Genomic DNA, 60948 nt, shown 5'->3' with positions numbered 1-60948 from the left:
ACACACTGAGCTTTAGGCAAGCCTGAGCTATACAGTGAGACTCCTATCTCAGAAAACCAAACAGAAAGTCAAATAAATAAGTAGAAATAAATTACCTTAAACATTACTAGCCTAAAATAACAGAAAACATTTCATTGTTATGCAATGGTCAACTTGGCTAGGTTATAGCAGTGAGTAACTAACTCAGTCAAACATTAAGTGGTTCACTACTTTGAGTTTTGTTGGTGTGATTGACATAAAGAAACTTAACATTAGCTGAAAAAGTAAGACACAGCTTTTCCTCATGGCCTGAGCTTTCTGATCACACAGTGGCAAGGATTCCCAAGAAAGTATGATCAAAGAGCCTAAATTTCACCTTAGAAGCCACGAGTCTTCCATTTAAACATATTTTGTTGGTAAGAGAGTCAGACAGGTCCATTAGGTTCAATAAGGACAGTACAAACAACCACCTGATGGGAAGAGAGCTAATGTCATAATGAAGAAGAGCTTCTGCCATATTTCAACTTATGGTGGGATGAGAAAAGTAATACCACATTGTTTCATTTCAGAGAAAAGTTTTTCAAGCCTGAATTAGAATGTATAATACAATACCCTACATTTGTCATGTCAAATATTCTGTATGATGTTACAGTGATTGTTGGATGTGTCAATCTTTTTTTTTAAATTAGTATATTCACTATGAAAATTAAAAAGTCAAGGACTTAAGACTAGTCTATGAGGGGTGGTGAAATAAAGGATTTAGCAATTTGTACTCAGTTTCTATTGGGTCTTGTAAGGCTTTTGTAGTATTCCCCCAAAGTGATTACTTTTCCCGTGAAAATTCTTGATGACTGTGCATTCTCCCCATTGAGATACTGGCCATCCTCATAGTGGAGAGTCTTTACTAGAAAAAGTTACCCTTTGCCTTCTTACTGGAGCTCCTAGAACTCAAGTCCCTTTCAGTTCACTTATACTTTCCCACTGTGTCAGTATCTCAGTCACATGCCTTTTTTCTAGGTTAAGCAACCCTCTGTCCTTGTGAGTTTTATGTGTGTGATCCACTTGGTAACGAGGTGAACTTGTGAAGAATACTGGTATCAGCCACTCTTGTAAGAGTTGTAGGATGTTGAGGTTCTGAGCTGCAAGGTACTTTCAGGCTATGAATCTATACATTTTACAGTGCTAATTATAAAATTTAGAATCACTGTAGTTGGTAGTATTCTCCCTTAATAGGAGATTACTATAGAAAACAGTGTGTTCTGAGTAATATGGAAAACAATGAGACCATATACTTTTGATAAACAATTTATATTTTTATTAGTATGTCCATGTCTTTAAAAAATAAATATGGATTACATAAAACATATATTATCAACTTTAATTTCACATTCAGAAATATACAGATTTCCAGTTTTATCCATCTTCTTTGAATGCAGGTGAATGTTTCACCCAAAGATTTCTACTCTATTTTCCTTCCTGTTTTTACCGGGTTGGAGTTGCTATTACCATCATGGATGCTATGTACTCACAATAATACACTTTGCTTTCCTAGCCTTTGTCTTCTGCTTAGTGTTTCCAGGGATTGTTGGTCCTGGTGCTTTCCTCTACACTTCTCATTTTCATTTCCTCTGTAAATTTCACACAATGCCCCGACTCTTCATCTAGGTGGTTAGATGAAGTGGTCAACAGGACTAGTTGAATGGGTCACTTGGGGTCACTTCTCTGATATTTCTTGACTCTGTGACTCTGTGCGGCCACACTTTACCTTAATGAACTCCCATGCTGAATGCCTTTCTGAAATTAAAGCTTCCAAGGGCTCTGGGTTCTGTTTTTACTCTGGAAAAGCAATTATGTGAAATCTGTCTGAGAAGTGTTTACTGGGTTCCCTAGTGCTGAGAGGATTTCTGGTTTATTTGAAGTCACAAAATACCTATTTTTAAAACTTGTTTCAATTTTTTTCAAAATCAGTTTCAAATGTGCTTGTAATCCTGAGACCTCTGTTTATGACTGTATCAAAATACAACCAACATTTGTCATCTCCATTTCTTTTAGAACATTTTCCTATTCTCCATAATTTCTCAGTGCTTACAAAGACTAGTTTAAGTTTGCATCTCTTGGTTCCTGGCCATTAACCAGAACCAGGTTCCTGGACCTGGAAACCAGAACAATTATATTTTATGTGTCAAGTGTAGGTTCAGGGCCAAATTTTGCTCATCTAATTCCAGAGTATGGACAGCCTGAAACCAACAACAGCTATCTGGCAATAAAGGCAACTATAAATATTAAATATAAAACTAAAGTTATAATTTAGCTGTATAAACAGTGCTACTTTCACGCAGCAACTTCAAGTGGGAATAACCTAGTAATGACAAGGACACTGGGAAAGGGTAGGCCATCCTGGTTTTATTGTTCTGTAAGTCCAGAAATGCTGCTGACAAGTGTAGGGAAACATAAAGTCATAAACAACTCTAGTTTCAGCTGTGATAAATAGTCCGAGGTGACATTTTCACATCCATCTTTGTATTCTACGGCATGCATTGCCCCAATCAGTTCTGAGTCAGCTGTAATTAATTCCAGATTGATGGTGGCTTTACTGTTTTCCAGCATTTAATTGATGGATTATCTTCAGGGCATTTCTTAAGGCATGGCAAGAATTATTCAGAGATTTCGCTCCAATGACTCTAAAGTTTAAATCCTTTTGTTCCAGTGGATGGCGTCTTGGCACTTTGTCAGTTTTGATATTTGTAGGGTGAATACTGTTCTGTGCTCACAGTTAGGAGCTGGCCTGCTGTATACTGGCCCCAGCTCATCGTTCCACATAAGTTTTCCTCCTGTACTTGAGGATAATTCCCTTTAAATATTTTAATACACACTACTATGTTTAAATTCTTCCTTTTAGAAAACAAATAGGAATGTCCTCTTTCATATCTGTATCTGGGATATAGATAGTAAATTCCTATTATAAGTATAGATTGTTTAATAAAAGTAAAGAGCTATTTTGGTATATTTTCTTGTAGTTGACATTTTTCTTTGTTGGTTTGATACTCAGCTATCCTGAGTTTGGGGGCATGGGGTGGATTGCATGATTTTTTCCCCCCCATCAAATGGCTAAAGACACATTTACATGAAGTTTTAATATTCTTGCGTATGTCTTTTTTGTTTGTTTTGTTTTTGTTTTTGTTTTTCGAGACAGGGTTTCTCTGTGTAGCTTTGTGCCTTTCCTGGAACTCACTTGGTAGCCCAGGCTGGCCTCGAACTCACAGAGATCAGCCTGGCTCTGCCTCCCAGTTCTGGGATTAAAGGCATGTGCCACCACCGCCCGGCTTGTGTGTGTCTTTTCAGTTATATCTCCTGACCTGTTTGTATAGTTTTTCAGAGTAGAAACATGTTCTTTATTTTAAAAAATAAAGTCTGTTTTGGAGACTTGGAAATGACTCAGCAGGTAGAAGCAGTGCTGGGGGCCCGAGTTGTATTTCTGTGACTCACATGGCAGGAAAGGATCCTCTGACCTCCACATGAGACCCTTGGTACATTCCCCAACCCAAATAAATAAATGTAATAATTAAAAAGATTAAGCCAGTGAATAAATATACATGTATAGTTTAAATAGAAATTTCCCTCCAAGAGCTAACAACCATTTAATAAAAACTCAACACCAAACATGATAAGCCCTCTTTGAAGTTTCTGGTTAGGATTTTTCAAGAGACTCCCAAAATATTATAGGGAGTATTACTATTGCCCTTGGTTCTCAAAAGTGGAAGGTAAGGTAAGGGGTGTAGCTGGAGATTTCCTGGTCCTGCCTGGCCCACAGTCAGGACAGATCTTTCCCACCCGCCAGTCTCGCAGCCTCTTAGACCCAACCAAGTAAACACACAAAGACTTATATTGCTTACAAACTATATGGCCGTGGCAGGCTTCTTGCTATCTAGTTCTTATACCTTAAATCAACCCATTTCTATTAATCTATACTTTGTCACACGGCTTGTGACTTAACAGTATCTTACATGCTGGTACTCATGGTGGCAGCTGGCAGCATCTCCTGACTCAGCTTTCCTGTTCCCAGAATTCTCTTCTCTGTTTGTCCCGCCTATACTTCCTGCCTGGCTACAGGCCAATCAGCATTTTGTTTATACAGAGCGATATCTACAGCAAAGGGGACAGAGTAGGAATGTTACAATTAAAATTAATTTTATTACTTTATTTTATGTGTGGGTGTTTTGCCTGTGTATGTGTCTGATATGCAGGATTTGCATGTTTGGTGCCCACAGATGCTAGAGTAAGATATTGGATGCCCTGGAACTGGAGTTTCAGACAGTTGTGTGGTCATGTGGGTGATGGGAATGGAATTCAGATCCTCTGTAAGAGCAGCCAGTGCCCTTATCCACTGAACCATCTCTCCAGCCCAAGAAATGTTTATGATTTAATGTGATGTGTTTGTATGTCAAGTTGGCAAGGGTTGAACTTGTTAATAGTTAAATTTTATTGTCAGGACTAGATTTGGAACCCCCTAGGAAATAATCCTCTGTGTGGTTCCATAGGATATTTCTAGAGGGATTTATCTGAACAGAGAAGACCTACTCCATGGGCTGTAGTCCCAGACTGAATAAAAGGGAGCATACCCTCTCTCTGCTCTTTGAATGGTAGACACTCTGTGATCATCCATCCTCTTCATACTCCCAGGGCCATGACTTCAGTGCCATGATGGGCTTTACCCCTTCAAACCATGAGCCAATGCAACGTTCCTTCTTTAAGTTGCTTCTGTCAGGCATTTTGTCAAACCAGCAAGAAAAGCAATCATTACCTTTCCCCTTGCCATGTAAATTAACACATTAACAGCTACTAGGGAGAACTTGAAGCCACAACTATTTGAAGATATCAATATGCCTTCCTTCATTATTAATTAATTAGAAAAATATGAGCCAGGAAAGAAAAATTAAAAAATAAAAGTTTATGTATCTCTCTACCTGACTGGTACATAGGCTATAGACCATATGCATCTTTGAAACATAGCATAGTCCTCACTGGATAAGTGGTTATGGGATGGGATTTAAGTAGTCTATTTTGTAATGGTTTCTTGTACTTTTTAACTTTCACAAATTCCTCTCAGTATCTGACTGGGAATTATTTTTATGATTTATCATCAAACATGTTCTGAGAAATGAATAATTTGTTTTATGCAGTTAGGTGGAATATCATATAAGAACATATAAAAAGAAAATACCATAATTATTTTACGTTTTTAGAAGAAGAAAGAAGATATGAAAACTTTCTTAATATAAAAATCTATGATTTTTTTGCACATGCAATTAAATATTATTTTTCTGGAAAACTTTGCTTCTACTAAGAATGGAACCATTACTTACATGATATATAATCCACAAATGTAAAACAGTTAATTCATATTATGTGCTGTTCTATCTAATATGTCAGTATTTTGGAAAATATTTTTTATTGCATTTATTTATTTATTGTAGCATGAATCTTAAAAGTTCTTATTAATAAAATCAAACCCGAGGCCAGTTATTGGGGTGAAATGCTGGATGGTCAGAGAGACAGAATAAGCCACAGTTACCTCACCTCGCCGGATCCTCAGCTGGTCTTGTTTCCTCAGACTGGAAGCTTCTGTGTCCTCATCCCAATGGCTCTCAGCTGAACTGCTGCTCGAAAGCCTGAAGCTTAACCAGCCAAATGCTTAACCAGTCAAATGCTTCTAGTTTCTGGTCCTCATGCCTTATATACCTTTCTGCTTTCTACCATCACTCCCTAGGATTAAAGGCTCGCTTTCTGGGATTAAAGGCGTGAGTCACCATGCCTGGCTCTTTCCAATGTGACCTTGAACTCACAGAGATCCCAGATGGATTTCTGTCTCTGGAATGCTAGGATTAAAGGCGTGTGCTATCACTGCCTAACTAGTGGCTTTTCTGTTCTCTGACCCCAGATAAGTTTATTAAGGTACACAATATTTTGGGGAACACAATACCACCACAATTTATTGTGTGTGTATGTGTATGTATGTGTGTGTAAGTGTGTGTGTGTGTGTGTGGTATTTATGTGTGTGTAAGTGTATGTATTTGCATGGGCTCACATGTGCCATGGCATGTGTGTGGAGTCAAAAGACAATTTTTGAGAGTCACTTCTCTTCTTGCACCATGTGGGTTCCAGGAATCAAACTCAGGTTGTCCGGTTTAGTGGCAAGCATCTTTATACATTGAACTATTTTATGCACCCTCATTTTATTTATTTTCTTTCCTTATTGTCTTTTAAATATACTGATCTGAGTTTAGATGACTTAATTAGTACCATATTTTCACTTGTTCTCAGATCGTTCTTTGAATCTAAAATTTCACCTAAGCAGAAATTCCATTGGTTAGTACACTTAAACTTTTAGGATATAATTTTTAACAATATTTTTTTTTCTTTGTTCTCAAATTCTCTCTCATTGTTCCTTTCATTGATTTTTCTGCTGTCAAACATCAACATTGTTTATTCCCACAGTCCGTGCACAGTAGCATTCCCTCTCCTTTGGGAAAGCGTGCCCAGATCTACCCATAAATCAAAGTGTCTGAAGACAGCAAGTAATCTCAGAGCTTCTTATGGGCCTAGGAAAACAAGGAGTCATCCCTGCAAACTGAATTCTGTTCTCAGAAGAAGGATTCACCTATTCCCACAGATCTGCCTCCAGGGATGACGTCTATGTGCTGTGGCTTTGTGTAAGTTAAGACTAGTCAGCAGGACCAGTTCCTAAGGTGTACACTCTTCATGGATAAATAATTTGATCATTTCTAGTGAAACTGTATATCGTTAACTATAGAATGAATTGTTTTTTCCAAGGTAAAGGGGGGGAATAGCAAAAATATTTCTCTTTCTTAAAATCATTAATTCATGTAAAAGTAATTCATGAAAATACACATTTTTAAAAAGAAAATTTATCCACAATGCTACCAACCAGGAATGAGGATGAATATCATAGTGACAATTATTCCACTTTTAGAAATCATATGAGTGTGTGTGTGTGTGTGTGTGTGTGTGTGTGTGTGTGTGTGTGTTATGTGTGCATATACCCGAGATTGATGTCAAGAGTCTTCTTCAGCCATTCTATACTTTATAGATTGAGGCAGGGTCTCAGTTGAGCTGAGAGCTTGCCAATATGGCTTGTTTAGCTAGCCAGCTTGCTTCAGCAAAGCTCTATCTCCTCTTCTGAATGCTGGAATTACAGGAAGGTGCTATGACCACTTGGCTTTGTCATTTAATGAGCACTCTAGATAGACATGCTTTAAGACTTGATACCAGATAGTAAAGTGGCCCTGAAAAAGACTGGATAATTTACACTGGTGGTGTATGTAAAGATGGTGTTTGTAACCACTACCCTCTTGTTACCATTGAGAATCAATTTGCTTATTTTTTTAAAATAAGATCTCAGTATGCAGCCCTGGCTAGCCTGGAACTTGGTATGTAGACCAGGCTGGCCTTGAACTCATAGAGATCCACCTGACTCTGCCTGTAGAGTCCTGGGATTAAAGACATGCCCAATCATGCTTATTGTTCATTTTTTAAATTAATTAATTAATTTTGCATCCTGACCACAGTTTCCCCTCCCTCCTCTCCTTCCAGTCCCTCTGTTCCCATCCCCCAAACCACTCCTCTTCCATTTCTGTTTAGGAAGGGACAGGTCTCCCATGAGTATCAACAAAACATGGCATAACAAGTTGCAGTAAGATTAAGCGCCTCCCCATGTTAAGTCTAGACAAGGTGACCAAGTATGGGGTATAGGGTCCCAAAAGTTAGTAAAAGAGTCAGAGGCAGTCCCTGTTCCCACTGTTAGGAGTCTCACAAGAGGACCAAGCTATACAACTGTAACATATATATGCTGAGTGCCTAAGTCAGTCTCATGCAGGCTCCCTGGTTGTTGGTTCAGTCTCTGTGAGCCCCTATGAGCCCAGGTTAGTTGATTCTGTGAGTTTTCTTGTGGTATCCTTGACCCCTCAGGCTCCTACAATCCCTTCTCCCCCTCTTCTGCAGGATTCCCCAAGCTCTGCCTAATGTTTGGCTGTTTATGTCCACATCTGTTGCCATCAGTTGCTGGATGAAGCCTCTCTGATGACAATTGGATTAGGCACCAATATGGTCCCAGGAGATGGCCAGTTCAGGCTGTGTATCCACTATTGCCAGGATAATTAGCTTGGGCCATCCTTGTAGATTCCTGGGAGATTCCCTTGCACCAGGTTTTTACCTGACCCTGAAATGCTTCCCCTTTCAAGTAGTCTCTTTCAGTATTGTCCTCCTCTACCTCTTCTCCTCAAGCTGATGGCGCATGTTCCCATCCCCACCCGCCCTCACTCTACACAAAATTTCTGTTTTCCCTTCCCAGGGAGATCTGGGAGTCCATTCCCCCCATTCACCATGAACCGTCTTTGATACCTAGTCTCTCTGGGTCTGTGGATTGTGGCATAGTTATCCTTTGTTTTATAGATAATATTCACTTATGAGTGAGTACATTCTGTGTTTGTATTTTTCAGTCTGGATGATTTTTTTTTAAACTCACTCAGAATGAGTTTTTTTCTGGTTTGATCTATTTGCCTTCAAATTTCCTGGTGTCTTTGTTTTTAACAGCTGAGTGATAAATATTCCATTGTGTAAATGTACCATATTTTCTTTCTCCATTCCTCAGTTGAGGGACATCTGGGTTGTTTCTAGATTCTCACTATTACAAATAAAGCTGCTATGAACGTATTTGAGTAAGTGTCCTTGTGGTATGGTTGAGCATCTTTTGGGTATATGCCCAAGAGTGGTATACCTGTGTCTTATGGTAGATTGATCCCCAGTTTACTGAGAAACTGCCACACTGACTTCCAAAGTGGTTGTACAAGTTTGCATTCCCACCAGCAATGGAAGAGTGTTCGCCTTACTCCATATTCTCTCCAGCATGAACTGACGCTTATGTTTTTGATCTTAGCCATTCTGACAGGTATAAGATGGAATCTCAGAGTAATTTTGATTTGTATTTCTGTAATGGCTAAGTGTAGTAAGCTTTTTTGTCAGACTATCTTGGACTACTAGCCTGCAAATAACAACATGGAGACATATTATTATGAAAGCTTGGCCTTAGCTAAGGCCTTTCCCCAACTAGCTCTTATAACTTAATTAACCTTTTTCTATTGAACTATGTTCTGTCATGACTCCATTACCTCTTCTCTGTACTATATGTATGACTTGTTTTGTGTCTCACTGGCATCTCTGCCTTTCTTCTTCCCAGAATTCTTTCTCTCCCTGGAAATCACACCTATTTTCTCCTGCATAGAAATTAGCCATTTTAGCTCTTTATTAAACCAATCACAGTGATACATCTTTACACAGTGTAAACAAATATTATTAAACAGCTAAGGATGTTGAAAATCTCCTTAAGTATTTTTTGTCCATTTGAGATTTTTCTGTTGAGAATTTTGTGTTTAGATTTGTACCCCATTTTTAAATCGGATTGTTTGGCTTGTTGGTATCTAGTTTCTTTAGTTCTCTATATATTTTTGAAATCAGCCCTTTGTTGGATGTTGAGTTGGTGAAGATCTTTTCCCATTTGGTAGGCTGCCATTTTTTCCTATTGATGGTGTCCTTTGCCTTACAGAAACTTTCAACTTCATGAGATCCCATTTATTAATTGTCAATGTTAGTGCCTGTCCTATTGGTATTCTGTTCAGGAAGTTGTCTCCTATGCCAATGAATTCAAGGCTACTTTCCACCTTCTCTCCTATCAGGTTCAGTATAGTTGGATTTATGTTGAGGTCTTTGATCCACTTTGACTTGAGTTTTATGCAGTATGATAGATATGGATCTATTTGCATTCTTCTACATGCTGACATCCAGTTAGACCAGCATCATTTGTTGAAGATGCTTTCTTTTTTCCATTATGTAATTTTTGGCTTCTTTGTCAAAAATCAGGTGTCCATGGGTGTGTGGATTTACTTCTGGGTCTTTGACTCGATTCCATTGATCCACCTGTTTGTTTTTATGCCACTACCATGTGGTTTTTATTACTATAGTTTTGTAGTAGAGCTTGAAATCAGTGATAGTGATACCTCCAGAAGTTCTTTTATTGTACAAGATTGTTTTAGCCAGCCTGGGTGTTTTGTTTTTCCACATGAAGTTACATATTGTTCTCCCAAGGTCTGTAAAGAATTTTGTTGGGATATTAATGGGCATTGTATTGAATCTGTAGATTACTTTTGGTAAGATGGCCATTTTTACTATGTTAATCCTACCAATCCATAAGCATGGGATTTGTTTCCATTTTCTGATATCTTCATCAATTCCTTCCTTCAAAGACTTGAAGTTCTTGTCATACAGGTCTTTCACTTGCTTGGTTAGAGTTACACCAAGATATTTTATATTATTTGAGGCTACTGTAAAGGATGTTGATTCTGTGATTTCTCAGCCCATTTATTCTTTGTATATAGGGGGACCACTGATTTTTTTTTATTTAATCTTGTATCCAGCCACTTGACCAAAGATATTTTTCAGATGTAGGAATTCCCTGGTAGAGTTTTTGGGGTCACTTATGTATACTATAATATCACCTGTGAATAATGATACTTTTGCTTGTGGAATATTGTTTTAACTATGTAAAGATGTGTCACATTTGTTTATGTTGTGGAATATTACTTTAACTACGTAAAGGTGTGTTACATTTGTTTATGCTGCATTTGTTTAATTGTGTAAAGATGTGTTGCTGTTTTACCTTGCCTGCCTAAGGCACCTGATTGGTCTAATAAAAAGCTGAATGGCCAATAACTAGATAGTAGAGGGATAAGCTGGACTGGTGGGCAGAGAGAATAAGTAGTAGGAGGAGTTTAGGCTCAGGAAGAACAGAGAGAGAATAAGGGAGAAAGAGGGGAAGATGCTTGGGGCCAGTTAGCCAGGCAGCCACCATTCAGCCAGACACAGAACAGGAAAGTCAGAATGAAAGAAAGGTTAAAAGCCCTGAGGCAAAGCATAGATGAAGAGAAACAGGTTAAATTAAGTTATAAGAGCTAGTGGGACAAGCATAAGGTAAGGCTGTGCCTTTATATCTAGTAATAAGTCTCTGCATCATTATTTGGGAGCTAGTTGGTAGCCCAAAAGAAAAAGCCTGATACATTGACTTCTTCCATTCCAATTTGTGTCCCCTTGATTTACCTTAGTTGTCTTATTGCTCTAGCTAGAACTTCAAGTACTGTATTGAATAGGTATGAAGAGAGTGAACAACTTGTCCTGTTCCTGATTTTAGTGGAATTGCTTTAAGTTTCTCTCTATTTAATTTGATGTTGGCAATTGACTTACTGATATTGGTTTATTATGTTTAGGTATGTCCCTTGTATCCCTGATCTCTACAGAACTTTTATCATGGAGGGGTTTGGATTTTGTCAAAGTCTTTCTCAGCAGCTAATGAGATGATCATGTATTTTTTCCTTTCAGTTTGTTTATATGGTTGATTACATTGACAAATTTTCATATGTTGAACCATCCCTGCATCTCTGGGATGAAGCTTACTTAGTCATAGTAGATAATCTTTTTGATGTTTTCTTGGATTTGGTTTGCCAGTATTTTATTGAGTATTTTTGCATCAATGAATGAAATTGGTATGTAATTCTCTTTGTTGAGCCTTTGTGTGGTTTGGGTATGAGGATGACTGTAGCCTCATAGAAAGAACTTGACAATGTTCCTTCTGTTTCTATTTTGTGGGATAATTTGAAGAGTATTGTTATTGGCTCTTCTTTGAAAGTCTGGTAGAATTCTGCATTAAAACTTCCTGACCCTGGTCTATTTTTGGTTGGGAGACTTTTAATGACTACTTTTATTTATTTAGGGGTTATCAGTGTATTTAAATTGTTTATCTGATCTTGATTTAACTTTGGTAAATGGTACCTACCAAGAAATTTGTCTATTTTTTTTTTTTTTTATTTTTCCAGTTTTGTGGAGTACAGGTTTTTGAAGGATGACCCAATGATTCTCTGGATTTTCTTAGAGTCTGTTGTTATACCCTTTTCATTTCTGATTTGTTGATTTTGATATTCTATCTCTGCCTTTTAGTTAGTTTGGATACGGATTTATCTATGTGATTGATTTTTCTTGAAGAACCAACTCTTTGTTTCATTGATGTTTTGTACTGTTCTATTTTGTTGTTTCTTCAGACCTCAGCTTATTTCTTGCCATCTACTCCTCTTAGGTGTGTCTGCTTATTTTGTTCTAGAGCTTTCAGGTGTTAAGTTGCTAGTATGAGATCTCTTTAAATTCTTTATAAAGGCATTTAGTGCTATGAACTTTCCTCTTGGCACAGCTTTCATTGTGTCCCATAAGTTTGAGTATTTTGTGCATTCATTTCCATTGAATTCTAGGAAGTCTTTAACTTTTTTTATTTCTTTCTTGACCCAGTGGTAACTCAGTAGAGAGTTGTTCTCTTTATATGAGTTTCTATGCTTTCTGTTGTTTTTGTTGTTGTTGAAATCCATGTTTAATCCATGATAGTCTGATAAGATACAGGGGGTTATTTCAATTCTTTTATATTAGTTGAGACTTGTTTTGTGATAGAGTATATGGTCAGTTTTGGAGAATGTTTGATGTGGTGCTGAGAAGAAGGTATATTCTTTTGTGTTTGGGTAAAATGTTCTGTAGATCTCTGTTAATTCCTTTGAGTCATAACATCTGTTAGCTTCCATTATTTCTCTGTTTATTTTCTGTCTGGATGACCTGGTCTTTCACTATTATTAAGCCTATAAAATTTAACTCAATTAATATAAATGTACTAATCTTGTTATGTATAAATTTTTGTTTTGTGGCACACTTATAATGTATTTCTCTCTTGAGTGGACAAGCATTTATTTAAATATTTTGTAATGTTTGATATAAAATATTTTAATATACTTTGAATTATTCCAATTGGATATTTTTTCACTATCAAATAGATAGTAAAAGCTGATAATCTAAGCTGGAGTGCATCAGCAGTTTGGCTTGTATACTGGCTTACTGTATCCCACAAAAGAATGTGTTCAGGTATTTTCCTTCAGCACCTGTGAATGTGACCTTATTTGAAGTAGGATCTTTCTAGAAGGGATCAACTTAGCACAAGGTCATATTAGATTAGGATGGACTTCAATCCAATGACGGTGTCTTTACACAAGGAAGACAATTATGACACTGAAGACACAGTGAAGGCCATATAATAAAATTGGCAGACATTGTACTGATGAACTACCAGCTAAGGAACAGCACAGGAAACCCACAATACCAGAAGCTAAGAGGGAAGCAGGAACAGTCTCCCTTGGAGCCTTCAGAAGGAACCACTCCAGCCAACACCTTGACTTCAGACTCCTCGACTCAAGCCGGGGTAAGATGTATTTCTGCTGCTCTCAGTCAAGCAGCTTTTGATCATTTGTTATATCAACCTTAGAACACTAATACAACTTAGATACACAATGGTTTAAGAGTATTTGAAATAGTTGCTGTCAATACTATATGAAAAGGCAGATTCCCCTTAAAGACACTCACAAGGATGCACCCTTAATATGTTTCCTGGTTTGACCTCAGCATGGAGTTGATTCCCTTGCCTTAGTGCCTTAATGCTCCAGGAGGACATCTACTTTCCACAGTTTTCCTTTTTGTTTCTCGATGGTAAACTTCTACTGACACCATTTATTTAGCAAGCTAGCAGATCTGTAGGTAGAACGTGCCTTTATTATCTCCACGTGCTTATCAGTGCTTGAGCCTACACTGGGGCTTTCTATTCTTATCTTTTCATCTGTCTAACTAGTCTCTCATCATCTACTTTATGGCAGTTAAAAAATATAATGTTGAATCTTGTTGGACAAGTAGGTGGTACACTTCCTCTATCACTCAGCTCTGTCGGGATAAGTGAGTTTTAAAGAGGTGAATACAGATTCAGCTTTAATAGACCTGAGAGAGTGGCTTCAACTGTTTATTGTAATGAGAGCATCAGCATTAGATTTTTGTCTGTGGATTGCTTTCCCACTGCCAACTTCTTTTGTATGAAGAAATAATAATTCAAGAAAGAGCCATCTCATTACCATTGCAGTTGTAAATATCATTTGTCATCTGAAAAAAACATATGGCATCAGACCGTGGAAAATAATCATCAGTCTTGTAAACTTCATTAAAATGTATGCGAGCGTCCTTTGTCCTTTAGCTAAGTGTCACCTTCTTCAATTTTGTGTGCACAAAATATAAATTAATAGGAAAAGGAACTTTCAGAGAATTGTGTGTATGGAATATTGAAAGATGAGCTTAAAATAATAACTTAAGTTGACATTCAGAAAAGCCTTTTACTTATTTTTTTCTTATTGTAACATTTTAATTTTGAAATAATTATAAACTCACAGGAGGTTTTGGAGAGAAAGAAGGTACCAAGTATCTTGCTTTTAAATAACATCCTTCAGTGTAAAGATGCTATGTAAGTATAGTATTTAAGCCAGAAATGGACATCAGTACAATTCATATGATTATTTAGATTTACCATGACATAGTATTTTCTGTGAGTGTATGAAAGCTAACCTTAGGTATTAATTTCTTGGGTTAAGGGTTACACAGGTAGTCAACAAAGCACTCATTCTGGATGTGTCTATGAGTGATTTTCTGGAAGAAATTGGTATTTGAATTTATAGATTGAATAAGGAAGATCTTCTATTCAGTAGTATCAAAGACACTAGCTAATTGCCTAAGGGCCTGGGCAAATCAAAGTTAAACAAAGCTGTTTCTTCCTTCCATCTCTTGGAAATGGGAGACTAATCTTCCTGTGTTTTTGGACATGAAAACTTCAGGTTCTCCAGCCTCTGACTTGTAGTGTCACGCTGACCTGGCTGTATTCCCTGCCCAGGTCCTCAGACTTTGGACTTGGGCTGAGCCATGCTGTCACTTACCCTGTTCTTGAGCACACAGAAGTTGTCTTAAATTCAATAATTTCATGAGAGAAATCCTCAAATCTCTCCCCTTAAGCTGTACATGGTGGTGCATGCCTACAATCACATTTGGAAGGAGGCAGGTAGAATCAAGAGCTGGTCATCCCGTGCTGCATAGTGAATTTGAGGTCAGCTTAGGCTAAGACCCCATCTCAAAAAGTGAAAAATAAAATTACAACAAAAACAAACATATAACAAAGTGAATCAAAATCAAATAAGTCTACTTACTGATCAATTGATTATCAGTTGTGCCTTCCTTTGGGTTCTGTTTTTCTGCTTAACTATTGAAATGTATGTTTACATCAGTTTTATTATGTGTAGTCTTATGCCATCACTTCCATAATAAAGACAAAACTGCACCATAATCGTAGGGTTCCCTTACATCACTTTTAGTGACTCATGTCTGTACTATCTCCCCATCTAATCCGTGGCAACAGCTGTTCATTCTCTATATCTGTTATGTTGTCATTTTGGGAAAGTTGTGTGAATTTAGCCACACAGTAAATAACCTCTTGTGTTGGTTATTCATCTACTGTCATTTACTGGGATTTGTTCAGATAATGTCCTCTCTTTACCATGCTGAGTAGTATCTCATAGCATAGACTACGACAGTTTGTGTATTATTTGTCCACTGAAGGTCATTTGGGTATGTCGCAATTCGGGGCAAGTACAAGTAAAGCTGCTATGAATAGTAACTTACAAGTCCCTCCATGAAAATATGTTCTGATTTCTCTGGAATAAATGTTCAGTATTGCAAGCTGGGGGCTGTATGATAAAACCATTTTTAGTTTTGAAAGGCACTGCCAAGCTATCCTCTAGCGTGTCTTACCAAAAAGCCACTTGCTTAAAATAATACTGTTCTTAAAAAATATTTCTATTCCCTGAAAACTTCATATGTGTTGAGCGAAGCATGAGCAAAGGAGACCTCAAAACCCACCCCTACAGTGACACACTTCCTCCAACAAGGCCACACCTACTCCAACAAAGCCACACTTCCTAATAGTGCCACTGCCTTTGGGGACATTTTCTTTCAAACCACCACAGTGTCACATCTAAAACCTTTGTGTGAACCTGAAGTCATAAATCTTTCTACAATCTAGGTATGGCCAGTTGAACCAATGCTAAAAGATCACTCTTCATCCAGTGCAGGGTCTTTCTTTCTTCAGTAAGACTAAGTAGTCATGTCTATGTGGTCCTGTTTCTGGACTCTTTGTTACTTTAAAAGTGGAACTACCAAAATTGAAATTGTACGCTTGTCCCTTATAACTGTCAATGGGAAAACATTGTTCAGAAAGAAAATAACAACAAATAGAGCTGGCCATCCTTTTCCAATCCATTATTATCTGTAGATTAGCCTGGGGGTTGCAGAATGTACCGAGTTTTGCTGTATGGTGCTTTTATTGCTGAGGGCCAGGCTGAGATGTTTGCTGACATGGTAGCATGGGCTGGCAAATAGCATCTGGGTGGGTGTATTTGCTGGAGTGTTAAGGTTATAGAAGAATTTCCCAGTGACTAGAAACAAAAGTTTGTGAGGTCTAGGACATATATTGACTTACTGAAATGTGACAAAGCAGTCAGGGAAATAGAGGCACAAAGAAGTTAACCTTTCCAAGGTTACCCAACTAGTGAGTGCACACACATATGCAAGTGCTTTGTAGCATCCTGCCCTCATCAGGCTTGCAAATATTTTATGTAGGTAAAGATATATGGTAAATGCTAATTTCAACTATAGGTATTATAACCTTAATATTTAATGGTACCCAAAGCTTCTCTTTTCTTCCTGATTATAAGAATTATCTTTCCAAATGAGCTGATCATACCTCCTAGTGGTCTATCCCTGGAACTTGCCTGTTTTTCTGTTAATTACTGAGTTTCACTGTAGTTTAGGCCACTATTTTCTCTGTCCAGGAGGACTTCACAGCCCTTAACTCTTTCTGCTCTCAGTCCAGCTTTGTGTCATGTTTTCTTGACAGGGCCTTTGGTCATTTTGCTGTAAGGGCAATCTGATTTCATTTGTTGAGTTTGTCAGACAGTAGAAGATAATTAGTCAACAATTAGGCAGTGAATGAAAGAGAATACTTCCTTGGAAATGCTACCTTCCCTGTAGCTAGTGCTTAGATAAATACCACAACTTTAAACTTTGCCTCATGATTTCCCAGCTTCTTTTGCTATAAAGTTCCTCTTTTGAGGGTCTTATCAAGTGATACTATGGAGTTAAAAAAGAAAAATGCAGAGTATTACTAGTGGGCTTAACCAGGCATGTGAATTTTACACTCTTCAATTTTAAATTACTCTCCAATTTCAAGTAAATGGCTGTAATTAATGCTGATCTCACCTAGCTACATCAAAGCTGCAATTTTTTCCTCTTCCAATTTTGTTCCTGACTTAATATCTGCGAGCTTTCACCACAACCACCATATCCATTCTCAGCACTAACCTCGCTGTTAGTTAACACGAACGAAAATGAAGGTCCAAGTCCAAGGAGCTACCTCTTCTCAACACCCTTCTCAACTTGTCTGGAATAATTCCACCCCACCCACTGTGCTAGACTGAATGTTTGTGTCTTCCCAATTTTAACGTAGATTCTCAAACCCTAAAATGAATAATTTTGGAGATAGGTTTTTGTTGCTGTTGTTTGAGAGTATAACTAAGGTTAAATGAGGTTTTTAGGGAAGGACCTAGTCTTGTTTGCTCTCTCTCTCCCTTTCTTTCTCCATGTGAGTGCACAGAAGGGAGGTCATGTGAGGTCACAGGGAAAAGACAGCTGCCTTCACGGCAGGAAGAGAGACCTCCTCAATGCTTTAGTTACTTTATCTTTGCTGTGTAAAATACCTGACAAGAGCGACTTAGGGAGGAGGGGCTTATTTTGTCTCACAGTTTGACAATACGGTCCATTGTGGTGACGAAAGCATGGTGACAGGAGAAGAGGTGGCTAGTTATATTGTGTCCATACTCAGGAAAAAGAGACATGGATGCTAATGCCCAGTTTACTTTCTCCATTTTATTCAGTCCAGGACTGTAGCCCTATGGAATAACAGCTCCCACACTCAGAGCAGACCACCCTTCTTCAGTTTAACCTCCCTGGAAACTTGCTCACAGACAATCCCAGAGGATTATCTCCTAAATGATTTAAAATCATCAAGTTGACACTCAAGATTAGCCAGCCCATCCAAGAACGAACATCTCTGTCACCAGATGGTGTCAGACTCCAGACCTGTGAGAAGGTAGGTGTCAGTTGTTAAACAGTGCAGGGTGCTTTGCTGAGGATGCCCAAGTAGGCTAACACACGTGTTCTGTTGGGAGGATCAGTAACTCAGAATTTCTCCCTTGCTTACCTTTGTCCTGGATACCATGGTGATGGCTTCTGTTTTGTGTTGCCTGGCATCATAAATATTGAGCATGGAAGGAATGGAGTGAACAAGAATAATGAAGAAATGTGGAGAAAAGACAAAAGTAGTTATTTCACCTAAGCTAAGACTCTCGTCCATGGGCATGCTGTTTGGTACAGATGGATTCTGGCATCTGTAGTTGGAATGGGGCGTGAGGAAAAGACTGCCTGCAAGTTTTTTTTAGACTTTTCTTCTAATAATCTCAAAACACACACACTGATTCATGTTTAGAATAAGTTTGCAGCTTAGGATGATATCAGTATATAGTTTCTTTTCCTGTTGTCATGATTAGACATTCTGAAAAAGTCAATTAAAGGGATAAACGGCTTATTTGAGCTCATAGTAAAGTCTATCATGACATAAGTGTCAACGCAACTGGACACTGAACCTGCTGGTCACATTTCATCCATAGTCAGGAACTAGAGGACATGAACACATGCTGCTTTTCAGTTCCCTTTATACTCTTAATGTAGTTCAGGATCTCGGGCAGAGAATGGTTCACCCACAGTAGGCAGATCTTTCCACCTCAGTCATTGCAATCAAGGATCAAGGTACTTTCCTATAGATGTGCCCAGAGGCTTATCAAAGTGACAGTTAGTATTAACCATCATAATCAGTAATATGCCATTCTTAGCTTAAAATTGATGTACAAGTTAACAATCAGGAACAGAATATTTAGTGAGGACATGTTTCAGTCAAAGAGCGTACGATTTGTCTATTCATACTGAGAAGGGTCTAGAAAAAAGGGAAGTCAAAGGTGAAGATTAAAGACCCGACGTCAGCAAAATAAAAGAGGGAACAGAAAGCTGAGGCCAGAGCTAGGACAGAAGTTTCCAGAGATGGACTCTCTTGCTCTAAGGGTTTATCTGAACTTGCTGTTTTAAACGTACTGCAATGCTTAAGCACATCTGTCAAGCATGAGCCTTAGGGTACAGATGGGTGCTGATGAAAAGCAACAAGAAAGAGAAGTAGACACATGCCATTCATTCTCCAATTCTCTTGGATTTGTCATGTAGTTTGCTGGTTTGTGCACCAGGCAGGGTCACATCTTAGAAAGTACTTACACATCTGAGGCCACTCACTGCCTGATGAATGGCAGGCAGCTTGGGTTACAGCTCAGAGGTCCAATACCCTCCTCCTTGCTCAGTCAACCCCTTTTTTCTTCTTAACTTAGGAATACATCTTAGATTAGAAAAATGGAAAGCCACTGACTAAATAAAGATATATGCTGGCTTACTCTAAATACACATTTGAATGTAAAGGTGAAACAAATGGGCACTTTTCAATGAGAAATGGGTCAGAGGTTTGGGTTACTATACAGTTCTGTTGGTGAAGAGTACTTGTACCTTTTCCTCCCAACCACTAGTTAGGACTGTATTTGGCTTTTCATACCTATACTTCACCAGTGGGTCAGGTTACTTATCATGGAAAATAGTCATTCTGAGTTAGCTTAGTGATGTGTCTGCTAAATAATGTTTCAGAGCCTACGATGTTGACACGAATCTTGTACCATCCATTGTTTGTCTCCTCAAATACAGTTTGATGAGGCCCTGGCTATCTCCACAGCACGGGGTATATGCATCTTGGTGTAGCAGGTGTAGCTGTAGCTGCTGCCCGCATTTTGTGGCCGATTGCTTCTGCCAAAATATTGAATGAGAGCTCCTGATCCAAGGTTGCCCTCCTAGACAACTGGAAAGGCTTCAAAACCTTCATCTTGACACTAGAGTTATTAGAAAGTAAAATCAGCATTTCTTTTTTTCCTTGGCAATCAATTCCCAATCAGCATTAACTTCCTTTTGAACTGAAAGTTTGAATAAAAGTAGCACATTGAATAAGGTGTGATGGGATACTGTAATCTTAACACTGGGAGGGCTGAAGCAAGAGGATCACAAGTTCAAAGTCAGCTTGAGCCACAAAACAAGGCCTTGACTCATCACCAATCAATCTACAAGTCCACCAAGCAACCATACTTGCTTGACTCATCACCAATCAACAAGTCCACCAAGCAACCATACTTGCTTGACTCATCACCAATCAACAAGTCCACCAAGCAACCATACTTGCTTGTACTGAGAAAAATCTTTCATAAGGCCATTAGCCTTAGGAGGTGAGCTTTTTAGGGCTAGTGCCTTAGTTTTGCAAAGGACATACCTAGGTTAATGTCTCCTGGAGAGGCAGGGTGTACTCTGTTCAGTAGTTAAGCAGGCCATGGTGACAGTGTGGAAAATCATATTACATTCCATTCACGATGTGGGTGTATTTCAGTTGACAGCAATTAACCCAGGCTATAAATGTATCTTATGGCAGGGGTCCTTAGGCACACCACACAGTGGGGGAAGTGAGGAAGAAGCCAAACAAGTAGCTAGGAATATATGAGAGATATGTGAAGAAGGTTCAGGTCTGGAGTGAGCACTGTTTAAAAACAAAACAAACAACAAACTAACAAAAACCATAAAATCAAAAACATAGCCCAGGGGCAATTATAGACATAGCATTCTAGTATTGCTAAGAGGGAGGATGTTTGTGGGGCTGCCAGGTGCGATGGTTCAGAGGACTTTTTAGAGATCCCATCCTGCTCCTCTTCCATCCTCACTTCCATTCTTTCAGGCTGGAATTCACCAAGCACTCATGATAAGGCAGCAATGGGCTGCACTTCATGTAGTGTTCTTCCGGGTGGTAGTAGGAAAAAAAATGGTGCTTAGCTGGATTAATTTTATTTAATTAACATTTGGTGAATGTTTTTCAATGACTACCGTTAGGATGGAGGCAAAGATATACATATAATGAGCACTCACTGAGAAAACCTCAGACAACTTGGTCTATGTAGGACAATAAATAAGCAGAAGTTTCAAGCCAGGAAAGTTGATTTTCTTGTTTTCAAAAAACTGTGTATACTCTTCAAAGTCTATTTGCCTTGAAAGAGATCTAAAAACACAGAAAATATAGGAATTAAAAGGAACTACTCTGCAACTACCCCTCTCCAGATATATAATTACACTTAACAGATTCTATCTTTAAAGTGTTTTTCTTCTTGGAGTTATTTTTAAAAAAATAAGAGAACTTTTAAAAAATTAGAGTATGTGAAAGAATTGGCATTCCAGTAAAAAAAAAAAATTCAAAATACACTTCTTCAATTTTATTACCCACTGGGAGCAGTGTGATTTGGGTAGAAATGCCACTGGTTAATTTATTCATTAGATTCATATCATGACTGGGGCTCCTGGTGAAGTAAGAGGTGTGAGCTGAGGATCCGCTGGGAGGTGATTGTTTTCCAGGGCTGTGCTTTATAGAGTATGTCTGTCAACCCACTTCTGAGACTGTGTGTCCAGGTTTAAAGCAGCATGGTGCAATAGATCATTCTAATAACACCATTCTACAGGACTGCTGAGCTTGAAACCAAAAAGTTCATTTTCCCCAGATCAATAAAACAGGCTTGACGTGATCTTGTTTGATTTCTTAAAAGGTCTGAGAGATGGTCTATGACACCACTATCTACATAGTAACACATTTACCTGAAGAAGGCAATGTGTTCACCCATCTGGCAAAAATGAATGCTGAACATACAGTGAGTATGTCTAGAGAGCTTCCTTCACAGAAGATATTACCTACATAATTGTCTGTTGGCAATGAAAACTCCCAAAGCTGGGATGTATTTTAGTGGTATAGGATTTTCTTAGCATGTACAGGTCCCTCAGTTTGAACTTCAGCACTAGAAAAATGCTCCTGAATACCAAGAAATAATTACATCAAAATTCATTCCTTCAAAAATATCTCCAGTCTTAATATTGAGTATAAAAATATGTCAAATTGCCATCTGTATTGACTGTTGTTTGTGGATATGGTAAGAAGCAGAAATGTACTCCTGGCTGGCTATGTGATTATTTAAGTATGTGTTTGGGGGATAACCTGGAGGATAGATGCATTGTTAAGTTTTTACAATGTAATATTAATAGTCAAGATGATAGTAGTGATAATGAAGGCAGGAAAATTAAAATATATACCTTGAAAAGGTGTGTGTGTGTGTGTGTGTATGTGTGTGTGTGTGTGGTCTTTGTAGGTATGTGTTTGTATGTATCTGTGTACCTTTGTGTGTGCATCTTTGAATGTGTGTGTGTCTTTGTATGTATATATGCATCTTTTTAAGTGTGCATGTGTATCAATGTGTATATGTGCATATGTGTCTTTGTAGGTATATGTGTCTTTGTGTGTGTTTATATGTATGTGTGTCTTTGTACATTTGTATGTATGTGTGTGTGTCTTTGTATGTTTGTGTGCATCTTTGTAAGTGTGCATGTGTGCCTTTGTATGTGTTTTTTTGTGTGTGTACACATCTTTGTATGTGTATGTCATATGTGTGCAGGTTCCATGGAGATGAGAAGAAATCTCTGGAGCTTCTGGGGCTGGAGTCACAGGCAGTTGTGAGCTGCCTTGCTATGTGGGTACTGGGAACTGAACTCAGTTCTCAGTAAGAGCAGCAAGTAATCTTAACATAGAGTCATCTCTCCAGCCCTGGAAAACACAGTTTTGATTGCAGATAAGAAAAAATAGGTTTGCCCTGGAGAAACTCTGTGAGTGGCTGAGGACAGTTCCAGTGAAAAGTCAGTATCTGCTTGTGCTGCCGGGAGGGTCATCAAATGGTCAAATAAACAGCTTTCAAGCACACAGAATGACACAGACCTTGACACAGTTATCCTCTGTACCCACTAACACACACACATCCCTGCTGTAACAAACTTCCTTAATTCTTCACACACTTATCAAGGAAATGAAAATTACTTTCTCAGTCTTTCAAAAATTAATGAACTTGAAGAAGGTGGAGAGTACAGAAGGTTGTGATATAAAGATAAAGAGTGGGAAGTGGTACACTAAAAAAGAAGCTAGCATTTATTCCAGTTTAGCCAGAAAAGGGGCAGTTACATTTTTTGGCATTGTTATAAGGACAGGGTGTTCTACTTGGTGATGATAGGATTATTCAATAGATTACAGGACGTTCAGTTACATGTGAATCCACTGGCGCATGAGTCATTTAGGTTGTACAGGACACACACACACACACACACACACACACACACACACACACACACACACACACACGAGTTCAGAGGATGAGGAAATCCTTGAGAGGATGCGTCTGTCTGATACCTTTCCCAGGGGTTGGCAAACTACAATCTATAGGCACAATCCAACCTGCCTCCTGGTTTTAAAAATAGAGCTATATTGTAATGCAGCATGCTTCTCCTACTAGATATGGCCCAAGACTGTTCTCATCCTAACAGCACAGCTGAGTAGCTGTGAGAGAAACTGGAGAATCTGCAAAGCTCAAGAATTACTATGTGTTCCAAAGGAAGAGCAGACGTTCACTAAGTAAAGAAAGATAGAAGAAAAGTGTTCCTTCTTCTTCTTCACAGCAAGGGGAGAAGAGGAGGAAGCTTCAGGGAATCATGTTTGGAAGGGTTCGGTAAACTGTTTGAAAGAATGCCTTTATTCTCTTTGTTCGTGCTCTTTCTAGGATGATTTTCTCAATTAGCTTAAAAATCAAATTCATTCTTTTTAAATTTATTATGTGTGGGGCGGCATACAGACACAGGGAATGCCACTGTGATGAACGGGTATGTGGTAGAGAAATGGGAGAAAAGGAGAGGCAGAGTGGTTCGTACATTGTGGAGAGAAGCAGAACTGAAGCCAGGACAGCGGTGAAGAGCAAGCTGATGTGGGTGGCCTGTAAGGCTCCTTGAGGCAATGGTGAAGTCCAGGCTCCAGCTGCAACCCAGGGCCATGTCTGGGTCTGTGGCCCTACTGCAGCTAGGGGCTATGTTAATGTCCGTGTTACCACCCAGAGGTATGGATTGCTGTCCCTGGTGGCCTGGGCACCAGAGAGCTGGTCCAGCCCCTCACCAGCTGCCTCATCAGGAGAGCTACACCGCCCTCTAGGGAGAACTGGTCCCTGTGGTGTGGGCATGGGAGAGCTGGCCCGACACTCAAGGGCCCTGAGAGAACTGCTCCCCCCTTCCATCCCTACCTTCTCCTCTTACCCCCCACCTCCACCCACATAGGGAGAGCTGGCCCCACTCCTCACCATGCATTTGGGAGAACTGGCCCTGACCCTTGCCTGAGGAGGGCAGTCCCGGTGGAAATCCCAGACTGACCGACTCAGCTACCACCCAGGCTGACATCCAGGGCTTTGAGATGGCCCACCCCAGTATCTACCCCATCTATGACCTGCTGTAGTGTGTGAAAGGACCAGTCCTGCAGAACCATAGCTGCGGGATCTCCAAGACTCTGGGCAACAACAGGATATCCAAGAGAAGTTTCAGCGAGGGTCCAGATGGCCTTGAACCAAACCAACAACTCATTGCAATGAACTTTGGCAAGTAAAGCTGTCTGGGCAAAAGGGTGTCCTGTGTGACACACCACAGCTCCCAAGGCTACCGCAACAAATGGATGGAGAGGCAGGGAAGGCAGAGGAGTGAAGTGGTTTTTCGTTTAGTTATTTTTATTATTTTATTTTGAGGTGGGAGGTTACATGGGCGGAGAGCAGACATGGAAAGGCTTGCAAATAAATAAGTGGGATTAGGGCATGCTATGTGAATGTCCCAAAGAATCAATAAAAGAATTGTGCTAATTTAAAAAAAATCAAAATTTCAAACAGTTAAAAAAATTCTTTTTAATCTATTTTTATATAGTTTTTGAAATTATAGTATAATTATATTATTTCTCCCTTTCACTTTACTCCCTGCAACTTCTAACATATATCCCCCATCTTGTTCCTTCTCAAATTCATGGTCTATTTTTCATTTTTTAAAAGTTAATTTATTTATTCTATCATGTATCTTGATCTCATTCATTCCCCATCCCTTCACATCTGCCCTCTGCCCCTGCACACTCTCCAAATAAAACAAAATTCCAGAGGAAAAAAAAAATTTTAAAAAGGGAAAAACTTAAAAATCTTGTCGTGAAATCTGCAGTGTGACACAGTGAGTCATACATGCCACAAACTCTTTGTCCATATATCTCTGTTTGCAAGTGTTCATTGCAAAGAGTTATTAGTCCGGTTCGAGGCCTCTGATTTCTACTACACTATCCATGCTGGGCCCTCGCTAGGACTCCTCCTGGATATCTTGTTGTTGCCCGGTGTTGTGGAGATCCTGCAACTTTGGGTTTCCAGGTCAAGTCCCTTCATGTGCTCCAGCAGATCACTGATGATGTAGATGATGGGGTGGGCCAAGTCATAACCTTGGGTCTGGGCCTGGGCAGCTGTAGGGTTGGTCAGCCAGATATGAAATGGGGACAGCTCTCCCATGCTCACAAGTTCGGGGCTGTCTCACCCACACCTGCACTAACAGTGTTGGCTCTCCCACCTGCTCCAGATGTTGATGGGTGTGGGGGAGGAGGGAACTCTCCCCTGCCCAAACCACCACAAGACAGATGGGTAATGGGGACCGCTCTCCCATGCTCACATTTTTGGGGCTGGCTCACCACACCTGAGCTGACAGGGTTGGCTCTGTTATGCTGCCTTGACAAGGTGCAGGGCCTGCTCTCCCTAGTGTTGCAGTTGGTGGGAGGCAGGGATGGGTCTCCCACACTTATGACCACAGGACCTGAGGCATTGATGAGTGGGGAGGGGAGCTCGTTCCCTCCCTGAGGCAGATGAGAAATGGAGACAACTCTCACATGCTCACAACAGGCTTGGTTCTAATGTGCTGTCCTGGCTTGGTGCAGGGCCTGCTCTCCCAAGTGTTGCAGCTAGTGGTGGTCAGGGACAGTTCTGCTCTTATGACCACAGGGCCAGCTCCCTCACCTGCCTCAGGCATTGATGGGTGGCGGGGAGGCCATCATTCCCCTGTCCATGTTGCCATAAGATAGATGAGAAATGGGGACATCTCTCCCATGTTCACAACGCTGGCGCTGGCTCACCCACACCTGAGCTTTATTGTGCTGCCCTGTTGAGGTGCAGGGCCTGCTCTCTAGAGTGTTGCAGATTAGGGGGCAGGGGTAGCTTTCCCACTCTGTTACCTCAGGGTCAACCCTCCCATCTTCCTTAGACATTGATGGGCTGGGGTCGCGGGTGGAGGGCATCTCTCCCCAGCCCATGCGGCCATACAGGAGATGACGGTCACATTCTCAGGGTTGGCTCACTTGTGCTCTCACAAACAGGGTGATCTCTGCTGTGCTTCTCAAAGTGCACGGCAAGCTTTCCAGTGTGTTGCCCCTGGTCAAGGGGTCAATTCCTTCATCATCTCAGTCTACTACCTTCCTCTCTGTCCATGGGGCGTGAACCACTCTGTCTCTCTCTCTCTCCTATACCTCTGCTCACACTAATAGTGTCCATCTGGCTAGTGCAGGAAGGTACCAGTGGTCCATGTTTTCTTCTTGAAGCTCGGAGTGGATAGCCCCAGGCATGCATGTGGGTCTCCTTGTTCCACTTGGGTCACCCTGGTGGTGTGCTGGGCCATGCTTTCTCATGACAAAGAGATCATTATGGTGCCCAGACATCTGGCCCCTATGGCTCCTGGTTGGCCTGTTTGGTTGCATGGCACAGATGGGGGATTTCTCTGGAGTCCCGTGGGGAGCTGGGGGTTAGAATACCCCTGGCCCACGGTGGGCTGGGTTCCACCCACACACTGCTCACTCCCCAGCTCTCAGCATTCCTTAGTTGCCAGTAGTTCTTTGTCTAGGGTTAAGGCCTCAAGAGCCTTCTCTCATTCATGTTAACATACTTACTGGTGTCATTGTTATTTAGGTTTTATTTAGGCAGCCATTTTGATGAGACGTCATGGTGGCAGCTTCTCTGACATCTCTAGGAGACAAAACCTCACAGCAAACTTCCTGTTCCTCTGGCTCTTACAATCTTCCTACCTCACGTTCTTCTGCAATGATTCCCGGAGCCTTAGAGGCAGGTGTCGTGTTGTAGAGGTATTAGTTGGTACTGAACTTGACACAATCTCCTGTCCTCTGAATTTTGATTGGTTGTGGTTTTTTCTGTAATGGCCTCGGTCTGTTGCAAAGAGAATTTTCTCTGGCGAGGGTCAAGGACTACACTTAGGTGTGGGTATAAGGGTAAATATTTAGGATGTAGTTAGGAAGTATGTTGCTTTAGTAGAGTGGCAGTCGCAGGCTCTCCTCCAAGATCCATGGCTTGGTAGTTGGCCAGGTTCCTAGCACAAGGCATAATTTCCCTTTTTGTTAATCAGGCCTTAGGTCCATTTTTTTTTTTTTAAATTGGTGAGTGAGTGGATATCACCAAGGTATTGGTTTCACTATTGCAGCATCGGATCATTGTGTCATCAGAGTCTACATCTCATCTTTGGCATAAGTTCTTTGGTGAGGATATTTTTTGTTTTTCTGGGACTGGAGAGATAACTCAGCGGTTAAGAGTACTTGTTGCTACTCCAGATGATGAGTTTGATTCCCAACAGCTGTGTTGGGCTGCTCACAGCTGCTTGTAACTCCAGAGGCTCTTGAAGGGATAATCTCTTCTTGCCTCCTAAGGTGCCATGAATATGTATCACACACAGGCATGCACATACAAACATATGTAAAAAATAAAAATAAGCCTGGCACAGGTGGTGCAGGCCTTTAATCCCAGCACTTGGGAGACAGAGGCAGGCAGTTCTCTGTGACTTCGAGGCCAGCCTGTTCTAAAGAGCAAGTTCCAGGGCAGCAAAGGCTACACAGAGAAACCCTGTCTCAAGAAACCAAAATAAATAAATAAACAAACAAATAAACAAAATAAAAGGAGTATTTCCTTACATTTTTAACGTATATTTTTCCAGAGATGCTTGTTTTATTAAGTTTCCATTTGCTGTTTCCATTACTAAATAGTAAACTTCTGAAAAAGCTAGAATTATTTTATCTGTTACTACTAAAGTGATTAAGTCAATTGTGCATAAGTAGAAGTTCAATACTAATGTATTGAATGAACATACGTAGTAATTTCCCTGCAGGAGGGCAGACAGAATTACGCAGTTTGCCTGCAGTAGCTGAGTTCTTCTGAAGAGTCCGTCTCTGCTGCACTGGGGTCTTTAAAGACAGGAAATACGTGGCCCTGTCTCTGCTGCTGACATTGACGCCTGCTGACGAGTGCGCGATCATCCTATCTCTCCTTTACGGTTGCCTGTCCCTGCCGTTCTCTCTCATGACTGACAAGCCCCTGGCCAGGCTAAAGGTCACTGTCGGCACTCTTTGTCCATTTCCTTCTGCCTCCAGTTTCACTAACATGCATTCCAGTTGGGGCTTGCTTAACCAAGGTTAGTGCTCCCATCTGCAAATCATAGTTTTATTTTGCACATATATTTCTTGGAGAAATGATTATGCCTTTTTGGTAGCTTTTTTATTCATTAATACCCAAGTATCTATGTTCTGTACTGGAAAAACAGCAGGTCAGGGGAGCAATATTGAGTTCCCTATTTAATGAGTAGATAAGATACTTAATGTGAAATTTCATCTGCTTCAAGGCTGAAGTTTTAGATTCAACAATATTGAGGCCCACACAAGCTGGTCCTTATGTGGGTCCAGGCATACATTTTCTGAGAAGTGCGAGACTCTCATTTGATGTAATATCATTCGAGGTCTTTCTGTCTCCCACTTTTGGTTGTGCTTGTCTGCCAGCCAGCCATTTGTTTTATCAGTATTTCTTCCCTTGGAGGCAGAACTGGTCATTCATGGTTGGGCAAGGGAGTGAGTAGCCTGTGCGCTCCTGACCTGCAAGAGCACTGGAGGGCAATGAGCCATTAATTCCCCGATTCTTTTTCCAGCTGCATATAGAGATCACAGCTGATCAAATAATGGGGTAAAAATGTACAATAACAGTTGGCCCCAGCCTAAGGAAAAAAATACATTTTCTTTTCTGAAGTCAAATATTTAATTGGTACACAGTAAACAGGGGTAATTATAACTCACAAAACAAAATCCCTTTTTGGAGAAGCATAGTATCGGAAAGGAAAAGAAGAATGTACAGTTTTAAACGTTTTACATCAATCTGTTAGCTACGACTCGAAGTGATTTCATCGGATTATACCATTTGCTAAGTCAGTAGGTTTGAGGAGGAATTTATAATCACAGAATTCCAGAGGTAAAGGCATTTTACAAAATAACTGAGTAGGTTTCTTTTTATAACAGGGGCTCTGGAGATAACTCAGTTGGTAAAGTGCTTGTCACGCAAACATAAGGGCCTGAGTTTGATCCCCAGTACACATGGATAAAGCCAGAGGTGGTGGGTGGCCCATCTCCTGACCCTAGTGTTGGGAAGTAGAGACAGACAGATCGTTGGGGCTTGATGACTGGCCAGACTGGTCATATCAGTGAGACATGTCTAGTAAGACACCTTGTCTCAATAATAAAAAAAAAGGTGGATGGCACCTGAGGAGAAATGGTACCCAAGATTGTTCATTGGCCTACTTTTGCCCACAATGCATGCACTCCTTTTTCAGGAACACGCACGCACGCACGCACGCACGCACGCACGCACGCACGCACGCATGCCTTTATAAACAGTGTTGAAAAGACTAACAGGTCTCTCTGAAGCAGGATTCCTAGCAATCGTCACCTGCCCACAGGTTGCTCAGGGTTATCACACGAACCTGTTCTCAATGCAGGAAAAGTGTTCAGGTCCATGCTTTTTCTAAAGTTCATTACCTTTACTCTTTTTACAAGTTCTTGATACTCTGATTCTGGAATCTAGATGGAAAACATGAATGAATCCTTTCTGTGTTAGTCAGTTCTTAGATCAAATCACTCACCAGGAACCTACCTTTGAACCTAGTTGTTTTCTGGTGTGGTCACCCCAAGAGACAATATTCCTCTGCCCTAAGCATCCAGTATTGGTGAAATTATTAAGGCCACTCCACGTAGTTAAAAGGAAGATTTATTTAGTGGGTGACTTACAAATGAAGGAATACGTAGATTGTGGGGATCTGGGGAAGGTGTATTGCAGTCCAGCGGTGTTCTCTGGAGCTCTGCTCAGTCAACCTCCACCATCTAGGGTCCAGGAACAGAGAGAGTGCTCGCCCATCCAGGTCTCAGGTCTCTAGGTGCCTCCCTTGGCCCCGCCTCGTAGGCGTGACAGTTGCCAGAGTCTCAATGGGGGTTGGAACTTCCAGATCCAAGCTGAAATGGCTACCCACTACAATCCAGGGCCTGGTGCCTGACAACTTGAGTGTACCTAACCCCCGAGTCCACTCAAATGTTTCATCACATCAAGCCTTATCTTGCCTTTCCAGCAGGAACTCAAATAAGGGCTCCTATGCCTGCTAAGTTCACTCCTGTGGCCGCCAAGATAGCCCTGGTGCTTGACCTGTGTCCTCAAAGGTGTAGCTTGCCTTTTCTCTTGGGAACTGTTAGTAAAAAGCTGTTTTTTCAATAGCAATTACCTCCTGACCTCATTAGGCTGAATCATTCACATAACCTACATTTTTAAAACAGTGATGTTGACGATGGAGAGATTTAAAAAACATTCCATCAGAGGAGCACTATCACTTTGTTTATTAGTATTCATCTTAAAAACATCACCCCCATAGTGCATTTAAAATTTCTAGAGCGTCTTTGGAGTCCTGAGAGGTCTAAATACAACATGAAAATTAAAATTTTCATGGGGGAGGGGCACACATTTCTTTATCTTTTTTAAAAAATTCTGTTCTGTTTGTCTGCCTCATTTGAAGAGAGAGAGAGCGCAAGGGTGTGAAGTTGGGGGAGGTGGGAAAGGTCTCGGAGGAGTTTGGGGAGCGGAAACTGTGATCAAAGTACATTTTATGAATTTTTTCAATTAAAAAACAGATTCTTTAAGCACAAAAAACAAGACAATGCAGTATGTAAGATACTGAGGACACCTTTTGTAGTGGGGAGCTGAGTGCTTTGTTCACAGTCAAGTCTGCATGTTCCCTGTGGATTCGGGGAAAGATGATCCCTGGCAGGCAGGCCGGTTTAATCAGGGTCAGCATAGTAAACTCCCCTCACCCCTTCCCCCAAGCTTCCCTCTACTGGCTTCCTCATTACTCAGGCCTCCTATTTCTTACCTAATTGTCTTGGTAGCACCAGCTGCTCTGTGAAGTCCGTGCCAGCTTCCCAGGCTCACAAAAGAGCTATAATACACCATATGCTAGACCCTGTTGGAAGCACCTTAGAAATGAGCCAAAGTAATCGGCACAGCAGTGCTATAGGGCTGCGCTATTGTGTCTTGACTTTACTGGTGAGTAACCCGAGAAGAAACAACATTGAGTGAAGCTCACCATTGTAAAGCTGAAAGGTGTTCAGGATGCCACAGGTATTCAAGAAATACTACTTGAATAAGTAAAAATATCCATGGGAAACAAGGAGGTAACACACTCCTCTCTCTCTCTCTCTCTCTCTCTCTCTCTCTCTCTCTCTCTCTCTCTCTCTCTCTGCACTATTTGAATAAGAGCTAAGGAGTTTCAACATTCTACAACTTTATTAAGATTGTGTTGGGGTAGGCAGGGAGTTAAGAGGTTAGGAGCAAGGCAGATTCAAAGGCTAGTTCAGATTTTCAAATGATTGCCTTCTGACAAGCAGTGTTCAAGCCACTTGTCCCTGTTTACTTTCAAAAGAAACAGAAGAGCAGACTAGGGCTGTGACTGTTGGGTTAACAATGAGCTTGCACAGCAGCTGACCTAAAGCTAAAAGGAAAATTTTCGACAGTGTGTGGTTAGCTATCTCCTGCCTCAAGTATGCATCCTGCAGTTTTCACTTCAATAAAAATAAGAACCAGCTCAAAAGGTGGGGCACCCAGTTCTTTGTTTCTTTTTGTTGGGCACACCAACTCTCCACAGTATATCATTTTAGTTCAACTTCACCAGAAGCTGACCTGCCCTTTCTTCTAGGCTTTGTTTCATTCTTTGCTTGGGAAAGTGTTCTAGGAGAGGCATCCATGAACTTAGACTGCCTCACCTAAGAACCAGCATGATCTTTCTTCAGTAACAGACATCACCATTCACAATTTGGGAATCATTCAAAGAAAATTCAAATCTAAGTTTTTGGCTTTGGCTTAGCAAGATGATTTTATGAGTCTTTACTTGTAGAGAATTAGAAAAACAAAATTGCAAGTAAAAATTTAAAACCACTTAAATACACCAATTTATCACTAGCTTTTATACACATGCAAGACACTAACTCATTCCTTCACATTAAATACGGCAAACATGAAAAGAACTGTTCAAGTTCTTTCAGTTCAAAGTTCAATCAGAAAAGCAGAAGCAACCGCAGATGTTAGGAGATCCATTCTGAGGAACTGAGTTTCGTCACTATGGTGCAGTTTGGATAAGTTTCACATCCGTGGGGCTGTCTTGGAGTCCCCAGAGAACTTCCCTAGTGAAACCCTCATTTAGTTCTTAAGGTCTTTCCACAGACAGAGCTAGGCTTTCTGCATGATTTAAGCAAACCTCACTTACTTCTGATTCTGTTGCCTACAAGTAACCTTTATATTTGTAGTATGACAGGCCGATAGGGTCGAGGATTGGCTCAAACCAGTTGCCAAGGCATGCACTTAAAGTGCTTCCTTATGAGCCAACCTGGAGTCTGCCTGAGGACCTAGCAACAGGTGCTGTCAGAGTTCCTGATTGTGCCCAGCCAATGAGGGGTGACCACACAATGCCATCAGGTTGGGACGCAACTTGGGTGCTGGGAGGAGGGTATATAAGGCCTTCGCTGTTATTGAATAAACTAGTCTGCTGTTTGCCTTCAACTGACTCTCAGTGTCTGTGTCATTAATGCCTTGCCTTCTCATCCCTTCTCCAGAAGGAACACTTAGGATCCAGCAACGCACATTAACATTTCCATTCATGTTTGAATAGCCTATTAGCAATACAGTCTTGTTAAATCTGCACAGGACCTTTACTGCTAGTCATGGTCTTAGTCTCTTTTATGTTTATATTTATGTAGGAAAACAAAAAAGTAGTTCGTTGAGAAATATTGTACTGTATAGATATTTTACTTGAATGGACTTCCTTCAATTTTATTGAAGTCATATAACCCAATTTACTGGTAATTTTTTGCTTCATTCTCATAGTCCATGTTAGGTTCTCCAGAGGAACAGAACTGGTAGACCATGTAGTATGTTTGTTCATGTGAGTGTATATTTATGTGTGTACATGCATGTACATGTGTGATAAGCAGAGATTTATTGGGGTGTCAACCTAGTTTGAAGGTAGATGGATAGTCCTATAGTCACTGCCTGCAGTCTAGAGAGCTGGGAAACCAGTAGCTACTCACTCTAACAATCTTAAAACAACAGGGACCCATGAGGAAACCCCAGTCTGAGCCTGGAGGCCAGAGGTTCCTAGACAGACCCTGGCAACAGTCCGAGTTTGAAGGTTTAGTCCACTGTCCATAGATGATAACAATAGCAAAACCAAAAAGCAAAACACCCAACCAAACCAAACATGAATGCACCCAAGAGGAGCCTAGCATGCACATGTGGGCATGCTTGCCCCTTTGGTGTTTATTTGACCTTGATGCCCAGACTATTGGTTGCTGTAGCTCACACAGTCCATGTGCCAATTGTTTCTGCAAACCTCTTCACAGACATATTCAGAAGTGTGATTTACAGTGTTTCCAGGTGTCTCTACATAGTCAAGTGGACACCCAGTATTGCCCATCACATCTCCTGACACATTTCTGTTTCTGTTTGCTTCTGTCCCCCTTTATCTTTCAGGTGTAAGTATTGCTAGTTTACAGTATCCCTGGGTCTCAGTCACATCATATGAAAAGAGAAATAATTGTAGACTTCCAGTAGATCTGTTGAGTTAACTTTTGAATATTCGTGGCTACTTTGCCACCAGGCTGACAGATGGTTCTTCTCAAATTTTACATGGTCACTGTTTCAAAACACGGAATGTGTGCAAAGATGTTTGCTGAGCAAGCTTGTGTTTCTATGTAGCTCTGTTTTGACTTACATAAGTGTGTTTTGTTGTTTTCTTTTATGTGTGGGAGATACCAAAATGAAGAGGAAGTTGTTTTCCCCAGCCTATATTCTGGACTTAAATTCCTGGTGTCTAGACTTTTGTTTGCATGGCTCTGGATACTAGCCATGATGGGGTACTAAAGTCACTCTTTTAAGGGGGCATTAGCATGCATCATTGGCAAAGTAGTAGGGAAAACACTGATTTTCTTTCTAACTTTTTTTTCTTTTGGCATTCCTGGCAACGGACAGGGGTATACTATTTATTTATTTGCCAGCAGCAGTACTTATATTTTTTATTTTATTTTATTTGATTTTATTATTTTATTTGATTTTATTTAGTTCTCCAACTGTATTTGACACTCAGCAGCTTAGTTCTCATCCACATTGACTGTCTGTAGATTTTTGAATGTGGTAACAGGTATGTAAGTTACCAGTGTGTAGAGCTTGTTTGATGAGTCCTCATCCTCATTGTGTTTTCTGGACAAACGTACACGGATACAGTATGGAACATTCCTTATTCCTTTGGCCCAGACGGCCTTATCAAGCCTGGTATCAGTGCACATGCCTGGAGTCCTTATCTCCTTCATGGCAAATCTGGATTTCTTTGAGTGCCCTGGGGGCACGCTTCTTGAAGCCTACTCCATGGAGGCGCTTGTGGATGTTGATGGTGTGTTCTCGGGTCACCACCTCGTTGATAGCAGAACGGCCCTTCTCGCCACCCTTCTTTGTGGGAGCCATCGCCCGGGATCATTGAGCCTCGGGCCACCAAGCTGGCCTGCCCTGCGCCCGGAGAGCATGGAGCTGGATTTCAGAGCCAGGACCCCGCGGCCATACAGCAGAGCTTTACTTCTTCCTTTTAGAAGAAGAAATTTCTCAGTGAGGAGAGAGTAGCAGTTACTGTGTCAGTGGAGAACAGGGCTTGCTGCATTCCCAGAGTAAACTCTCAGAAATGCTGGGTGCTGCTTTGATGTACACAAAGAATGGGGAAGTAATAAGCGCTAAGAAGGATATTTTCTTTACACATCCGCCTCCACAAAATGTCCATGGCCATCTGGTAGAGATTATAAAAATGGCACTGTCCCATACACAGGATGAACTTATGTTAAAGTCTTCGTGGAGACATCCTGTTGCAAACATGTGGGCTGTGTACACGGAGCTTGCACATCAGCTCCCCTTTCTTTTTCTGGATTTTTTTTTCTTTTTCTGGAGCTGAGGACCGAATTCAGGGCCTTGCTCTTGCTAGGCAAGCGCTCTACCACTGAGCTAAATCCCCAACCCCTTTTTCTTGATTTTTTTTTTTTTTTTGCCTCACCTACAAGACAAGTCCTTACATATTAGAACTTAATCTTACATCTGCTTACTCCACTACACTTTCAAAGAGAGCTCAAGGCATAGCCAGAGCTAATACTGGTTCAATAAGTGACTTAGTTGATTTACTAAAGTATTCTAGATTCCACAAAGGAATAAAGTTTTAGCAGTTTCTTAGTATGCAAAGGCCATAAATGGCTGTTGCAGGTGGTGTGAGCAATAGCATAAAAGCTCATCTGACTTTGAAAAAAGATTCAGATGTGGACCAGGTGCCTAGGAACCACACCTGTGTTAATAAAGGAAACCATTCTTTTTTGGCTAGTAGAGTTTATGACTTTTGATAGCATCATATTCAAATGATTCATGTTTTGAGATAATGAAAATGCATCATCCTGCTTTTCATTTGCCAAGGTTAATGATAACCTCAAGCAGGTAGGTAGTTATGATTGTGAATTCAGGATTGAGCAATTGTTCAGAGAAGAGTCCGTGGTGGTGCCATAAAAAAATGGTTATGAGGTTGAATGAAAAAAGATTTTCCATGTTATTATAACCAGAACAAGTAATGTGTAAAATCTCATACTTCATTTAAACCAGCAATTATATAAATATGGCTGAGCTCACAGATTTTGGGTATTTACTCAATTGTAATTCAAATAATTCTACATAGTTTTTTGGGGTCTGCAGTAGATAGTACAGGCAGCTTTCCATCACCCCATCATCTTGGCCTTCACTGATGCTGTGCGGGTATGCCAGTGATGTGTAAGTGTAAATGTCTTGTTCGACTATATAGTTCCTGAAGAAATGGCTAATTTCCAGTTCCCTTTTTTCTTTCTTTCTTTGCTTTCAGACCAGCTTCTCAGTATGCTTTATTAATATGCTTGTATATGTTCATGTTATTAGCTAAGCAAATGTTCACTGTCCACCTCTTCAAGCACTGCATGCCTATTGACTCATTTAATTCTTGCAGCAGTCTATGAAATGAAAGTAATTTTCACTGTCTTTCTTTTGTTTTAAAATAAGGAAACAAAGAAACGAAGAGAAAGAGATGAAAGAGTAAAAAATAATTTATACATGTCTCATCGATGTTTGTTAACAGATAGAACACCTGAAAGGTCTCAATGCTGGTGATGCTTGCCCATATCATATCCACCCAGCTCAGAGTCCACATGGGGTGTTTCTGATGCAGAACTTTTCTTCCCAAGGCATGTAATAAAAATAAGCAAAAGGTATTAAATAATAATGACGAAGATAAATACAAGAGTGATTTCTCAATGAGCATTGGTTACTGTATTTTTGTTGAGACTTCAAGTCCAGGCATCAAAACATGAGAATTCTACAGCAGTTAAGAAACATTGTTAGCTGGGCATGGTGGTCTTTAATCCAAATATTCAGGAGGCAGAGACAGGCAGACCTCTGAGTTTGAGGTCAACCTGATCTACAGAGTTAGTTCCAGGATAGCCAGGACTACCCAGAGAAACTTTGATTTGAAAAACCCAACATTGTTAACTGTTCATTCTACCAAAGAAGGTCACATACCAGTACAATAGAAGAGGATCCATGGATACAAGCTCCATGTTGGAGAAAGGGAGTAATTATTCAGAGTGGTACTCAAAATAAACTAGCCTGGAGCCTACAAAGTTTTGCCTACGTGGTCTAAGTGGTTTTTAGACTGTGTGCGATGGTGGGAGGTATAAATCACACTAGCCTAGCAGGGCAAGTAGTGTTTTAACAGGCTGCTACAGTGCAAATCAATGTGGGGTTTTGGTAACATTAAACTTACAACATGGAAGAACATTCAAGCCCAGGGGTTTCAGCAACAGTAACAGCCCTTCTCACAAATCTATTGGTACAGATTGCTGATTTTGTTGAATATTTGAGAGAAGCCACTAATCATACTGCTGGTCTAGGGAGACCAATGAGATGAGTCTTTGTAAGTGAATGAGAAGGTGAGAGACCGTTAGTGACACAGTGTGAGAAGGATTTGATTGGCTGTTTATGGGGAGAACTTGGTTGTTAATGGCTCTGAATTATGATAAGGGATTAAGATATGTGGACTGCTTACAGAAGCTGGTTAAGGCAAGGAACAACACCTAGATAATCTCCAAAGGAGCTCCTTGTTTTTACCCCAGCAAGAACTATTTAAGAATTCTCACTTCCAGTTGTTAAAAACAATCTCCCCCCGCCCTCTCTGCTTTCCCTCTCCCTTCCCCTCCCACCTCTCTCTCACACACACTTTCTTCTGTTTTTTTTTTTAATTTTAATTTTATTTTATTTTTTTTGTAGTGCTGGAAATGGAACCTACAGAATTATATTGTACTTTACCTCAGAACTACAACCCTCAGTCCTGAATTAGTTTTAGACACCAAATTTGTGACTATTACAACATTACCAGGAAACAGTTACAACACTGAGTGGAAAATGTTTACTTTTAATTGAACAATTTATTTTACATTGAAAAGTGTGTTAGAAAAAATAAATACAGTCTCTCTCTCTCTCTCTCTCTCTCTCTCTCTCTCTTTCTCTCTCTCTGACACACACACATAGACATAATAGATTGAAATGTTATCATGCTACTTCAAGATCTATTATAAATTTGCAATATGGATCTTGTAAAGAAACCTATTTTTTGTATATGTTAGGTTGGGAGAGGTGCTTTGGGATCTTCTTCTCACAGTATTATCTTCCTCCAAATTACAGATGACTAGTCATTGATGATCATGTACAAACACCAACACATTTCCTTCAGTGAAGGCTGTTCTACTATAAGCAGTTAAATGCATCCCTAATATCACAGAGACATGCTTTTCACTATGATCTCGTATTTCAGTAATGTGCTAGTTCTCTATTTAAGTGTTTATTGAATTCTTGTGCATGTTGAACATAGTGTCCACCTGTTAGAACATCACACAGTCAGGATAGTGATTAGTACAACTCCTTTGTTGGAGTACAGAAACAATGATTATGTTTTATGTCATGAGAAAGCAGAGTGGAACACACTGTGTAGCTCTCATTACAATTCTATTGAAAAAAGGAAACATATGAAATTCTTTTTTGTTTTGCTTACATTGTCTGTCTAAATTTTATACCCTGCAAGTCACAGCACAAGGGCTAAGGTTTTCTCTAGAAAGCCAATAAAAACAACAAATATGTTTAAAAGACAGTACCATACAGAAAATATTGAATATTTTCTGTAACTGCTATGGCCTGGATTATGTCCTCAATTTATTATTTTTTTTGAGCCTTATCCTGTGATGTTACTATATTTGGAAATATGTCCTACAAAGAGTTCATTAAAGTTACATTAGGTTATAAGGATGGGACCCCATGTCTTTATAAGAAGATAAGGTAGAAACCACCCCTTTCCTCCACTTGGCACAAATACATCATTGAAAATAGTCTGCATCATCTTCAGGTCAAAAGAAGAATTCTCTCAACAAAAACAACCCTGCTGGAACCTTGGTCTTGAACTTCCACGCTACAAACCGTGAGAAGATAATTTTGTTGTTTAAGCTACCCAGGCTCTAGTATTTGTTAAAGTGGCTAGAGCTAAGACAGTAAAATATTGATTTTTTTTATTTCTTTTAATGCCTATATCATTCTTGATAGTAGCTACTGTTATTACTTCAGGGAAGAAAAGGAGAGTTCATAGAAATGTCTTGTTCATTTTGACAGAGCTGAGCACTGAAAGGACCAGGCTGAGGCTTCAGCTTCCCAAACAGACTGTATAACACACTTATATACAGAGTTAGTTTTGGAATTTTAAAATAATAATATTCATGTAATTCAGTCATATAAGTAATTACAGGAAAATCATGTAAAAATAATAGTCTGATCTCTCTATCACCTGAAATATTATTCCAGGAGGCTGAGGCACAGGGGATGAGGGAAGGAAAGAAACAGAGAGGGATATCACTGTTATAGAGAAATACAAAGAAACAGAATAGAAAACTACTGCAGCTTTGCTTGAGTCATTAATTATTATTAATTAATAATTAATATATTATATAATATATTAATTATTATATATAATATATAATTAATATAATTATTATATTATTATATTAATTCAGTGCATGCATGCACATAGGTCAGAGAACAACCTGCAGGAGTCAATTCTCTCCTTCTACCATGTGGATGCTAGTGATGAACTCAGGTCATTAGGCTTAGAGACACATGTCTTTGACAAGTGGGCCATTTCTGTCTGTCTGTCTGTTCATCTGTCTGTCTGCCTCTCTCTCTCTCTCTCTCTCTCTCTCTCTCTCTCTCTCTCTCTCTCTCTCTCACACACACACACACACACACACACACACACACACACACTCAAATGTCAGTATTCACATTTAGTGAGTTGTCTTGATTTTCTTTGTTTATCTGGCCACGAAGAGAACAGTAACTCTACTCTAAAGAAGTCATGGCCAGGAATAACAAGGTCCCCATAGTTGTTGGCTGGGGTCACTCCTTCAAAAGGATGCTAGAGATTACTGCTTTGAGGAAGGTGATAATGAAGACCCTGCTATTGCTTTGCTTCTCTCCCAGAATCTGCCTCAGCCTGTCAGCCCAAGATGTTATACCTCCTTTGAGAGAGATAACACTGAAAAAATAAATGGTGGGGAGAAGCAATGAATATCTAGCTGTGAGTTAGGAGACAGAAACATTCTGCGTTGGCCATTTCAGTTCACAAGGGCTAAGAGAAGTAAATAATACGACAGATATTTACTGACAGCTTGTAGATGTGCTGGACAGGGCTGGCTGAAACTGCTTCCTCTGAACGCTGTGACGGAAGGAAGGAGAGTGCATCTCTTCACTGTCTCAGTGTAGAATTGGGAAGTATTTCCTAACTACAGAAAATAATGAGCAACAGGGGCATGCTTACCTCTCAGCTCTGTCAAAGCCAACACAAGGAAACATTTCCCTGAAAAAACTCGTCAAGGTGCTGGAAGAAATGATCATTAGCAGTGACCAGGACAGGTGAATATGGTACATAAGATAAAGCTTCATAGCCCAGTTTACTTAATTTTGAAGCTCTGCCTGTGCAGTGTGGACTGGGCGTTGTCATGGAGAAGAATCAGTCCCGTTCTGTTGACCAGTGCTAGCTGGAGGCATTAGAGATTTTAGTGCAACTCATTGGTTTGGCATGTGTGTGTGTGTGTGTGTGTGTGTGTGTGTGTGTGTGTGTGTGTGCGCAATTTTGGGTTTTGGAAGTTCCCTGAAGCTTCTTTTCAGCCCAGGGAGCTGCTCTTTTCATTGCATGTCATGATCCATAGATGAAGAGAATAACAATTCAAAATAAAAAATTAAAATTGTTTTCAACCAGTTTGTAAAGCACACTCTTTTTTTTTTTTTTTTTTTTTTGGTTTTTCAAGACAGGGTTTCTCTGTATAGCTTTGCGCCTTTCCTGGAGCTCACTTGGTAGCCCAGGCTAGCCTTGAACTCACAGAGATCCACCTGGCTCTGCCTCCCGAGTGCTGGGATTAAAGGCGTGCGCCACCAACGCGCCGGCAAGCACACTCTTATCAAGCTTTCCTGCCTTTAAAATCTGCTTCAAATGCCAAAGGAAGCTGCGTTGAGTTCTTTGGCATCCCCTTGTGATGTTGTAAGAGGGTCAGCTTTGATGATTGCTCTCAACTGGTCACTGTCAACTTCTGGTGGGCAGCTACTGTATTTCTCATCTTCAAGGCTTGTGTCTCCTTTGCAAAGCTTCAGCCTCCACCACATTGTATATTGGCCAGTAGTTCTTGGGCCAAAGGCAGTGCAGTTATTGCAAGTCTATTGTAGTGTGCTGTCACCTATTTTGAACTGGAATAAGAAAATTGTTTTAATTTGCTTTTGGTTTAACAGAGATTTGCAATATAAAATAAAAACCAAGTAATAAATCATTAGTATAAAAACATAAAGATAGAAATATACTTTAAAATATATTAATATTTAAATATATTAAAATATATTTAATTAAATGTATAATATAATATAATTAAGAAAGAATTCCAAGATCAAATGGCAAGCTTCAGCAATACAAAATTCACAAACATATTTATACTATCCTAATATCTTTGTATCTCAATACTCTAATTTATAAAGTGGAAAACAGTAAAAAAAATTAGTTGAATTATAAAATAAAAAAAATCCCTCTGAACAATAGAGTGTTTGGAGAATTACATGAACTATTGCTTTTTTAAATATTCTTACAACTATTTTTCAATATAACAGTGCATGTTTCAGTTAAAAACATATTTATCCATTCAGGATAAAGGACACATGGTACCCATACACAATGGAATTTTGTTCAACCATGAAGAAAATCAGATCATAATATTTGCAGGAAAATAGGTAGAACTGGAAATTATTATGTTTAGTGAAATAATCCAGGCCATGGAACTAGAAAGGGGATCATAAGTGGAGATTTAAAAAGATTTTAAGGATGAGGGGGGAAAGAGAATACATGTGTCATGGTAGGAGGGGTGGGGTCACAGGAGAGAAGAAATTAGAATGAAGTACAATGACATATATGTGTGAGATGCCATAGACAAACCATTACTCTTTCTGTTAAATTAATCAATTAAAAGATTGAAATATCCGTTTGATTGTTGATGGACTTTTAGAATATTTTCCCATGCCATCATTATCAACTATGAGGCTGTGAATACTTCTGTTGGATATTTCTCCAGATCCTAAAGTGTAATAGCTCAGGCTCAAGGAGTTATACATTGAACTTTTAGACATTACTCGACGGTTGTGAAATAGTTTAATTTTATTATCTAGTTTAATTTGTATTGTTTAGATTAGTATTTTGTTAGTTAGGTGTTAGTTTACATTGTGTTTCCATGGGTGATGTGTTCATACTCTGTCTCTCCACTGTCTAGCTTACTTTTCCTTATTGGACTCCAGAGCTAACCCCCCTTTTTGTGCTATGTATTACACACAGAGTTTATTAGTCTGTACTTGTCTTTTAATTTTGCTTATGGTATCCTTTCTTGAATCTAAGGTTTTTTTAAATATAAATGAATATAGCTATTTCTTCTTTAGCATTTGTTGTTTTACAAAAGCCTTTTTGAAGAAACCCTATCATGAACTCCAAAGCATCTTTCTCTTACATCTCTTTTTTCTTTTTAGGGCAGGATCTAGCTCTGTAGCTCAGGCTGTCCTCAATTCCTGTGTGTTGGGAATATAGCCATGCCTGGATTGCATACCTTTTAAGTATTTTAGTGGTTTTGATTTTTATGCCTAGATTTTTAATAGATTGAACTATTTTTTTTGCATTGGATGTGAGTGGCAGGGTGATATTTTCCATGTAGATGAGCAAGTGTCTCATACTGCCAGCAAAGCCTGGCATGTGTGTGAGCCTGGTGGAACCCTGCAATCAACCCCTCCTCATGACCGACTGTGAAGCAACCCTCCATCCCTGACAGGCAAGGTCCCCTTCCCACAGTGCCCGACTTCAGAAAACTCTTGGCTGCTTGGACTTTTGTTTTACTACAGTTTCACTGATGGTTGAAAAAAATTTTGATGTATTGTGAATCTTCCCATGTAAGAACTCGGACCATGTCTCTATTATTTAACACTTAATTTTATGCTCTGTAGCTGGAGTTTTCTCCAGTCCTGACTGGCAGGACAAATCTCTCTCACCCACCAGTCCCACAGCTGCTTAAACCCAAGTAAACACACAGAGACTTATATTGCTTACAAACTGTATGGCCACAGCAGGCTTCTTGTTATCTAGTTCTTATATCTTAAATTAACCTATATCTGTTAGTCTATAAGTTGCTACGTTGCTTGTGGCTTACTGGTACCTTACATTTCGCTTTTCATGGTGGTGGCTGGCAGTGTCTCTCTGCCTTAGCCTTCCACTTCCCAGAATTCTCCTCTCTCCTTGTCCCTCCTATACTTCCTGCCTAGCTACTGGCCAATCAGTGTTTTATTTATTAACCAATCAGAGCAACACATTTAACATACAGAGCATCCTTAGCAATGTTCTTCAATGTATAGTGCTTCTACCTTTGACCTTTAGTTTATGTTACTGTCTTTATCTTTAGGATTGGGAAAACTTCCTGCCCCACATCAAACAGTCCTCCCCTCTCTCTGCCTTATGTCACTTAACAATGTTTCTAAGGAATGTGGTGCACATCCTCTCTCCGCATCTCATTGGTGAGATATGATGAGGTTTCTTGGCTTGATAACCTCAGTTTCCTCATCTATGAAATGGAAAAAAATAGAGAAAATCAGTGTGACACGTATAAGAGATAAATTATGGTGTCTGTCATGGGACAGATTGTTCTTTTTATATAAGACCAAAGTATCCAGAGTAGAGAGGCAATATGTCTGTAAATCAGCTCTCTACTGTTCAGAGAGACATATACATTAAGACAGAGAATGATGAATCAAATGGTAGCAAAGTGACAATATTTGAAATTCTACCTAAAGACTGTAAATGTATCCATTTTACTATTTTTGTAATTTAAACAAAGTATCTAGAAAAGAGGAAATTATTTTGAAAATGATGTTTGATACCAAGGTTGAATCTTCTTTCATTTGGAACTCTATCACTGAAGATGCCAGACTGAGATATAGTTCTCTCATTGTTTTCCCTAAATTAAAATTCAGTCTTGTTTACATTTTATAACCAGTAAATAATGTTAATTATGTAGTGCAGTAAGCCTGACTCCATAATTAGCCAGACTGTAATTTCTAAGGGTTATCTGCAATTAGAAGCCCCATCCCCTCTGTTCCTGGCATGTTATCCCAGGATTTGCTACTTCTACATAATCAGGAATGAGTGCATAGTCTGCCTGACTGATGTTGTCTGACATGGATGCATGCGACACTACAGAGCAAGAGGACAAGGTCACCCTGGGGAAAATCAGCTTTCACAAAGAAGGCTTTCGGGATGGACTTCAGGGAGTCTGAATCTTTTCACATGATACTAAATTAGTTGGATGTAGGAGGGCATAGCATCATAGATTTATCATTTTATGGAGAACGAAAGTTAAATATTTGAAGAGTCCTTGTACACATGAAGGACTAGAGTACACATTTCACTGTAGGTAAAATGAGCTCTTGAGTAGTTTGTCTTTGTGACATTCCTGTCTGCCACATTTTCTTCATTTTCTTCCCACAGCAAATTGAGAAATCTGGCCAAGGCTGTGATCTATAGGGGAGGTATTCAGCCTGAACTTAAGATATGCTCAACCTAGAAGCCAACATTCCTAGGTGCTGTGGGATGTCGTTCTGTATGTTGTGAATGTGTGTTGCTCTGATTGGTTGATAAATAAAATGCTGATTGGCCATTCTGGGAAGAGGAAGTCAGAGTTAGGAGTCATCAACCAGACATGGAGGAAGTAAGATGACAATGCAGAACTGAGAAAAGGTACCAAGCCACATGGCTAAACATAGATAAGAAATATGGGTTAATTTAAGTGTAAGAGCTAGTCAGTAATAAGCCTGAGCTAATGGCCATACAGTTTGTAAATAATATAAGCCTCGATGTGTTTATTCGGGTCTGAGTGGCTGCTGACTGGGGGGGACACAGGTAAACCTTCAGCTACACCCAGGAACAGACTTCTCTAGGGCATGCTGGAGAGGGGAGGACAGGATCTCAGTCCAAGTAAGTCTGATGCAAAGTCCTGGATTAGCAGACAAATTTGGAAGGCGCTGCTAGCTGTGAGTCAGTCATCTCACTTTCTAAACCTCAGATCCTCTCCTGTCCTCAGTTACATCACTGGTCTACCCTTGAGAGTGTGGGGTTCTCAAGCCTGGGCACCCAAAGCAGAAACATCTCACATTGCAAAAGTCTGGGAAATGTGCCTCAAGAACAAAGAAAAGTGCTTGGGGTTCCCACCCAAAGGTCCAGTGCAAAGGTCTCTCTCTCTCTCTTTGTCTCTCTCTGTCTCTCTGTCTCTCTGTCTGTCTCTTCCCTCCCTCCCCATGTGTATGGTATAGAGATGTGCTTTCTACACTACCACACAGAACATTATTTTCCAGTGTAATGTAGACCCAGAGTGCTGAGATCTCAGCAATGCGAGATCAAGTATGGTGGCTGACACCGAGCCAAGGCTCAGAGCTCTGTGGCATTGGCCAGGACGTATGGCGGTGCCAGCAGTGGTAAGGCACTTTTGGCAGCAGCAGCAGCAGAGACTGTAAAGGACCAGAGATAAGGAAGTTGCCACAATGTAACTTAGAGAGCTGTGTTCTTGGGTTTTGGAGTGAGATGCCACCTGAGACCCTCAACTTCCAATGGAAAAGAGACGCTATAGTAACAGAGCAGGGAGAGAGGCAGGACCAAGTAGTCCATGTGGTATAACAGCTTAAAAAGCTAACAGAAATATGTATTAATTGGAAGGTTATTTGCATCCCTCTAAAAGAATCGTCATCTTGTAGTATTTCTACCATTTCAGTTTGCATACATTTATTTATTTGACTACACCACAATTAGTTCTCTAGCAGTCACAAAAATCAGTGCAATAGGGAGCCTAGTCTAATCAATACCAGATTCTACCTTTAGAAAGCATGGAGGAGAGATGAAGTCAAACCAGGCTTTATTTATTTATTATTGCATATGTTAAAGCATACCTTAACTTGTAACTAGCCAGATAATGGAGGTTGGAAGACAACGTTCAGGAGGTAGTTCTTCCCTTCCGCTCTGGGTCCCAGGTATCAAACAAAGAATGCCAGGCTTCAGGAGCGAGCACTTTCGCCTAAATAGACATGGTTAAAACAATATTTTAGGAAACTTAAGTATTCCCTTCTTCGTTTTACAACCAACAACATAATGCTATATTATAATATATAATTATATAATAATAAATTATAATTGTATGATATTTACTCCATGTAGATGATTAGGTCTATCATCATACAAATGTAATGTGAATCATAAAAGGAAGTAATAATCCTCTGGATTTGCTCCTACAGTAGTTAGAAACGAGAAGAGTAAAGACTTCTTGGGGCTGTTGTGCAGGACAGAGAAAGAAGATGATGGAGACAGAGCTGCCTACAATACCCAGGCAGAGGGAGAGACCTGGAGGACAGACCTGACAATGCTGTGTTTGCTAGCTAGACGTGGTGTATCCCCTCAGAGCCCCAGCACTCAGTGGCGTTTGACAGGGAAGCTGTAGCCACTGTGAGACTTTTCATCACGACAGTCAGCGATCTCAATGCATTTCCAAATTCTCAGCATGTGCAGTCTTCCTGGCACCCACCAGGGAAACCTTCTGAGGTCGATTGACTACAGACTCTACTCACAAAAGTTGATGATCCAGTTCTGCCAGGCAGAAAACAGACTGCCCACTCACCTCCATTTTTACTTGGAAGTCCAGAATCAGCTCAGGGTCACATTTTGTCCATTGCTAATGTTTTTATATAGCCAATAAGATGTAGCAGAATCACAGGTCCATCATTTCTCCTGATGGCTCCTGGATGAGGTAGATACTTTTTTTTTCTACAACAGCGCTTTGCAAGTTATTAAAAATGTGCTTGGACAATGTGAAATTAAGTATGACTCTAATTTATAGATTTATGGGGTGAAGTTTTTAGATTCAGTGTACTCATTTCCTATGAATAATTCAAAGAAAAAAGAATACTCAGTAGAGACTTTGAGCAATGGATATAAAAGTCAGAACATCAAGGGAATAATCATCTTTTAATCTTTTCTTTATTAAATTTTAATTTAAAAAGCATTTGGCTGAATATTGTTTTACTTCCATTATCATTAAAAAGTCATGGTGCTCACTTGGTATTATTTTGTGTGCATGCACCAATACAATGATTTGTCAGTATTTGAAACTTCCCTGTGTAAATAGTGATTGTTTAATAACTGTACTTTTAAGAGGAAAGGTTAATGTTCTTTGTGGAAATAGGGTTTCAGCAGTGAATGCATAACCCCCCACCCCCACACCACATATTCATTCACAGCACACACACACACACACACACACACACACACACACACACACACACACCCTGACTTGGGTCCTATCAATCAGAGCTGTGGGTTCTTCTGTTTTGCTTCTTCCTGAACATCTTCCTCCCCGACAGCTATGTTAGCATTAAGTCACATGGGGGTTTCCTGTCTCCACTCGACATATCTCTACCTGTTCACTTATGTAGCAGCCTAAATAGGTTTTCCATGTTTAATGTTCACAGAAACCATGATCCCAACCCCATTTTGTGGTTTCTCATGCCACGGAAGATGGCATCTGGCCATCCCGAGTTCTCTTTCCAGCTCACTCACTGTACCACAGCCATGCTAACTCCAAATTTTAGGACCCGAGGCCCTGACCTGCTGCTCTTGGTCTGAATGAACCTTAGATCACTCTCAAATATGAGGAACCTTCCAGGTCTCTCAGTCCCTGCTCTTTCAGGGACTCTACCACTACAGATCACCAGATATTCAGGAATTTGTCTACCCATTTAAACCAGCCCCACGAGGGCTGGAGCAGCAAATGAACGAATGTTTCAAATAGGACGACAGTGGGAAAGAATCCAGGGCCACAGGCCTGGTTCTAATTAGCACACCTGAAACTGCCCTGAATAGGAACTTTTCACTGCTGTGTTCACACAGATCTACTCATCCCCCCCCCCCCGTCATTTCTTTGCTTCTCAATTCTCCTGATTTGAGCTCGAAGGCATGAAAATAATCCGACAATCCTAATCTCCATCTTCATCCCAGCATAGCATTCCTTTCTTCTTTTTCTACTTTTACCAAAAGGTATCATGTGTGTCTGACTTCTTCAATTACAGAGTAATTAAAGACATGTTGCTATTTTTCTTTGGTAGTTGAGCACATGCTTCTACACACACACACACACACACACACACACACCTGTGTATATAATTTTACATACAATGTATTTTAACATATGACTACTATGTTTATTTAAATATATAACTTAGAATTTATAAACTTATAAATAGAACTTGAAATAGAATTAGAATATATATATATATACACACACATTCTCTCCTTACTTAATTACAGCTACTGCTTTTGAATGTAAAGGCTCCAAGTTCATTTTTAACAGGAAATATATATTTTAACAAGTTAATTTTTTAACAAGTTGATATTTCTCACATTTTGTCGCCATCTGTCATTCAGTAGACTATAAAAATCAAATATATTGGCGACTAACCTTTGATTTATAAGGAAACATATATATATGTTTCCTTATAAAATGTTTCCTTATATATACTTTGTACCCAGTCTCCGGGGGGGGGGGGGGGGGGTGTTAGGGCAATTTTGCTTTGAAACAATACTGACCTCTTGTGGTCAGGATGGTTTATGTATTTGTATTTTACCAGTAGTTTTTCCATCTCACAATTTCTCTATTATTATAATATTTATTTTCTGTCTACAAAACTCACCACAATGTTGGTGGTCTAATTCTATCTCACCAAGGCAAGACTTAGGAAACGGTCCATTGGTAGAAGAAGGCACAGCTCCGTGTGGTGAGAACTCAGTGTGCGGCAGCTGTGGACTTCAGTGAGGCTATTTCTCTCTATACCCGTGTTTTCGTCTGGCTTCTCCCATTTCTACAAAAGCTGCCACTTCCCTCTAAAGGCATCAGAGCTGGCTGTTCTTTGTTAACCCAAAGCCTATTAGTCTCTCATCAGTTTATTTTCACAATGTGCTGTGCAGTTCTCTGTTACCTGCATCTTATCCACTGCTGCCTTTACTTCCCCGACAAGGACTGTGTCCCGGGTCATCTCTACCTTAACTCACCTCTATTCTCATCTATTTTCTTTCCCACACTTGTGTTGTCCACAGACTGGTCACCTTTTCATGGACCGATAAGTGAGAAACTGGAGGTAAGAGTTTGAAGTGCTTAATGAAGATTTGACCCAGAATAATTTCATGTAAATTCTAACGTAAGAATAAAAGCCGGCTCATGCTGTTACCATCATTTCTTGCCCATTTTGTCTTCTAGAACTTTATTCCTATTGTCTTTTGTAGCAGCACCTGCCAGCCAGGGTTTGGGAGGAAAGTGTTCTTTGCCTGGGGTGGGGGAAGGGTTGACTAGTCAGGCTCTGAGGCTTCCTGCTGGATTAACCCTTCCCAAAGATCCTCTTGGTGAGTTGTTCCTTTGCTCGCTCCACATGGTCTCCTGTTGGCATGCTGCATGGACCTTCCAGTCAACTGTCACTTGAGCCTAGTAACTCAGCCTTCTTTGTTCCGTTCAGGGCACTTCCGGGTCGTCTGCACACATTCCTTCAAACCCGTTGTTGACTTGGATGGATCCTGAGACAACTTTGCTGCAGTTACTTTTTCTTTTCCCATGACCGGTTGGACAGGGGCCTCTGCTCCAAGGTCCACTTCCTGGTGATTCCAGTCTTGTCGATTGTATCTCGGTTCCCATGACAACCACCACAGCAACACATTGGCACAGGTGCCTGGTAAGGAAGTCATTTCTTTTCACCTGGTTCCTCTTGGTGAAGGAGCCTAAAGATGGGGCTCAAACACAGTCACATGTCAGAAGAAATGGAAAGCAGATAGTGGCAGTCTAAATTGTTTTCCGATTTCTCTGTGGGACAAATGTTAGGAACTCAGCTTTAGAGAGGAGGGTGTTTGAAATTTGGTGCCCAGGGCACAGAGCTAGTAAAGAATTGATTTGAACATGTCAGCGGCATTAGTTTCTTTGGTGTTCTAACAAGTTACTACAGCTGAAGTGGTCCTAAGCAACAGAATCATTATCTCACCCTGAAGGCCCAGAGTCAACAGGGTCAGTTCCACCTGGAGCTCAGAGATTGTCCTGGCCCTGAGCTTTGGTGGCTGCAGGAAGATCCCTTGCCTTGGTGGTACTGTCGCTGCAAGCTCTGTCCCATCTCATGTACCTCCCTCTGTGTGTATGCCTGTCAAATCTCCTCTCTCCTTTCATAAGGACCCTACCCATTGTTTTCAGTATGACTTACTCAAAATCAAGGTTGATCTCTGTTTAAGGTTCTAGATTACAGTTGCTGAGAAACTATTTCAAATGTCATAGTCACAGGTTAAGAGGCATGTGGGGAGTATAGGACTTGGGCATATCATTTTGAAGGGACACTTACTATTTGTCTTAGTTACTTTGCTACTGTTTTGACAAAAGACTATGACTTATAGAATAAATTGTTGGAGTTAGGCCTCACAGACCCAGAGTCAGAATCCATAACAATAATGGTGGGGAGCATGGCAGCAGGCAGGCACGGTCCTTGAGCATTAGCTTCGAACTTTTATCTTGATGCATAAACATGAGGCAAAGAGAGTCTGTTGAAACCTCAAAGCCTGTCCCCAAGTGACACACAACTTCCAATAAGGCCACACCTTTATAATCCTTCCCACACAGTTCCACCAACTGGAGGCCAAGCACTCAAGTATCTGAGCCTATGGGGCCAATTCTCCCTCAAATCGCCACATTTCATCCATCTATTAATCAATTGTAATCAATCCATTACGATGCTGACCTTTCCTGTACCAGTGAGTTCATGCCATGCAATTTAGAAATAACTCTCATACTCGCTAGGTGTAAGCCCAGTATACAAGCTACTGTTGTTAAGGACCATGCTTATTCATTATCTATAATTCCTTAGTGCCTACCCAGTGTAGCCCAGAAAGGAACTGCCTGGGAGGAAACAATGGCCATCAATCACTATGGTGAGGCATCCTTGCATGGGAAACTCCGCCCACTTCTCCATTACAACCTGTGGACAGTTAGACCTCTATGCATAAAGTCATTATCCCGTGGATACAAAGGAAAAGAAGTATGTTGGAACACAGGGAAGGAGTTGATCTTTGAGTAGTACTTCATGGTTATCCCTTTCTATGATATACCTAAAATACCTAACCGGCAGCTGATTTATGAATAGCTAAGGAGACTAGCAAGACTGAAGAAAACAACCTTATAAATTCATTTTGAAAGTAATTACTGAAATATAATTGAGTCTCAAGGGAGTATGTGTCATATAAATTGTATAATTGTATAAATGCTCTTCCTGAAAAGACAAGAGCAGGAATTGTGGAACATCCTTTTTTTTTTTTTTTTTTTTTTTTTTTAAATGTCACTCATAAGAGAAAGCTTTTAAGCTAAACAATAAAGCAGTTTACTGCTTTTCAGACCTGAAGTTTCAGGGATTCTTTGGTGACTTCACTGGAAGGAAGTTAAAAATAGTGAGATTAATTCCAAGCACAGCAAAGCCTGACTATGCATTTCAAAACTTGATTTGCATTTTAAATATCCAGGGGTAAGAGATTTTGTTTGTTTGCTTTTGTTTTTCTCTTACTCCTTGAGAATGTGATGTAAAAGACAGCAGTCTTAAAGGAAATGGCATCCAGCGCCAGGAGGCTGACTGGTAGGTGGTGGGGTCTGCTTGGAAGGCTTCTCTGGAAGATTCAGCCTTCCCAGCTGTTCCGGAAAGTGAATTGTTCTCCCAGTGTGGGTGTGGACACAGGACAGCCATACCCCAACTTCTTTGCTCGCTTGAAAAGATGCGAAGACTGATTTTTAAAAAGAATAAATCTGCGATGAGAAAACGAGATCAGCAAAACCAAGGCATGGTATACCTTTTGCTTGCTTCTCGGTAATGGGGTTTTTGTGAACAATGCCCCCTTTCATGGATATCTGCTCTTGCACACTTCTTGTGTGAGAATCTCTTTGCTGGTGCTGTGTGCTGTCTGAACGTCCTGTAGGCTGGTAACTGGAGGAGCCCGCTAGTTAATGCAGGAGCCAGGCCAGCAGCGCCCCCTTGTGGCAGCTCTGGCTTTAAACAAAGTCTAAGGATTTAATGTTAGGACAAGCTGAATTTGATTTATATGCAGTATTTTCTTTTTGTTGTTGTTTCCAGCTTGCCGGTGTAACTCATTTTTCTCACCTACAGTGCCATTTTAGTTAAGCCAGTGATATATTCTTAGGCTTTACGTTTAGGGATGAACTCGGTGGATTGGGACAGACCAAGTCTAATGTTCAGAAGTGAACTTAACTTTCAGTACTAGGAGAACTAGTGGTCAGGGAGGAGGCTTCCAGGTCAGTTCCAGCTTGATTCCTCTACATTCTGTGTCCAAAGTGTGTGTTTTCTTCAGCAATAGGGTCTTACGTTTGAGTTCTGGAAGGCAACCAAGGGCAATGGCAACAGCCCATATAATTTTGGGAATCTTTTGGACTCCCGGGACCAACAGCTAAGGGGGTGCGTTCCTATTGCCTGGCACTGGTGCTTTTGTTAGTTTATGGCTCTTCACGAGAGCATTATCACCCCAAGTGGCAAAACTCCCTTCAAACTGTTTATGTACATGTTCAAAAACATGAAACAATGTTTCTCTATGACCTTTTCAAAAGTCCTTGTTTTATCCCTCCTCCTGCTTTTTCCATCCGTATTGTCCTCCCTCCCCATTTCCTGTTAGATCCCTGCCTTGGTTTTACTCATTTCCAGCTTTTGTAGTGCCTGTGTCCTCCTCACCCCTTCTCTAGAGCCCCCTTCCCATCCTCCCGTCCCCCCCCCCTTCCCCGTCCCCTCCCTGTCCCATGGTCTCTTCCTACTTCCTGGCTTCTGCAGTCACTCCATGTTTCAAACTCACATCTGAAGATCCACAAATGAGAAACCTTGAGAACACGACACATTCATCTTCCTGTGTCTGGATTGCTTCAGTCAGTAATATTTTTTAGTTCCATCAATTTAAATATCACTGAACATAAGCCATTGCCAAAAGCCTGTGCCAAATTCTTGTCCTTGAAGATTCTCGATATTTAATTATTTTCTCATGACTAAATAGGTTTCCCCTAATGTGTTGTTGGTGATGTAACCCAGGGCCACAGGCAGAGAAGTACTCTACCCTAGCCACTCTCTTGGCGCAAGATGAAGTATAATTGCACCCATTGTTTTTATTATGTCATGATATACTATTCCCTTTACATTTATTGGGAGTCAGTGTATAACTTCTCATGACTTTCTCACTAACCACCAACATCTGTATCTTGTGCAATACTTCATAAACCAGCCCATTCTCACCTTGAACTCTGTGTGAAGTTATTTGGAAATTCAACTTCATGTGTGAGAGGCATAGGTTCCTTAGAGCAAACTGGAGCTGTCAGGGCCTTCGAATTTATGAAAACAAATTAAACAAAACAAAACAAAACAAAACAAAACACCCCCCCAAACCAAACCAAACCAAACCAAACCAAACCAAACCAAACCAAACCCTCCAATTTTCAAATCAGAGAATTAAAACTCAGAATTAATGCATTTCATGGGACCCAAGTATGTGGTATTGAGCTTTGCTCAAACGCCAGAGGTTTTGGCACGCTAATGAAATCAGTATTAAGAATTTTCTCAACAATGTTTTAACTTTCAGCTTCTTTTTTTTTTTCTTGCTATAACCACTTCCCCACCTGTCCCTTGAGGTTTGGTTTAGCTGGAATAATGCAGATAGAGGGTAATTCAAAGGTCATTTAACATACAATTTGCCCAGACATTATCGCAGATTATATTTAGAGGACTCTAAATGAGTGCTTAATTGTACAAATAATCAGTTCTAAGGCAGCTGGTTTCAAGGCCCAGGCGTCTGTCTTCCTGGTACTCCAGTCCTGTGAGAATTGGGGCTGTGATTCATTCAGGCAGCTGTGGGGAGGGTAGAAGGGATCAGGAGGTGGTGAGCGTATATGTGCAAGTGCCAGGAGGCATACTTTACGATCGCCCTGAAAGACAGAACCTCAATATTTTGGGGTCATTTCCCTCTAGGTCTGAAATCTCTTGAATTTGGAAGGCAACAGAGGGACTCACTGTGAATGCTGGAACTCTGTAATCATCTAACGACCCAACAATACACTTTCTATGCTCTTTTCTCTTTTCAAGCACACTTTGGAATGAAAAATGTTTAGATTTTAATCTGCCATAAACCACTAGTGTTAGCTGTGCTTCTATGTAGTAAATTACACCAAAACTTAGCAGTAAAAATGCTAGACATTTATTATGTGGATTTTTGTGTTTCAGGAGTGCCGGCATGTTGTTGTTTGCTTTTTGCTTTTTACTCTTTTTTTAGGGGGTGGTCTGCCACCCAGATCCCAAATAAATCACACACAGAGGCTTCTTTTTAATTATAAATGCCCAGCCTTAGCTTTGCTTGTTTCTTGCCAGCTTTTCTTAAATTATCCTGTCTACCTTTTTCCTCTGGATTTTTTCCTTTTCTTACTTCTGTATATCTTCGGTTCACTCTTACTCCATGGCTGGCTGTGTGGCTGGCCCCTGGAGTCCTCCTTCTCTGGCTATCACATCTCTCTCTTTTTATTTATCCTCTCTGCCTGCCAGCCCTACCTATTTCTCTGTCCTGCCTCACCATTGGCCATTCAGCTCTTTATTAGACCATCAGGTGTTTTAGACAGGCACAGTAACACAGCTTCACAGAGTTAAACAAATACAACATAAGCAAAAGTAACACCCCTTAATATTCTACAACATAGACATAATTTAGTTGGGTCTTTGGGCTTAGGGTGTCTCAAAGGTCGGAGTCAAAGTTTCAGCAGGGGCTGTGAGTCATCTCATGGTTAACCTTGGACAGGCTAAGGGGTGGTAGCCTCTGTTCCTACTTTTGTTCTTGGCTTCTCTCATTGAATGAGAAACAGAGAGGTCCAGAAAAGGCTGGGATGTTTTCATAATCAATTCACTGTTTTTGGAAGTGGGTCACTGGGTCTAGAGCATGTTCTTGGAAAAGGGACTGGAGATGTAGCTCAGTGGTAGAATCCTTGCATAGTGTGTGCAAAGTCCTGGATTTGAAGATTCCTACTGCTGCTGCCACCGCCACCACCGCCGCGCCGCCGCCGCCACCACCATAACCACTGCCCCCCCCCATCACATTCAATATAAATGCATGAAGTTGTATTGTGTGTGGCCCATTATGTTCTTTGTCCCAGTCCTTGACATCCCTGAAGGGAGGTTCTCATGTGTCAAATGGTGTCCTGTTTCTTTCTTTCTTTGTTTTTTTGCCAGCTTGAGACGATAGAATTGTCTGATAAGAGGAACCTCAGCCGAGAAAATGCCTCTGTTGTGGAACATTATTTTAACTGGGCAAAGATGTGTTAACTTTGTTCATGCTGCAGAATATTACTTTAACTGTGTAAAGGTGTGTTACTTTTGTTTATGCTGCATATTTTAGGGATGTAAGGATGTGTATTTAATTATGTAAAAATACGTTGCATTTGTTTCACCTTGCCTGCCTAAGGTGCCCAATTGGTCTAATAAAGAGCTGAACAGAGAAAGAAAAGGTGGGCTGCCAGGCAGAGAGAAACAGGAGGAGAAATCTGGGCTCAAGAAGAAGGGAGAACAAGGGAAGAAGGAGGAGAGAATGAGGGACCAGAAGCCAGGCAGCTGTCATCCAGCCAGACATAGAGACAGCAAGAAAGTAAGAAAAGGTGAAAAGCCCTGAGGCAAAACGTAGAAGAGAAACAGGTTAAGTTATAAGAGCTAGCAGGAAAAGAGCCAAGTTAAGGCTGAGCATTCAAAACTGATAATAAGTAAGTCTCTGTGTCATGATCTGGGAGCTGGTGGGTGGCCCAAAAGAAAGCAAGCCTGGTACATGCCTCCACTAGGTCTGCTTGTGGGCGAGTCGGTAGTACATTGATTAATGATCCATGTGAGAGGGCCCAGCTCACCCGGGCAGTGCCATCCCTGGACAGGTGCTCCTGGATGTTACAAGAAAGTAGTCCGAGCAAGCCACGGAGAGCAAACCATCAGGCAGAATTTGTTCTTCCATGGTCTTTGCCTCAGCGCCTGGCTCCAGGTTCCTGCCATGACTTCCCTCATTGATGGAGTGTGATAGTAAGATGAAATAAGCCCTTTCCTTCCCAAGCTGCTTTTGATCATGGTGTTTTAACACAGCAAATAGAAATCCTAACTTGCTTATGTCCAGCACAGCTCCAAGGACAAACCTGACTAGAGCAGCAAGGGAATGGAAAAACAGACAGACAGATACACAGACAGAAAAAAGCTGGGATTGGGTGGTCTGGGCTCTTAGCTGGAGAAATCACAGCACCTGGGAAGCTCAACATGTTTATTATATAGAGTTGACTGAGAGGCAAGGTTATTGCATATAGCTGAAGAGGCCAGTTTCATGGTATATAGTGGGATCAAGAGAATAGATGTAGCCAGTCTCAGTTGGAGCAGTCTCTGTAAGGGAGCAGTCATTAGGCTATAAACATCCAGGGCAGGAGAAAGCTATGGTGGACATTTCTGCACCACACATTATCATCATTCACTTATGGACCAGGCAGCCCATTTTATCATAGGTCTGAGGGTCTTTGACATGCCCTGCATGTCAACACACACATTCATTCAAGACTTCACTTAGGGTCTTCTCTGCTTCCTCCATCGACTAAAAAAATGATTACTGTAACCAGAGGTGGAGCTTTCTGTCCCTCCAGCAACTCTCAAATTCCCAGTGGCCGCTTCCCAAATAATTGACTCAGAGGCTTAATATTACTTATAAATCCTCAGCCAGTCGCTTAAGTTTATTACTAACTAGCTCTTACACTTAAATTAGCCCATAATTCTTATCTATGTTTAGCCACGTGGCTTGGTACCTTTTCTCAGTATGGCATTCTTATCTTGCTTTCTCTGTGTCTGGCTGGGGACTCCTGACTCTGCCCTTCCTCTTCCCAGCATTCTTAGTTTTGTTGCCCTGCCTATACTTCCTGCCTGGCTACTGGCCAATGAGAGTTTTATTAAACCAATTCAAGTGGCAATTCTTTATGGTGTACAAGAGGATATTCCACATCAGATTACTGTAGAAAAATTATGTACGTCTGTGCCTGGAATATAGCTTAGAGCCCATTAAAGTAAAATATTAAGAACGTTCCCATTTCACAAATGAATGAACTAAAACTTATCTGAAGTCGTGCTCAGAAAGAACAGGTCTTGTTATGATCTCCACCCAGTGATATCCAATTCCAAAGCCCATTCTTCATCTTTATAGGAATATATATTTTTTATTTTCTGAGGTTATAATATACTTATATCATTTTCCCTCCTCCTTTTCTCCCTGTAAACCCTCTCACACATTTCCCCATTTGCTCTCTTTTAAATTCCTGATATATATCCTAAATATATAAATACAGTTTTCTCAGTCTGTATAATGTTTGTATATATATACACACACACACACACATACATATGTGTGTGTGTGTGTGTGTGTGTGTGTGTGTGTGTGTGTGTGTGTGTAGGGGTGACCACTTGGTATTGTATAATCAGTTTAGTGCTTTTCCCTGGGGAAGACTATTTCTTCAACTCACATTCCTTAGCTACTTGCAGTTCTTTATGCAGGATTGAGGCCTCATGAGTTTTCACCTTCCATGTTAGCATGTTTATGGCTATTGCTCTTGTTCGGGACAGCTTAGGCAGCCATCTTGGTGAGACTTTCATGGATGTAGCTTCTCTGACATTTCTAGGAGACACAGTCTCACAGCAAACTCCCTGATCCTCTGGCTCTTTTCACTCCCTCTTCCTCAGTGATCCCTGAGGAGTCATGTTATAGACACGTCTATCAGCTGGGATAGAAAGATCCATTCTTGTAATCTTTGGGCTGTCTTGATGGAAATGCAGGCCATGGGGTACCTCCACAGCAGGTGACAGGCAGTGCTGTTACATTGAATGTTGGTTGGTTTTGCCCTCTAGTTAGTCACTTTAATTTTAGTATAATTTCATAGTGTTGCTCCCTCTCTCTAGAGATGATCTGGTTTCCTCAGTACTTTCTTCATTTCTTTTATTTAATTTTTAATTTAAACCTTAAAGTGCTATTGTCTGAGCCTTTAGACTATTCCTTTGTATATCCTTCCTCTTTCCTGCCATGACCACTCAGACCTATGGATTTAAATATCGTCCTATGGAAGTGTCACCAGGGATAATTTGAGTACAGACGTGTGTCCCCATTCTCAGCCTTGATGACTCAGCTCTCTGCTCAGATCTCTTATGTAACCTCTGGGTGGTCCCTCTTTGTGCATGATGTGTCTGCATCTTCTCATGTTCAAATTGCAGTTCCGATCTTCCACTGTGGATGCCACATCCATGTTCTTTTTATTTTTTTCTTCATAGCTTTCTTATTTACTTTTCTACTTTTTTAAATTACTAATTTATATTTTTTGTCTTTCTTCCTTGATTTGTTCCATGAAAGTCAATACTGCCCCTCCCCCCACCATTATTAGTAATTTTGTATTTGATTTAAGTTTCTAATTATAGTGGAACCTAGATGCATTATTTATTTATTTAAAATATTTTTAAAATTCCTTTTACATACCAACTACAGATCTGCCTCTCATCCCTCCTCCTGCTCCCCCTGCAGCCTCCCCCCCAACCCCTCCTCCAAAAGGGTAAGGCCTCTCATGGGAAGTCAGCAAAGCCTGGTACATTCAGTTCAGTCAGGACCAAGGCCCTCCCCCCTTCATCAAAGCTGAGCAAAGCATCCCACCATAGGTAATGGGCTCCATAAAGCCAGCTCATGCACCAGGGATACATCCTGATCCCACTGCTAGGGGCCCCTCAAACAGACCGAGCTACACAACTGTCTCTCTTATGCAGAGGGTCTAGTCTGGTCCCGTGCATGTTCCACAGCTGTTGGTTTAAAGTTCGTGAATTCCTATGAGTTTGGTTCAGTTGTCTCTGTAGGTTTCCCCATTGTGATCTTAACCCCTCCACCCCTTGCTCATAGAATCTCTCTTCTCTCTCTTCTACTGGACTCCTGGAGCTCTGCCTGGCGCTTGGCTGTGGATCTCTGCATCTGCTTCCATCAGTTACTGGGTGAAGGCTCTATGTTGCTGGAGGGCTTCTCTCCAGGTTCCACCAAGCCCCGCAATCCCACAATCCACGTATAAAATAATCACTCAGACGCTTATATCACTTATAAACTGTATGGCCATGGCAGGCTTTTTGCTAACTGTTCTTTTATCTTAAATTAACCCATTTCTATAAATCTATACCTTGCCACGTGGCTGGTGGCTTACCGGTGTCTTTATATGCTGCTTGTCCTGGCGGTGGCTGCCGTCTCTCTCCCCCCTTCTTCCTGTTTCCCCAATTCTCCTCTCTCCTTGTCCCGCCTATACTTCCTGTCTGGTCCACTGGCCATCAGTGTTTTATTTATATAGAGTGGTATCCACAGCAGCTCTATGATGTCAATTAGGGTATTAACTGATCTGTTTACTGAGGTAGGCCAGTTCAGGTACCTTCTCCACTATTGCTAGGAGTCTAATCTGCAGTCATCCTTGTGGATTCCTGGGAATTTCCCTAGTGCCAGGTTTCTCCCTAACCCCACAATGTCTCCTTCTATCAAGATATCTATTTCATTGCTCTCCCACTCCATCCCTCCCCCAGCTTGACCATCCCATCCCCTCATGTTCTTATCCCTCCTCCCCTTCCCTCTATTGCCTCCCCTCATCTCCAGTTTACTCATGGAAATCTCAATATCTGATGAATGAATAAAATGAACAAACAGGATGATTCATGTAACACCAGTGGGATTATTGGCTTTGGATGCTGGCCTGCTACAGCTTACGAACATCTGGGAGGAGAATCTCACCTGAGGAATTGTCTGGATCAAGTAGGCCTGTGGGGCCTTATTTTTTATTCCCTCCAAAGACAGAGTTTCTTTGTGTCACAGCCCTGGTAGTCCTGGAACTTACTTTGTAGAGCATGCCAGCCTCCAACTCCCAGAGATTTTCTTGCCTCTACCTCCCTAGTGCTGGGATTAAAGGTGTGCGCCACCACCCTGACTGTAGGGTATTGTCTTGATTGTTAATTGCTCTTACCCACTGTGGGCACCATTTCCTGAGCTGGGAGTCCTAGGCTGCATGGAAGTGAGAAAAACTAGCGGAATAAGCAGGCAGCATTTGTGTTTGCATGTATGTCATGTGACTAGCTACTTGAGTTCATGCCTTGACTTCCCAGATAGTTTGTAACCCGGAGGTGCAAGCAAAAACAAACCTTTAGCTCTTCAAAGTTGTGTTTGGTCAGGACATTTTATCACAGCAGCAGAAATGCAACTCCCACAACCAGAAGGGACCAAGTATTTTCAAAAAGAAAGAGAAAATCCTGATGGCCAGTATTTCCAATTTTTCTCCCATTGAAACACTAGCCCCACACAGCAAGTGCTAATGTAAATCACATCACACAAGGTGGGATTAACTGGACAGAATGGGAGTTTCTCAGGGGATGGCAGAAAAGCAGTAGATGGGAAAGTAAGTCATGCTTACCACTCCTCAAGGTTCTAGAAAAGTCTATAAATATGGAAAGTTATGAGCAGAGCAAATAGATAAAAAGGCAAGACACAAATTGGCTTTTATTGATTTAAGAACTAGAGTTATTGAATAAAAGTAGAGGACCACATGAAGAAGCAGGTTGTTTGGTATTGCTCATTAAAAAGAAGAGTAGATTACTTCATTCAGAAAAGTACTTTAAATATAGAAGAGAATTCCAGAAAATTGAATAGAGCTTT

At 40.6% G+C, this 60948-nt stretch overlaps 2 long non-coding RNA genes and 1 pseudogene across 2 annotated transcripts; 1 reads left to right on the top strand and 2 right to left on the bottom strand.

Annotated features, from left to right (window-relative positions):
* Positions 1 to 18301: 18301 nt before the first annotated feature.
* LOC143269513 (uncharacterized) lies at positions 18302 to 23783 on the top strand. The gene is made up of 3 exons (XR_013045942.1): positions 18302 to 18371; positions 21771 to 21872; positions 23553 to 23783. It is a non-coding gene; the product is annotated as an uncharacterized LOC143269513 (long non-coding RNA).
* A 10802-nt stretch (positions 23784 to 34585) lies between these two features.
* Positions 34586 to 34955, bottom strand: LOC102914242 (large ribosomal subunit protein eL31 pseudogene; annotated as a pseudogene).
* Positions 34956 to 39515: 4560 nt separating this feature from the next.
* On the bottom strand, positions 39516 to 50000 carry LOC121824032 (uncharacterized). The gene is made up of 3 exons (XR_006065769.2): positions 48879 to 50000; positions 46089 to 46213; positions 39516 to 41321 (listed from the first exon to the last, which is right to left on the bottom strand). It is a non-coding gene; the product is annotated as an uncharacterized LOC121824032 (long non-coding RNA).
* Between the last annotated feature and the right edge of the window lie 10948 nt (positions 50001 to 60948).

This window comes from Peromyscus maniculatus, chromosome 19 (genome assembly GCF_049852395.1).
Source record: "Peromyscus maniculatus bairdii isolate BWxNUB_F1_BW_parent chromosome 19, HU_Pman_BW_mat_3.1, whole genome shotgun sequence".
In the NCBI taxonomy this organism is placed as follows: Eukaryota; Metazoa; Chordata; class Mammalia; order Rodentia; family Cricetidae; genus Peromyscus; species Peromyscus maniculatus.
This window is presented reverse-complemented; position numbering and strand designations above follow the sequence as displayed.